This window comes from Eretmochelys imbricata, chromosome 17 (assembly GCF_965152235.1).
Source record: "Eretmochelys imbricata isolate rEreImb1 chromosome 17, rEreImb1.hap1, whole genome shotgun sequence".
NCBI lineage: Eukaryota > Metazoa > Chordata > Testudines > Cheloniidae > Eretmochelys > Eretmochelys imbricata.
This window is the reverse complement of record NC_135588.1, coordinates 26,050,323-26,122,411: the sequence shown is the minus strand read 5'-3', so window position 1 is coordinate 26,122,411 and position 72,089 is coordinate 26,050,323. Positions and strand designations below refer to the sequence as shown.

Here is a 72,089-nt window from a genome sequence, read left to right as displayed (position 1 = left end):
GCAGGTTGCGGGAGGTGAGACAGGCACTAACTTTTGGTAACCCTCAGTGGGATCAGAGGGTAATGGTTTGTAGAAAGTGGTGTTGGAGAGCTTTACAAAAACTAGGCAAGCCATTTACAACACACACTTTGCTTCTCTACAAAAGAAAAAGGACACTGGCTATGTAGACTCCCTCCTCAGGCCCTAAGCTACCAGCACTCCCAGCTATCTTCGAGACACCACTGACTTCCTGAGGAAACTACAATCCATCAGTGATCTTCCTGAAAACACCATCCTGGCCACTATGGATGTAGAAGCCCTCTACACCAACATTCCACACACAGATGGACAACAAGCCGTCAGGAACACTATCCCCAATAATGTCACGGCTAACCTGGTGGCTGAACTTTGTGATTTTGTCCTCACCCATAAGCCTGGACCAGTCCACACAAGAGATCCACTTCCTGGACACTACAGTTCTAATAAGCGATGGTCACATAAACACCACCCTATACTGGAAACCTACTGACCGCTATTCCTACCTACATGCCTCCAGCTTTCACCCAGACCACACCACATGATCCATTGTCTACAGCCAAGCTCTACGATACAACTGCATTTGCTCCAACCCCTCAGATAGAGACAAACACTTACAAGATCTCTATCAAACATTCTTACAACTACAATACCCACCTCCTGAAGTGAAGAAACAGATTGACAGAGCCAGAAAAGTACCCAGAAGTCACCTACTACAGGACAGGTCCAACAAAGAAAATATCAGAACGCCACTTCCCATCACCTTCAGCCCCCAACTAAAACCTCTCCAACGCATCATCAAGGATCTACAGCCTGTCCTGAAGGATGACCCATCACTCTCACAAATCTTGGGAGACAGGCCTGTCCTTGACTACAGACAGCCCCCAACCTGAAGCAAATACTCACCAGCAACCACACACCACACAACAGAACCACTAACCCAGGAACCTGTCCTTGCAACAAAGCCCATTGCCAACTGTGTCCACATATCTATTCAGGGGACACCATCACAGGGCCTAATCACATCAGCCACACTATCAGAGGCTCGTTCACCTGCACATCTACCAATGTGATCTATGCCATCATGTGCCAGCAATGCCCCTCTGCCATGTACATTGGTCAAACTGGACAGTCTCTACGTAAAAGAATAAATGGACACAAATCAGATGTCAAGAATTATAACATTCATAAACCAGTTGGAGAACACGTCAATCTCTCTGGTCACTCGATCTCTGACCTAAAAGTCGCAATATTACAACAAAAAGACTTCAGCAGTCTCTCCTTGGGGTCTGTTTCTGAATTGGAATTAATTTGCAATGGGCTTTAAAAAAGACAATGTACAATCTTGAGTAATTTTGTATCATCTCCTGTGAGAGCTACATCTCAGTCACTGTAGTGTTATGTTTAAGAGCCTTCTGGAAAGTAACTAGCCAACTCTTATGATTTCATCATGAGTCTCATGATAATGATTGTTTTCCTTAAAGCCCCAGCTCCTGGAGTCAAGTGGATATGTGAAGATTTCAGCCTTCATTCTTAAACAAAAATGAAGTTTCTCGCCCCCATGGATATGGAGATAGCTTCAAAATGTTACCCCAGTGCACCCTAAAGGCTCAAAAAGCAGACAGCAAATAAAAAGAACTCCAAAGCTGTTATTTTTATATAATCTCATGATTTCAAAGCCAATCTCATGATTTTTGGTGGGCCTGATTCATGATTTTTGAACATTTGGGTCAGCAATACTGTAAAAGTTACTTGAAAGGGTCAGTTTCACTCCTTTTTAAGGTCAATTTCTATTTTATTATTTGCAGTGGGGTAACACCCCTAGAGCCCGAGGCAGTACAGTATAAACTCAGAGGGCCTTGCCCTCGAAGAATGTTTCCAAAGGTTAAATGATCTGTTCCATGCTTGGTGAACTACAAAAAGGTGATAGAAAGTAATCTAGATTTTTCTACAGTTGTTTTAGTTGTTGTAATCAAGAGTTAATAACAAAGTCAGAATATACATTAAAATTTTAAACCTAACCAATGTCCCTTAAGTGAATTGACACAAGATGTGAGAACATTACTATGAGAGCCAAGCGAGTGTAATATTTATTTAATTCTCTTTTTTTATATTGGAATTAGACACAGTGCTCCTGTCAGCTAATTTCTAAGTAGCCCCTGGAATCATGGTTAAAATTGCGCCCCCACCCTCCACCAAAATCTGAAATGGCGCCCCTGTGTTCCTGGGAAAAAAAAGCGGGCGGGCAGGGGGGTGTAATTCACCAGGCAGAAAATAACTTTATTTTAAACTGTGATTCATAGGAAATAAGCAGGATTTGAATATCTTGCGAGGGATCATTTAATAATCAGAACAGAAACCAGCAACAAAATTTGTACAAACTTTTTCAAGGCACTGAAATGGCTAAATTTCTCCAGGACTAAAACATTAAAGGAATGAATTCTCTAAACAACAAATGACACCATCACTTTCAATGCAATCTACAAATCTCACTGTCAAACAGCTTAGTCATGTAAGACCAGTTCCTCAAAGGTTTTTAGGTGCCTCACTCCCATGGATTTAAATGGGAATTAGGTGCATAAATATGTCTGATTATCTGGGCCTTTTTCCTTCTCACTTCAATTCATTTTTTCCCCTTCAATTCCCAGGTTCCCCACTCCAGTCCCCATTGTCTTCTACCCGCTATTGCCTCAGAGTTCAAAAACGGTGAGCCAGGCCACCAGAAATCATGGGATTGCCCTAAAATTCAGGAGTATTTTAAAATATATATATTTTTAAAAAATCCTGGCTTGGGTCAAATGTTTGATTTTTTTACCTATTTCCTCCCCTGCCAAATGTTCCAGAAATCATTTCAGTTTGAAAATATGATGAAGAAATACTCATATTAAAGAAATTAATATAATAAATACTAATGCATAATATAATCAATAAAATACATATATTTGGCCCATCATGTATTAATATGTATAACGATCACAGTAATTAATGATCATTAATTCAATACTCCACCAATATCCCCAGCCCTCCCCTCTCCCTTTTGAGACCAGCTTTCTGAGATCTCCCTTCACCTCTCTCCCACTTCTCCCAGCCCCCTTTCCTCCGTAGCCCTGCTTCCTGGCAGCTGTCTCTAACTTTAGATTTTGGATAACCTAAGAAATGATTAATAAGAGTAATAACTTGGGATTTTAATTACAGATTAATTTGATAGCAAGTTGCCTATCACGGCTATTGATGTAACTGCATCTCTAAGCTCTGTAAAGCCTCCATTGTATGAAACAATAAAACAAATATTGTTTTAGAAAATTGATTTGGAAAAATGTCTAAAGAATTCTTTTTAAAAAAGAAAGAACAACACATACAAAGAAATATATGTACAACAGAAATAAACTTTATTTACGAATGTGGAACGAATGTGGGAGGGGGAAAGCGCATTCATTTGCCTTTTAAAAACACATACACTGATCTTGTCTGTCACAGATCAGTGTATATGTGACTGTGATGTCTGTACTCTCACGCAGGGTGGAGTGGCAGTGATAGGGCACCAGCCCCTGACACCATGTGCAGTGTGTGGGGGGACTGCCGCATCATGCTGGAATGCAGTTCTGAATGGGTTGCAGAGGGAGGCGAGCTCAAATGTGTTGCACTTGAAGGTCAGCCAGGCTCTTCAGCATGTCTGTTTGCTCCTTCAGAAGTGCTGTCATCTCCTGCTGCGTGTCACGCTCATTCTGCTGAGCTTTTCTCCTATCCTCAATGTCCCTGTCCATTTTGTGCGAGACCATGACCTCCATGCCTTCTGCTCAATGTTCGCTGCTCCAGAGGCTTGCGTGATCTCTGCAAACATGTCATCCCGCATTCTCTTCCTTCACCTCCTTATCTGGTTCAGCTTCTCCACTGGTGTGGAGGGAGAGATGAAGGTTGCATTTTCAGCTGCAAAAGAAACAATGTACAGAGGCACTATTGTGAGTGCATAGTGAAGCTATAAGGCTATATTGAAATCACTCCCCTGAATCCATGCAAGTTTAAAGAAGTACCATCTCACTTTGGCCAGGTATTCATGGACAGCGCTGGCTTCCCAGCCATGGTGAGTAGAGCCCAGGCGGGGGAGGGGAGAGGGAGTAGGGGATGAGCTGGCACAAGACGGAAGCGGGGGGGCATACAGGCAGTAGTGTTTGCGGTTTGGGCAACTGAACTAAGTACAGGCATCGTTTCCCACAGGCAGCGGTGACTTTAGCTGATATCTCACTCCTGAGGGTAGCAGAGGTGGAAAGGGAACAGCTGCTGCACAGTCCTGGTCCGTATGGTGCTAGCCTGGGTGCTGCAATAATGCCTTCTGAATTAATAGATGAATGGCGTAGGAAATTGTCCTACTGTGGCAGAAGAAATAAGGCAGCCCTTCCCAGAAACCTTCGGCAACAGACTGCAGATTACCGCCAGGAAAGTTTCCTTGAGATCTCTATGGAGGATTCACAGGACATCCCAGTGTGCATAACCAACTGGTTTGCAGGGTCCCCTTTGCCTAGCTGTGCCTGGCAATGAGAAGCAGACAGCCACTCTACCTCAACTGGGTATTTCACTATCTCTTGTAACACAACTAAAGAATAGTGAATGAGAAGATATGTTCCCACAATATCAATGCAAACTGCTTACTTACCAGACGTTCATTCCCTGATATTACGGTTGCCCATGCTGGACTGCTCCAGGGTTACAAACAGCTCCTGGCTCGGCGTGACAATGGGTCGCTTGTTCGCCTGTGCCCCTTTCTCCTCCTCCTCTTTCTTGTCCAATACCTCATCCTCAGGGTTGCCTGCAGTGGCCACTGACTCCATCTCCTCCGATGTATCCAGGGAGCCCTTGGCGGGGAAGTTGGGTCATCGCAGAGGACAGTATGCAGATCTTTGTAAAAGTGGCGTGTCTGCGGCGCTGCACGAGAGCAACTGGTTGCCTCCCTTGCCTTCCGGGATGTCTGCCGCAGCTCCTTGGCTGGGTGTCTCTCTCGTAGTCCTTCTCCCCCATTCCCCGAGCGATCTGCTCATTGATGTCCACATTTCTATGGCTGGATAGGAACTGTGTCTATACAGCCTCTTCCCCCCACAGACCCAGGAGATCCACCGTCTCCTACACTTAGCCCAGACAGGAGCACATTTGGACTGTGTAGCCAGCACGCTCAGCTGGGCAGTTTCTACGTGAGCTCTCCATGCCAAGCAAACAGGAAATGGAATTTCAAAAATTTCTGGTTCTTTAACGGGGAGGGGCTTGTTCCAGTGCACCTGGAAGCTGGGCAGCACAGTTCAAAATGGTGACCAGAGTGATCACAGTGGGGCATTGTGGGACACCTCCTGGAGGCCACTTAAGTCAACATAAGCAATGCAGTGTCTACAGTGTTGTCCTAACTACATCAGTTTAAGCACTACGTCTCTCACAGAGGTAGAGTTATTAAGTCAATGTAGCAGGTGAGTTACATCAGAGAGAGAAACTCTGGAGCGTAAACGCTGACATTATTAGGTCAACGTAAGCTTGTGACACACTATACCTTGGGGGAGAGCCCTGTAAGCCCCATATTCCTCATTTACATATAATTATGATATTTCATATAAAGCATGCCATGTGAGGTATTGTGGGAAAGGTTATGATCTGCTGAAACCCACTCTTCCATCTAAATATGTGTACCATTAATGTATATAAAATTATAAGAATAGTGTTGTGTTAGGGGGCTTATTCCTTCACCCACTTACTTCCCTGGTCCTTCTCTCATGAACAGAGAGCAACAATACCTGAAGTCCAAAGGTGCAAACAATTCGATGTTTATTGGGGTGAACTTCTAGCAAGCATGATTCCAGTTTCCTTCCTTAGTGTCCCCCTTCCCAGCTCTGACACCACAGAGCCTTACACGTGTGTCCCTGTTCCCATTTCCCCCTTTAGCAAAACATGATTCCAATTTCCCCACCCCCATTCCCTGTTCCCATTTCCCCCTTTAGCAAAACATGATTCCAATTTCCCCACCCCCATTCCCTGTTCCCATTTTCCCCACACCCACCCACCCACTCACTTCCTGATTGACTGCAGACTATATAGTAAAACCTGAGTTCTGCTTAGCTATACCTTAACCAATCATTTTCCTGAAATTTAACTAACCAATCCTAACATATTGTAACATGATTATGTAAACAATTATATCCCACCACCTTAATTAGTTTACACCCAGCAAAATTAATTATACAGCAGGCAGAAACAATCACAGAACCAGACAGAGATTATACAGACAAACAATAGCAAAGTGGGAACTATAATGACAAAACAATACAGAAGTGAGGATTTCACATCCCAGCTATTGATAAGTAAGTTCTTGCCAGACAGGATGCTATCAAACTAAGTTTCCTTTTATATTTTCTAGGCACTTCCCTTTCTCTGGAGGTGATAGGCACTATCAGGACAGGATTGTATTCCTAACAGCGCAATAGCACCTTATTTCAATGTGACTAGTTTGGAATGTGAGGATGTGACCATTCACTTCCCAGCTTATGGCTGCCTCTGTTGCTTAGCCAAAGGCCTTAGCCTAAGCACAGGGCCTCAGATGGTCACAGTAAGAGAAGGCCCTTACACCGGCAGACAGTGATTTTGATTCTTTCTTTTATACCTCTATAACTAGCCAAGTGATAAGAATACACCTAAATTCTTAGAGTCTAGGCCTTTACAGACAGGCCTGAATATCTATATCCTAACACTCCACCCCCTTTTTTTCCCTTTTTCTGTTGGGATCCTCCTGCCCAGGTATCCCTGGAAAAGCATAGGACATATGGTGACACATTTCCTGATAGGGCCAGGCATCAAGGTGGAAGGTGTCGATATTCCATTTGTCCCACTGCCCCTTGTGTAGTATAGTGCCCTACACCTTCTCTCATACGGGCATACCACACTGTCAAGGTTCCTCCCCCACTCTGAACTCTAGGGTACAGATGTGGGGACCTGCATGAAAAACCTCCTAAGCTTATCTTTACCAGCTTAGGTCAAAACTTCCCCAAGGTACAAAGTATTCCACCCGTGGTCCTTGGAATGGCCGCTACCACCACCAAACTAATACTGGTTACTGGGGAAGAGCTGTTTGGACGCGTCTTTCCCCCCAAAATACTTCCCAAAACCCTGCACCCCACTTCCTGGACAAGGTTTGGTAAAAAGCCTCACCAATTTGCCTAGGTGACTACAGACCCAGACCCTTGGATCTTAAGAACAATGAACAATCCTCCCAACACTTGCACCCCCCCTTTCCTGGGAAATGTTGGATAAAAAGCCTCACCAATTTGCATAGGTGACCACAGACCCAAACCCTTGGATCTGAGAACAATGAAAAAGCATTCAGTTTTTTTACAAGAAAACTTTTAATAGAAAATAGAAGTAAATAGAAATAAAGAAATCCCCCCTGTAAAATCAGGATGGTAGATATCTTACAGGGTAATTAGATTCAAAAACATAGAGAACCCCTCTAGGCAAAACCTTAAGTTACAAAAAAGATACACAGACAGAAATAGTTATTCTATTCAGCACAATTCTTTTCTCAGCCATTTAAAGAAATCATAATCTAACACATACCTAGCTAGATTACTTACTAAAAGTTCTAAGACTCCATTCCTGGTCTATCCCTGGCCAAGCACAGCATACAGACAGACACAGACCCTTTGTTTCTCTCCCTCCTCCCAGCTTTTGAAAGTATCTTGTCCTCTCATTGGTCATTTTGGTCAGGTGCCAGTGAGGTTACCTTTAGCTTCTTAACCCTTTACAGGTGAGAGGAGCTTTCCCCTGGCCAGGAGGGATTTCAAAGGGGTTTACCCTTCCCTTTATATTTATGACACGCCCCCCAAATCTCAGCTAGGGTGAAACACTGGCTGGGATTTCTTCCTGGAGCTCTAGGAAAAACAGAGTTAATAAGACACATGCATCTCTAAATATACTACCAAGTACATAAAGACTAACAATATTTTCCACATCTCAAGGACGATTTTAACCAGTTGACTCTGGGAAACTTTCACGGGAGAGTGCATCAGCCACTTTGTTAGAAGCTCCTGAGATGTGTTGGATGTCGAAATCAAAATCTTGGAGAGCTAAACTCCACCGAAGAAGTTTTTTGTTAGTTTCCTTGACGGTGTGAAGCCACTTCAGTGCAGCATGGTCGGTTTGCAGGTGGAAACGCCGTCCCCAAACATATGGGCGTAGCTTTTCCAGAGCGTAGACAATGGCATAACATTCTTTTTCAGTGACTGACCAGTTGCTTTCCCTCTCAGACAGTTTTTTGCTGAGAAACACTACAGGGTGGAATTCTTGATCAGATCCTTTCTGCATTAAAACTGCTCCCACACTACGCTCGGATGCATCTGTGGTTACTAGGAACGGTTTGTCAAAGTCTGGGGCCCTTAGTACAGGGTCAGACATGAGTGTCGCTTTAAGCTTGTTAAAGGCCTTCTGACACTTTCCGGTCCACTGAACAGCATTTGGCTGTTTCTTTTTGGTTAGGTCTGTCAGTGGGGCAGCGATTTGGCTGTAGTGCGGTACAAATCGTCTGTAATAACCGGCCAAGCCTAAGAAGGATTGAACCTGTTTCTTTGACTTTGGGACAGGCCACTTTTGGATAGCATCCACTTTGGCCTGTAGGGGGCTGATAGTTCCTTGACCCACCTGGTGTCCAAGGTAAGTCACTCTGTTTAGGCCTATTTGACACTTCTTAGCCTTAACAGTTAGTCCTGCCTCCCTTATGCGCTCAAGGACTTTTTGTAGATGTTCCAGGTGGTCTGCCCAGGAATCCGAAAATATGGCCACATCGTCAAGGTAGGCGACTGCATATTCTCCTAATCCCGCTAGGAGACCATCTACAAGTCTTTGGAAAGTGGCGGGTGCATTTCGCAGCCCGAAAGGGAGTACATTAAATTCATACAGCCCGAGATGTGTGATGAAGGCTGACCTTTCCTTGGCAGATTCATCTAGCGGTACCTGCCAGTACCCCTTTGTTAAGTCCAAGGTAGAGATGAACTGGGCCCGTCCCAGTTTCTCTAACAGTTCATCTGTGCGTGGCATTGGATAGTTGTCTGGGCGAGTTACAGCATTTAGCTTACGGTAGTCCACGCAAAAACGTATTTCCCCATCTGGTTTGGGAACTAGAACCACTGGAGATGCCCATGCACTTTCAGAGGGGCGGATTACACCCATCTGTAACATATCCTGGATCTCCTGTTCTATAGCAGTTTTAGCTTGAGGAGACACCCGGTAAGGTTGGACCCTAATTGGGTGAGCATTACCTGTGTCAATGGAGTGGTATGCCCGTTCAGTCAGTCCTGGGGTGGCTGAGAACGTTGGCGCGTAGCTAGTGCACAGCTCCTGGATCTGCTGTCGCTGCATACGCCCAAGGGTCATGGAGAGGTTCACCTCTTCCACACCACCAGCACATTTCCCTTCGTAGTAGACACCTTCAGGCCACTCAGCATCATCTTCTCCCTGGGCTGTAAACTGACAAACCTTTAATTCTCTGGAATAAAAGGGCTTTAGAGAATTAATATGGTACACCTTAGGCTTTCGGTTGGAGGTGGGGAATGCTATGAGATAATTAACAGCTCCCAGGCGCTCCTGGACCATGAATGGCCCTTCCCACGATGCTTCCATTTTATGGGCCTGGAGCGCCCTTAAGACCATGACCTGGTCTCCTACTTTGAAGGAACGCTCTCTGGCATGTTTATCATACCAGGCTTTTTGCTCTTTTTGAGCATCCTGTAAGTTTTCTTCAGCAAGGGCTAAAGAGGTTCGGAGGGTGTTTTGTAGGTTGGTTACAAAGTCCAGAATGTTAGTTCCTGGAGAAGGTGTAAATCCCTCCCATTGCTGCTTCACCAACTGCAATGGCCCCTTAACCTCACGGCCATATACAAGTTCAAATGGGGAAAACCCTAAACTGGGATGTGGAACAGCTCTGTAGGCAAAGAGCAACTGCTGCAACACTAGGTCCCAATCATTGGAGCGCTCATTTACGAATTTACGTATCATGGCCCCCAAAGTTCCATTAAACTTCTCCACCATGCCATTTGTTTGATGGTGGTAAGGAGTGGCAACCAAGTGATTTACCCCATGAGCTTCCCAAAGGTTTTTCATAGTTCCTGCCAGGAAATTAGTCCCTGCATCTGTGAGGATGTCGGAGGGCCAACCTACCCTGGCAAAAATGTCTGCTAGTGCCTGGCATACACTTTTAGCCCTGGTGTTGCTTAGAGCTACTGCTTCCGGCCATCGGGTGGCAAAATCCATGAAAGTCAGTATGTACTGCTTTCCTCTGGCTGTCTTTTTCGGAAAAGGACCCAGAATATCCACAGCTACTCGCTGAAATGGAACTTCAATGATGGGGAGTGGTTGTAGAGGGGCTTTGACCTGGTCTTGGGGTTTTCCCACTCTTTGGCACACCTCACAAGACTGGACATAGGTAGAAACATCCTTGCCCATTCCCTCCCAGTGGAATGACCCCCCCAAACGGTCTTTGGTCCTGTTCACCCCAGCATGGCCACTAGGGTGATCGTGGGCTAAGCTCAAGAGCTTGGCCCGGTATTTAGTTGGAACTACCAACTGTCTCTGAGGATGCCAGTCTTCCTGGTGTCCACCAGAAAGAGTTTCCTTGTATAAAAGTCCTCTTTCTACAACAAACCTGGATCGATTAGAAGAGCTGAGAGGCGGTGGGTTGCTCCGTGCCGCCGTCCAAGCTCTCTGGAGGCTTTCATCTGCTTCCTGTTCGGTCTGGAACTGTTCCCTTGATGCTGGAGACATCAGTCCCTCATTGGATTGTGGACCTAGGCTTGGTCCCTCTGGAAGCGATATAGGGGATGGAGCTGTTTCTGTTGACTGTGAACCGCTCTCCGCTGGTGCACTAGGTTGGGATTCAGGCTCCGGCTGAGCCTCTTGTGTAGGGTTATCGGCTGCTGCCAGTTCAGGTTCGGTGGGGCCCTCTGGTGTTGAGGTTGCAAGTACTGGATTCAGTGCTGGCACGGGGTCTGGTGTTGGTTGTTCGGCTGGTTCCGGTTCTGGGACTGGTTCCGTCTGGGTCTCTGGGACTGGATCCACTACTGCTGTTGCAGACATTGGCCTGGGGTCCGGGTCCATCACCTCTGACTGGGTCCTGATAGAAGTTTCCGGAACAGAGCTAGGCCTCACGGCTTGTTTAGCCTGGCTGCGGGTGACCATTCCCACCCTCTTGGCCTGCTTCACATGATTGGCCAAGTCTTCCCCCAACAGCATGGGGATGGGATAATCATCATAGACTGCAAAAGTCCACATTCCTGACCAGCCCTTGTACTGGACAGGCAACTTGGCTGTAGGCAAATTGAAAGAGTTGGACTTGAAGGGTTGAATCGTCACTTGGATCTCTGGGTTGATTAAATTGGGGTCCACTAAGGAAGCATGGATAGCTGACACTTGTGCTCCGGTGTCCCTCCACGCGGTGACCTTCTTCCCGCCCACACTCACAGTTTCCCTCCGCTCCAAGGGTATCTGGGAGGTATCTGGGCCTGTGGACCTCTGGTGTGATTCCGGTGCAATGAACTGTAATCTGTTGGGGTTCTTGGGGCAGTTGGCCTTTACATGCCCCAGCTCGTTACATTTAAAACATCGTCCAGCTGACGGGTCACTGGGGCGAGGAGGGTTGCTGGAGAACGGGGTGGCAGGACGATAAGGGGTCTGGAGGGTTCTTTGGGAGGTAGGTGGGGCCTTGGGCGGCCCCCGGTAATAGGGTGTGGTCTGGGGTGGTCCCTTCTGGTCTCCGCTCCAACTGCGACCAGTTTTCTTCTTCTCTGCCACCTCCACCCATCTGGCTCCAATCTCTCCTGCCTCGATTACAGTTTTGGGTTTCCCATCTAGGATGTATCTTTCTATTTCCTCAGGAACACCCTCTAAGAATTGTTCCATTTGCATTAGGAAGGGCAAATTTACTGGAGATTCAACACTTGCTCCTGATATCCAGGCATCCCAATGTTTCACAATGTGGTAGGCATGTCGGGTAAATGACATGTCTGGTTTCCACCTTAGGGCTCTGAACCTCCGACGAGACTGCTCGGGTGTTATCCCCATTCTGACTCTCGCCTTGGATTTAAACAGTTCATACTTGTTCATGTGTTCTTTAGGCATTTCAGCTGCCACCTCAGCTAAGGGTCCACTGAGCTGCGGCCTCAGCTCTACCATGTATTGGTCAGTAGAGGTGTTGTACCCAAGGCAGGCCCTTTCGAAGTTTTCTAGGAAGGCCTCAGTATCATCGCCTGCCTTGTAGGTGGGGAACTTTCTGGGATGGGAAGTGGTACTTGGAGAAGGATTACTAGGGTTTGTTGGGATATTCTGCTGAGCCTTTATCTTCTCCATCTCCTCCACATACTTCCTCTCTTTTTCCTTCTCCTCCAGTTCTTTGTCCCTCGCTTCCATAGCTCTCCTGTGAGCAGCCGCTTGGTGTTGTTCTGCTTCTCTCGCTGCCTCCCTTTCTTGTTCCTTCTTCAGCTGCATGAGTTCTATCTGTCTTTCATGTTCCCTTTGTCTTTCCTCAGCCTGAAATTTGGCTAATTCCAGCTGTAGTCGAGCTGAGGATTTGGTCATTCTAACCTCTCTGTTTTTAACTAACTTTACACCCGAGGTTTAGAAATAAACAAACAAAACTTGGCTGTAAAATTTTGCTGTGCTGGAATAGAATACCTATTCTCTGATAGTGATTGTCAGCCTACAGAAAAAGACAATTCCCTTGTCTCTGCTCTGGGCCCAACTTAAAGCAAAAAACCTCCAGCTACTTGGAAACCTGCTTACCCAGCCCAAAGAAAAAAAAATTCCCTTTCAAACCTGTGCTCCTTGTAAAACAAAAAAATCAAAATCCAAAAAAAAAACCCCTGCCACTTTTGTCTCCAGGCAAATGGGTAGAGCACACACCCCCTATTTACTTTTAGGAAGGAAAAAAAAACCAAAAAAAAAAAAAAACCTCTGGGTTGGAAGACTGTGAATTTCCCTGCAGGAGTTAAGTACCCTGCCTCCAGGCAAAGAAAACCTGCAATTCACAAGATAATCCCCTTTTGTCTCTGCTTGGCCACAAAGCAGAGAAAAACAATCTGCTTTCAGTTTCAACTGCTTTCCAAAGGAAAAAAAAATTCCTTTTTAAAATCTGTATTTCTAGTTCAAAAAATCTCAACTGGATCTCAAAATGATTTCAGGTTAATCCCACCACTATGCCACCATGTCAAGGTTCCTCCCCCACTCTGAACTCTAGGGTACAGATGTGGGGACCTGCATGAAAAACCTCCTAAGCTTATCTTTACCAGCTTAGGTCAAAACTTCCCCAAGGTACAAAGTATTCCACCCGTGGTCCTTGGAATGGCCGCTACCACCACCAAACTAATACTGGTTACTGGGGAAGAGCTGTTTGGACGCGTCTTTCCCCCCAAAATACTTCCCAAAACCCTGCACCCCACTTCCTGGACAAGGTTTGGTAAAAAGCCTCACCAATTTGCCTAGGTGACTACAGACCCAGACCCTTGGATCTTAAGAACAATGAACAATCCTCCCAACACTTGCACCCCCCCCTTTCCTGGGAAATGTTGGATAAAAAGCCTCACCAATTTGCATAGGTGACCACAGACCCAAACCCTTGGATCTGAGAACAATGAAAAAGCATTCAGTTTTTTTACAAGAAAACTTTTAATAGAAAATAGAAGTAAATAGAAATAAAGAAATCCCCCCTGTAAAATCAGGATGGTAGATATCTTACAGGGTAATTAGATTCAAAAACATAGAGAACCCCTCTAGGCAAAACCTTAAGTTACAAAAAAGATACACAGACAGAAATAGTTATTCTATTCAGCACAATTCTTTTCTCAGCCATTTAAAGAAATCATAATCTAACACATACCTAGCTAGATTACTTACTAAAAGTTCTAAGACTCCATTCCTGGTCTATCCCTGGCCAAGCACAGCATACAGACAGACACAGACCCTTTGTTTCTCTCCCTCCTCCCAGCTTTTGAAAGTATCTTGTCCCCTCATTGGTCATTTTGGTCAGGTGCCAGCGAGGTTACCTTTAGCTTCTTAACCCTTTACAGGTGAGAGGAGCTTTCCCCTGGCCAGGAGGGATTTCAAAGGGGTTTACCCTTCCCTTTATATTTATGACACACACCTATTCCAATTAGTGTTCCAGACTTCCCATTAGAGTGGGCCCGAGAAGGTTGGGTCTGGGTTGTCTAGTACACTGCAGGGTTTGGAGGGCTTATTACATTACTTATAGGTTATCTCCATATGCAACGTAACACAAGTACAGTTAACAATACAAAATCCACAGCAACACCGAGTCCTGACCACCGCAGTATGGTCCAACATCCGAGACACCCCCAAAACACTGCCTCTCCTCCTTCGATGGGGTCACGATCTTATGTGTCCAATTGCTGGCAGTTGCAACAAGCTGCCCCTGCAGGTTTTCCTTGCTTTTGTCCACATCGTAAGTCCATTGAATGTTCACAGAGAAATGGGATATTGTCCAAACCAGCTTGACCACTTGGTATGGAATCAGGCAGTAGGCCCTAGTTTGATTATTCACAGCAATAAGATTCACAGATCCATTTGTGCACCAAAGTCCAGATAGCAGCATGTGGATGTGTGTAATTTTGTTATGGGCTGGTGTAACTGTGCCCCCAGTAATATGTATGTAAGCAATGTCAGGATGAGCTCCACCCTGACATCTGGTGGTGAGGTGTGGCAAGTTGTGGAAAAGAACTTCAGGGGCCAATCTCATTTGCATAGGCCCACCCAGCACGCCTAGAATGAGACCATAGCTGCCCAAATGGTCACTTTGGCTGCTGTGGGATCCCCAGTGTCTCTGTTATTGGGGCAGGAAGAATAAATTGTTATTACCCTGATTATGGGAACTGTGCTTGGAACTGTATGTGGCCTTTTGTTATGATGGAGGGATTCACCATCAACTAAGTAGCACTCGCTAGGCAAGGGTCATGGGTTCCAAAACTGTGTGAATGGAGAGAGGTTGGGGGAGCAGTATTAATAGTTGGTGGTATGGGCCACTTGGTGAGGGCCTTACATGCTAATTGCACTTCCTCTTCTCTCCACTGTGGAATATCAGAGCTAATTTTGATTTCATTAGAAGTCTAGTTATAGGCTGCTGAGCTCACTTTGGGCTGACAGTACACCAGCACTGGAGCTCCCCTACTACAAGCTGAATTCACCAAAAAGCTGAAATCACTGAGTGTTGTGTTAAGTAGTGGGGGAGCCTGAAGATATATTGTGGAGCAGTTTGTGGGACGGCTGGAGTGCTTTGTGGACCGGCTGGTGAAGCAGTTTGATGCGGAGCAGTTTGTGGATGGCAGGAGCTACTTGTGGGCCGTGGAGCTGAGCAAAGGAGTTTGTGGGGTGGCTGGCGGAGCGGAGTGCCGCTATGGAGCTATGGGGCGGTCAGCTTCAGATCATGTAAGGTGCCTCTTAACCCCATCCCATCTCCACCCAGGTTGGGAGGTAAAGCTCCGCAGATCAACTTTCGAACTCTGGGGCTACCCTGACCAGGGACAGAGACTTTTGGGGCATTGGACTTTTGGGACTTTGGGTGATTTGGGGTTGCTGGACTCAAGAACCAAAGGGAAAAGGGCATGCCCCAATTTGCTTGGGGTTGGTTTTTTTTCTTCATGGGTTGTGTTATGAATCCTGTTGGTGGTGTTTCCCCAACATAATGCCACATTGTTTCTCTCTGTTATTAAAAGGCTTTTTGCTACACTCAGACTATGTGCTTGCGAGAGGGGAAGTATTGCCTCTTGGAGGCACCCAGCGGGGGTGGTATATATTTGTCCCAGGTCACTGGGTGGGGGCTCGAGCCGGTTTGCATTGTGTTATTGGAATGGATCCCGTAGATATTGAACCCGGCCCTTGTTGCTGCCAACTCTGACGGGCAGAAGGGTTACATGTACATTCCCAGCATAACACCTTATACACAGTACACCCAATTGTCCACCCCTTGCATAGGCCATTGATCCTGCTCCTCTATAGTCATAGGAGAGGGGCACATCCAAACATCTTCTGTTGATTTACACTATTTTACACACCCCGCCATTGATTCCCAGTGAGCTCCTCCCCTTCTCATTATTTCCATAGGGTTTGTGGGGACCACCTTAGTTGCCATTCCATTTCCAGGTACCATGGTAGCTATTACACAGGTGCTGGCCTCCTAGTTGAGTATTTTGCATTCCCATACACATCTCCCCCCCAAGGTCAGCCTTTTGAAGCTATCCCCCACCCACATCATGAGGTTTTTTGTTCATTGAAACACAGCAATGCTAGCAACAAGACAAACACCACAGACAAACACCACAAAACATAGATCCATGGTATTCTGAGTTATTCTTCCGCTGGCACCAGCTTGCTTGTAGAGTGTCTGAAAAGCAAAAGAAACAATTTCCACCCCCCTGGTGGGGACAGATTATTGCTTAATAATAGAAAGAAAAGGAGTACTTGTGGCACCTTAGAGACTAACGAATTTATTTGAGCATGAGCTTTCGTGAGCTACAGCTCACTTCATCAGATGCATACCGTGGAAACTGCAGCAGACTTTATATATACACAGAGAATATGAAACAATACCTCCTCCCACCCCACTGTCCTGCTGGTAATAGCTTATCTAAAAGCCATTTCCAGCACAAATCCAGGTTTTCTCACCCTCCACCCCCCCACACAAATTCACTCTCCTGCTGGTGATAGCCCATCCAAAGTGACAACTCTTTACACAATGTGCATGATAATGAAGTTAGGCCATTTCCTGCACAAATCCAGGTTCTCTCACTCCCTCACCCCCCTCCAAAAACCCACCCCCATACACACACAAACTCACTCTCCTGCTGGTAATAGCTCATCCAAACTGGCCACTCTCCAAGTTTAAATCCAAGTTAAACCAGAACATCGGGGGGGGGGGGGGTAGGAAAAAACAAGAGGAAATAGGCTACCTTGCATAATGACTTAGCCACTCCCAGTCTCTATTTAAGCCTAAATTAATAGTATCCAATTTGCAAATGAATTCCAATTCAGCAGTTTCTCGCTGGAGTCTGGATTTGAAGTTTTTTTGTTTTAAGATAGCGACCTTCATGTCTGTGATTGCGTGACCAGAGAGATTGAAGTGTTCTCCGACTGGTTTATGAATGTTATAATTCTTGACATCTGATTTGTGTCCATTTATTCTTTTACGTAGAGACTGTCCAGTTTGACCAATGTACATGGCAGAGGGGCATTGCTGGCACATGATGGCATAAATCACATTGGTGGATGTGCAGGTGAACGAGCCTCTGATAGTGTGGCTGATGTTATTAGGCCCTGTGATGGTGTCCCCTGAATAGATATGTGGGCACAATTGGCAACGGGCTTTGTTGCAAGGATAAGTTCCTGGGTTAGTGGTTCTGTTGTGTGGTATGTGGTTGTTGCACAGCCTCAGAAACAACTCTGACATCATAATCAAAAAGGCTGACAAAGGAGGTGCTGTTGTCATCATGAATAGGTCGGAATATGAACAAGAGGCTGCTCGGCAGCTCTCCAACACGAGTTTCTACAAGCCATTACCCTCTGATCCCACTGAGAGTTACCACAAGCAACTACAGCATTTGCTCAAGAAACTTCCTGAAAAAGCACAGGATCAAATCCGCACAGACACACCCCTGGAACCCCGACCTGGGATATTCTATCTGCTACCCAAGATCCATAAACCTGGAACTCCTGGGCGCCCCATCATCTCAGGCATTGGCACCCTGACAGCAGGATTGTCTGGCTATGTAGACTCCCTCCTCAGGCCCTACGCTACCAGCACTCCCAGCTACCTTCGAGACACCACTGACTTCCTGAGGAAACTTCAATCCATCGGTGATCTTCCTGATAACACCATCCTGGCCACTATGGATGTAGAAGCCCTCTACACCAACATTCCACACAAAGATGGACTACAAGCCGTCAGGAACACTATCCCCGATAATGTCACGGCTAACCTGGTGGCTGAACTTTGTGACTTTGTCCTTACCCATAACTATTTCACATTTGGGGACAATGTATACCTTCAGATCAGCGGCACTGCTATGGGTACCCGCATGGCCCCACAGTATGCCAACATTTTTATGGCTGATTTAGAACAACGCTTCCTCAGCTCTCGTCCCCTAAAGCCCCTACTCTACTTGCGCTATATTGATGACATCTTCATCATCTGGACCCATGGAAAAGAAGCCCTTGAGGAATTCCACCATGATTTCAACAATTTCCATCCCACCACCAACCTCAGCCTGGTCCAGTCCACACAAGAGATACACTTCCTGGACACTACAGTGCTAATAAACAATGGTCACATAAACACCACCCTATACCGGAAACCTACTGACCGCTATTCCTACCTGCATGCCTCCAGCTTTCACCCTGACCACACCACACGATCCATCGTCTACAGCCAAGCTCTGCGATACAACCGCATTTGCTCCAACCCCTCAGACAGAGACAAACACCTACAAGATCTCTGTCAAGCTTTCTTACAACTACAATACCCACCTGCGGAAGTAAAGAAACAGATTGATAGAGCCAGAAGAGTTCCCAGAAGTTACCTACTACAGGACAGGCCTAACAAAGAAAATAACAGAACGCCACTAGCCGTCACCTTCAGCCCCCAACTAAAACCCCTCCAACGCATTATTAAGGATCTACAACCTATCCTAAAGGATGACCCAACACTCTCACAAATCTTGGGAGACAGGCCAGTCCTTGCCTACAGACAGCCCCGCAACCTGAAGCAAATACTCACCAACAACCACATACCACACAACAGAACCACTAACCCAGGAACTTATCCTTGCAACAAAGCCCGTTGCCAATTGTGCCCACATATCTATTCAGGGGACACCATCACAGGGCCTAATAACATCAGCCACACTATCAGAGGCTCGTTCACCTGCACATCCACCAATGTGATTTATGCCATCATGTGCCAGCAATGCCCCTCTGCCATGTACATTGGTCAAACTGGACAGTCTCTACGTAAAAGAATAAATGGACACAAATCAGATGTCAAGAATTATAACATTCATAAACCAGTCGGAGAACACTTCAATCTCTCTGGTCACGCAATCACAGACATGAAGGTCGCTATCTTAAAACAAAAAAACTTCAAATCCAGACTCCAGCGAGAAACTGCTGAATTGGAATTCATTTGCAAATTGGATACTATTAATTTAGGCTTAAATAGAGACTGGGAGTGGCTAAGTCATTATGCAAGGTAGCCTATTTCCTCTTGTTTTTTCCTACCCCCCCCCCCGATGTTCTGGTTTAACTTGGATTTAAACTTGGAGAGTGGCCAGTTTGGATGAGCTATTACCAGCAGGAGAGTGAGTTTGTGTGTGTATGGGGGTGGGTTTTTGGAGGGGGGTGAGGGAGTGAGAGAACCTGGATTTGTGCAGGAAATGGCCTAACTTCATTATCATGCACATTGTGTAAAGAGTTGTCACTTTGGATGGGCTATCACCAGCAGGAGAGTGAATTTGTGTTGGGGGGTGGAGGGTGAGAAAACCTGGATTTGTGCTGGAAATGGCTTTTAGATAAGCTATTACCAGCAGGACAGTGGGGTGGGAGGAGGTATTGTTTCATATTCTCTGTGTATATATAGAGTCTGCTGCAGTTTCCACGGTATGCATCTGATGAAGTGAGCTGTAGCTCACGAAAGCTCATGCTCAAATAAATTCGTTAGTCTCTAAGGTGCCACAAGTACTCCTTTTCTTTCTGCGAATACAGACTAACACGGCTGTTACTCTGAAACCTGCTTAATAATAATACCACTTTCTTTTACAAACTTCCTTGCTAATTGCAGGAAAAACAGAAGAATTACCTCCAGGCTGTCCTTATTTTGTTCTATAGTCAGGCTAGAGAATTACCCCACTCACTGGTCACTTATGAAATTCCTGAGGTGGTTTACCTCAGTTTCCCCTCTTGTACAACAGACCAAGTTTGCAATAGTTTCTCTGCTGTACCAAGCTTTAAGTTTATTCTCAGGTAATAGCTGAGAGACAGCTTCAGATTTTAGCACTGTACACACACACACACACACACCCCTTAAGGTTAACCTGTCCCCCTTACTTTCAGGCTTGACTTGTTTTTTCACCTCCCTTTGCTGGAGGGCCATAATCTGAGTCTTCTAGCAGCTTGTTTGCTGACCAGATGTATTTGTTATTTGCAGCTCCTTTGTGCCCATCAGCTAGGTGATTTGCCTTTACACACAGAGGCTTACTAGCTTGCTTTTGGATCCAAAGCTGTTAACAGCTCAGACACTGTCTTAACAGGGAAACATTTTACTTCCACCAGAGTTCTGATTACTTTCCACTTTCATCTCCTGCTCCAAAACACACAGAGATCTGAAAAAGAAAGCACAACCTATTGTGGCTCCTTTTGGCGCCCTATTAGGATTTTAATGAAGTACCATGTTTTATTTGCATTTCTTTTACCCCTTCTCCAATATACACTGCACACATCCTGGGAAAATGAAAATTCCTTCCATATAGTTTAACCTCCATAACATTATATTAGCCATATTAATTTTACACAAGGCATAACTGCCTCTCCCATGCCCACAGAGTTTTCATGCACACCCACCAAAGTAACAATCTGATCACCCAGAGCCACCCCAAGGCTCAGTGTTCCCATCATTCCTCCTCTTTTCCTTTCACCTGTGCACACACACAAAATTCTCTTTTGCCTAACATCGTTTGCACTGTGATTACTCTTTTACATAACTGTACCCCAATTACATCTTGTACAACGAGACACAACCAGGAGCAGCCAAGTTAAGTTCCAATAGAACCCCTTACATCCTTTAGTGATTTTGATTACATTACCCAATAGTCAAATAATTTTGATCAGATTCTCTCTCTGCCTGCAGCAGTCCCTTATAGACCGCATTTCTGTGGGAAAAGGGCCCATTTTCCCTCAGAATAGCTGTAAAGACTTCTGGGGACAGAAGCATAGTGGTGGTAGTAGCCACTCTACCTGACCCCCTTGGATAATTTAATTACCAAGCTTCCATCCAATGTGACTGCACAGAGTTGCACATATAGTTACATTTACATAACTGGGTTTTATCATTAAACAAAAACTTCCTTCTTGACATCTCACATAAGTACCCAAAGTACCCTCTATTAAAACTTCAGAAAAACAAAAGAGTGTGGAAAGGCAGGTTGCACTTGGAAACTTTTTTTTTCTTCCCCTTCTTTCTCTCCATACCCCCAGGACCAAGTCCCAGCTCCAGTCTCTAAAGGTCGTCTGTTAACTGTGCTTTTGACTATAAACCCTTTTATGCCAAATCATCTTTCACTACCCCTAACTGATGTAAGCAGTGTCAGGATGAGCTCCACCCTGACATCTGGTGGTGAGGTGTGGCAAGTTGTGGAAAAGAACTTCAGGGGCCGATCTCATTTGCATAGGAACACCAAGCCCGCCTAGAATGAGGCCATAGCTGCCCAAATGGTCACTTTGGCTGCTGTGGGATCCCCAGTGTCTCTGTTATTGGGGCAGGAAGAATAAATTGTTATTACCCTGATTATGGGAACTGTGCTTGGAACTGTACGTGGCCTTTTGTTATGATGGAGGGACTCACTATCAACTAAGTAGCACTCGCTAGGCAAGGGTCATGGGTTTTAAAACTCTGTGAATTGAGAGAGGCTGGGGACAAGTATTAATACTTGGTGGCATGGGCTCCTTGGTGAGGGTCTTACATGCTAATTGCACTTTTTCTTCTCTCCACTGTGGAATATCTAGAGCTAATTTTGATTCTATTAGGAGTCTAGTTACAAGCTGCTGAGCTCACTTTGGGCTAATGGTGCACCAGCATGGAGGCTCCCCTGCTACAAGCTGAATTCACCAAAGAGCTGAAATCACTGAGCATTGTGTTAAGTAGTGGGGGAGCCTGAAGATATATTGTGGAGCAATTTGCGGGAGGGCTGGAGTGCCTTGTGAACAGGCTGGTGGAGCAGTTCGTAGGACAGCAGGAGCTGCTGGTGGGACGTGGAGCAGTTTGTGGACTGGCTGGTGGAGCAGTTTGTGGGACGGTGGGAGCTGCTGGTGGGCCGTGGAGCAGAGCTGAGCGAAGGAGTTCGTGGGGCAGCTGGCGGAGCGAAGCGAAGCGAAGGCCTATGGAGCTGTGGGGCGGTCAGCTTCAGATCATGTCAGGTCCAAAGGTGCAAACAATTCGATGTTTATTGGGGTGAACTTCCAGCAAGCATGCTTCTTACCCCCGTCCCATCTCCACCCAGGTTGGGAGGTAAAGCTCCGCAGATAAACTTTTGAACTCTGGGGCTACCCTGACCAGGGACAGAGACTTCTGGTGCATTGGACTTTTGGGACTTTGGGTGATTTGGGGTTGCTGGACTCAAGAACCAAAGGGAAAGGGGCATGCCCCAATTTGCTTGGGGTGGGTTTTTTTGCTCATGGGTTGTGTTATGAATCCTGTTGGTGGTGTTTCCCCAACATAATGCCACATTGTTTCTCTCTGTTATTAAAAGGCTTTTTGCTACACTCAGACTATGTGCTTGCGAGAGGGGAAGTATTGCCTCTTGGAGGCACCCAGAGGGAGTGGTATATATTTGTCCCAGGTCACTGGGTGGGGGCTCAAGCCGGTTTGCATTGTGTTATTGGAATGGATCCCCTAGATATTGAACCTGGCCCTTGTTGCTACCAACTCTAACGGGCAGAAGGGTGACACTAATTTACAACCTTTCAGCAGCTCTTGCTGAAGCAGCACCAAACTTGAAAGATTACAGGCAGCTTCCCATAATGCTGCCCTTATTTCAAACCTCTCACAAGCAGACTGAAGTGCCTCCTTTCCCTGGAAGACATTCAGTCCCCATGGGCAGGGACCTTCTTCCACTACCCATATACCAAGGAGGGTGGGCTCCTCAGCCACCCCCCATTCCTCTGGGTCCTCTAACACTTCCTCCGTTTCCTTTTTAATCTCATCCCAGGTTGACCTCTGCACCTGGGATGGGCCCTGGTTCTTCCTTATCCATTTATTCAAAAAATCCTTTACCCTGGCTTGCCAGAACCCCCAACTACCATCACGAGAGTTTGCGATACCCCCTCAAAGCAGCTGCGCGGACTGTTGGGGAGGGGGACTTACAGGCTGCCACTCACCTATCCAATGCGATGCACCCGAGTCAGTCACCGGCACAAGATGTTAGGGGGCTTATTCCTTCACCCACTTACTTCCCTGGTCCTTCTCGCATGAACAGAGCGCAACAATACCTGAAGTCCAAAGGTGCAAACAATTTGATGTTTATTGGGGTGAACTTCCAGCAAGCATGATTCCAGTTTCCTTCCTTAGTGTCCCCCTTCCCAGCTCTGACACCACAGAGCCTTACACGTGTGTCCCTGTTCCCATTCCTGCCCTTAGCCAAACATGATTCCAATTTCCTTACCCCCATTCCCTGTTCCCATTTCCCCCTTTAGCAAAACATGACTCCAATTTCCCCACCCCCATTCCCTGTTCCCATTTTCCCCACACACACACACCCACTCACTTCCTGATTGACTGCAGACTATACAGTAAAACCTGAGTTCTGCTTAGCTATACCTTAACCAATCATTTTCCTGAAATTTAACTAACCAATCCTAACATATTGTAACATGATTATGTAAACAATTATATCCCACCACCTTAATTAGTTTACACCCAGCAAAATTAATTATACAGCAGGCAGAAACAGTCACAGAACCAGACAGAGATTATACAGACAAACAATAGCAAAGTGGGAACTATAATGACAAAACAATACAGAAGTGAGGATTTCACATCCCAGCTATTGATAAGTGAGTTCTTGCCAGACAGGATGCTATCAAACTAAGTTTCCTTTTACATTTTCTAGGCACTTCCCTTTCTCTGGAGGTGATAGGCACTATCAGGACAGGATTGTATTCCTAACAGTGCAATAGCACCTTATTTCAGTGTGACTAGTTTGGAATGTGAGGATGTGACCATTCACTTCCCAGCTTATGGCTGCCTCTGTTGCTTAGCCAAAGGCCTTAGCCTAAGCACAGGGCCTCAGACGGTCACAGTAAGAGAAGGCCCTTACACCAGCAGACAGTGATTTTGATTCTTTCTTTTATACCTCTATAACTAGCCAAGTGATAAGAATACACCTAAATTCTTAGAGTCTAGGCCTTTACAGACAGGCCTGAATATCTGCTGAAACCCACTGTTCCATCTAAATATGTGTACCATTAATGTATATAAAATTATAAGAATTGTGTTGTATGGTTTTCACTAAAATATGCTGTGGTTTTGGGAAGAGCCCAGATACTAGCTCTCTAGAGATAATGACAAGGGAGGTAACTAACCCCAGGGTGGGTGCTGAACAGACATCACCAGCACAGGAGTTACAATTCAATGACTCACTCACAGGTGACATACCTCACCCTGTGACTCAGCAATGTCCATCAGACATGCCTGGACTTGTGTTCTCCAAGCACATGGACTAAGGATATAAAACAGAACACAGTGGCCCCATGCTTGGCCTTTTATCCTCCACCAAACCTGTGCTGCAAGCAATAAGGACATTCAGAAGATTGAAGACTCTAACAGAGGAGATTGGCCCAGATTTCAAGAGTGAAACCTATGTACTATGAACTGCAATATTCAGTGGGGTGAGAAAAACTGCTTAATCTAGCTGTTGCCCAGTCTAATTGGATTGAGAGTTTAGACTGCATACTTATATTTTATTTTATTTTATTTTGGTCGCCACTCTGACGTTTTGCCTATCACTTATAATCACTTAAAATCCATCTTTTCTAATCAATACACTTATTTTACTTTTCATCTTTACCAGTGAGTTTAAATGAAGTGCGTGGCAAATCTGCTCAGGTTTACAAAGGCTGGTTTATATCCACTTTCCATTGATGAAGTGGTGAACCAATTAATGAACTTGCACAGCTCGTCTTGAGAAGTGCAAGATGGTATATTCCTGAGGTATAAGGCTGGCAGCAGGGGGGATTCGGCTTGTGCCTTTCTCTGTGTGATTCATGAGTGGCTTTGGGAGCATTCATGCAATCTAGTTGCCCGGGGGGGGGGCTCCACGTGTGGTTGTGCTGAGTGATAAGAGTGCCTGCAGAGGTTTGCTGCTTTTCACTAGCAAAGCATTGTGAGAGACAGCCCAGGATGGAGAGATAAGAGGGCACAGTGGTCCCATGGCCCCAGGGTGCACCCCGGGGATCCCGTCAGAAAGCTGCCTTATGATGATCTAACTCTGTAATGTGGAACAGGCCTTAGTGTGCTTTACTTTCCCCCTCTCTCCCCACCCTCGCATCCAGTTTCAGTGACATAGTCTGACCCATGATTTCCAGAGTCCTCCCAGATCGTAGCAAATAGTGATAAAGGGGCTGCACAATGCCTGGGACAATGGGATTGGCTTCTCCATCTTGATCACCCCCTGCTCTCTATGGTTTGACAGTCCAGACCCCATGGAACTTCCAAAGTCAAAGAAATTGCACAGAAGAAAGTCTGCATAGAGACTGGTGCATCTGAGACTAGACAGGCTGATTTCAGGGTCCTCAGGGGGGTGTTCCCTCCATGTCTCAGTAACACAGTCTGAGCTGGGATCTGGCCCCCACCCAGAGACAGGGGTGGATTTTCTCTCCAGGGAAAGAGGCTGGCGGGAAAGTGAAGAGCGGGGCCTCATTATCAGCATCAAAAAATGTCACCTGGCCCCTTTCATAGTCCAGACAACCCCGGATCCTGCTGGGGACATGACTCAGGGTCAGGGGAGTCTCGGGGGAGGTGAGAGCTTGATACCAATCCACCCACCACATCACAGCCCAGATCCCCCCCTCAGGATTACGTCTGATCCCTCCCTTCCTCCTCACAGACTCTCTGGCCACCCCCACAGCCCAGCACATCCCATCTTCCAGCTCCACCTCCCAGCAATGTCTCCCTGAGGTGAATCCTCATGTAGCTGGAGTGGGGATTCCTTCACCTGTCTCATTAAACTGTCAGAAACTGCTCAGCAGGGGCACAGTCTTTGGGGAGTTCCCAGCTCCCCCTTCCTTAGAGTCAAGCCAGAAGCTTTATCGTGCAGTACATATTTCAAGTTTCCTTCTAAGGCATAAATATTTTCCCCAACTCTTTGATGTTCCTCAAATCTTAAAGACATTTGAACAATTTTAATGAGCATTTAATGTGCCCCCTCTACTGCAGTCACAGAGGTTGAATGTGACAGTGAATGAGCAAAGCAGGACTTCAGTAAACTCATTGTTTGTGGTATTAAAAAATAACAGCTCTCTCTAAAGAAACACAAAGAACTGTGACAATCTATGCGAGGTCTCAGGGCCTGGTAGTGGCCTGGCTACTACTTCTGTTCTCCTGCCAGTGTCCCCACTTCTAGCAAGGTCCCGGCCCTCTTTGGAGCTCCTGCACAGCACACAGGCTTGGCAAAATAGAGAACTGCAAAGTCCTCAGGCCACTGGTTTACCCCAGCTGCAGAAGGGGGATCAGGGGCCAGACTGAGGGGGCCTGTGAGAGTCTGGGGCACGGCCACCTGGGACCAGGAAAGGGGAGTCAACCATGAAGGGAAGGAAGCACTGGCAGGAGATGCTTTTGGGGATGCAGGCAGTTGCACAGGTTGCTCTGTAACTGGCTATAATAAGAGGCTACTTCTTCAAGCTGCACCAGCTCGCTGAGATCCATTGAAGTCAGGGAACACACTCAGTGCCCCAGCTGAGAAACTGGCTCAGCGTCACTGCTGTTTCATCACACTGGCCATATTGTTGCAGCTGAGTAATGTGACCTACCCGTGTTGTTGTAAATTAGCTTCCCAGGCCCTGATGCTCCCTGGCAGCCATATGCAGTGTGCTAGCTGCCATTAAGGAACAGATGGAAAACAAATTCTCAGCTCTGACAGCAAGGTGGGGGGAAGGGGGAGCTCAAACTTTTGCAAAGTTTGGACCCCATCTCAAAGTGACTGTCTCTAGCAGCAGCTCCCCTCCCCTTAACACACTGTGGCCACCACAGCAAATGCTGGTGAGGAAAAGAAATGTGAACAACACATGCCTTATATTTTAGTTGCCTTTGAATGTAAGTTACCTACTGGAAAGAAGAAGGAAGATCAGCACCATATGATGGGCAGAGCTCCCAAGTTATTAGATTGGTGTGTAACCTTTCTGCCAGGCTGAGTTGATAGCAGCAAGGGCCGGGTTCAGTACATAGGGGTTCCCTCTCAACAATGCAATGCAAAACTGGCTCGAGCCCCCACCCAGTGACCTGGGAAAATCTTACACACACCCCTGGGTGCCTCAAAGAGGCAATACTTCCCCTCTCACAAGCACAGAGTCTCGGTGTAGCAGAAAATCTTTAATAACATGAGGTAAACGACATCAGCATTAAATAGGGAAACCACCACAACTGGGGTCCGTAAACCAAACCATGAGCAAAGACTCACCCCAGCAAATTGGGCCATGTCCTTTCCCTTTGGTTCTTGAGTCCAGCAATCCAAAAATCACCCAAAGTCCCAAAAGTCCAACAAGTCAAAAGTCTCTGTCCCTGGTCAGTGCAGCCCCAGGGTTCAAAAGTTTATCTGCAAAGTTTTACCCCCCAGTTTGGGTAGAAATGAGGGTGGGGTGGTTAAGGGGCACCTTACATGGTCAGAGGCCAACTGCCCCACCTCTCTGTCAGGTTCTGCTATAGCCTTCACTGCGAGCCATCCTGCAAACTGCGCTGCTCTGCCATCCATTCTGCAATGTATCTTCAGCCCCCCCCAACACAGCACTCAGCAATTCCAGCTCTTTATTGACTTCAGCTTGTAATAGGAGAGCCCCAATGCTAGAGCATCATTGGCCCAAAGTGAATCCAGCTCAGCAGCCTGTAACTAGACTTCTAATAGAATCAAAATTACCTCTGATAGTCTACAGTGACAAGAAGGTGTAATTAGTAGTTCAGACCCCTAAAAACAAACCAACACCACCTAGTACAAATATCTAGCCCCAACCTCTTTCAAGCTACTGGCTTTTGGAATCCATGTCCCTTGTCTAGCGAGTGCTACTTAGTTGATGGTGAGTCCCTCCATCATAAAATAGTTCCACTGTCCTTGATTCATATAATCAGGGTAACAACACTTTATTCTTTCTGCCCCAATAATAGAGAAACTGGGGATCCCAGAGCAGCCAAAGTGACCATTTGGGCTGCTGTGGGCTCATGCTAGGCGGGATGGGTGTGCCTATGCAAACAGAAAAGGAGTACTTGTGGCACCTTAGAGACTAACCAATTTATTTGAGCATAAGCTTTCGTGAGCTATAGCTCACTTCATCGGATGCAACTCACGAAAAGCTTATGCTCAAATAAATTGGTTAGTCTCTAAGGTGCCACAAGTACTCCTTTTCTTTTTGCGAATACAGACTAACACGCCGGTTACTCTGAAACCTATGCAAACAAGATCAGCGCCTGAAGTTCTTTTCCACAACTTGCCACAATTCACCACCAGATGTCAGGGTAGAGCTTAGCCTGACTCTGCTTACAGATGGAATGTTCATCAGTTGTGCTGATTTTGGCTGCTTGTTCTGTTGCTCCAAAGAAGATAGCAGCCTATCACAGACGCAAGGGAAAGAGAGACATTTGTCCAGTAGCTGATGGCAAAGTGCAGCAAACTAAGAGCTAGCAACCAATGAGTTCAAATATCACCTCTCCTTTTTGTTGTTTGCATTTCCATGCACATCACAACCCATATCCCTAATGACACACCACATCCCCTACCCTGGAAAGCAGGCAACTATTAGACACTTTCTCCCTCAATTTACTGAGAGGCTGCACAAGGTCACTTCAGGTGGAACTGGGAAGAAAACGCAGCTCTCCACTATAGAAAGCCCAGATGCTAGCCACTCACTTCTACTGCTCTTCAGGATCAATGCCTGTAATAGATATGATTTGGTAATCTATCGCTATCCCACACTCAAGCCAGGAAGAGAACCTCCTGGCAAAGTGTGTGTGTCAAGGCCCATTCCAGTGCTTGGTCCTCAGCAAGAATAGCAATTCCTCCTGAAGGTCAAGTGGTGGAGGTGTGTGCTGGGGACAGGAGTGGCCATAGCCCAGCCCTGTTGCCGTGGAAGTGGGGATTGTGTGGTTCTCTTTGATACATATTTTAATTTCCTTTTTTAATAGTTTATTTAATTCACACAATAATTAAAACCATTATAATCTGTTGAATCTGGTATATTGTGCCATAAAATTCAAGTGTTCCATATTGCCAAGATCTATCACGCCTTTTGATTGCTGATGTCAGCCACTGGCAGGTTTGGGGGTTGAGAGGTGAAGTGATCAAATCAGCTCTCTGCAGAGCATAGATGAACAATTCCTGATGTATATATTTATATAAAGCACATGACCCAGAGTGCAGGTGGGATAGCAGCATAAGACCCAGGCTATCAACGGAGTCTCTCTCTCACACACACACACACACTCTCACTGATGTAGGGGTAACACAATCAGCTTGGGGGAAAGGGAGAATCCCTTCACTGCCTTCAAAAATCACAGCTGGGTAATTAAAGGGAAATACACAAGGAGAATGGTTTATATGTTTCATTTAAGCAAATGTCAGGCTTAAAAGGAACTGAGAGGGATCTTTCATAAACAGAACCCACTGTAAAAACATACAAAATTTGAAGACGCGTTGTTCTGAAAGGCACTACAGCAAAAATAATGTCCATGAACTATGGGGTGGAATGAATGAGTTGCAATCTCACTTTTGGTAACATTTTATAGATCTCCCTCTCCCTCTCACATTCCCTTTCATTCTTCTTTTTAGAATCAGCAGATCATAAAACTATAGGGATGGAAGGGACCTCAAGAAGTCATCAAGTCAAGTCCAGCCACCAGCACTGTAGCAGGACCAAATAAACCTAGACAGTCACGGACAGCTGTTTGTCCGATTTGTTTTTAAAAGCTCCAATAATAGGGATTCCACGGTTTTCCTTGGAAGCCTATTCCACAGCTTAAATACCCTTATAGTTCAGTAGTTTTTCCTAATATCTAACTGTGATGGGGTCCCCGGGGTACAACCTGGAACTGGGGTACCACTGTGCCCTCTTAACTCTCCAGCCTGGGCTATCTCTCAGAATCCTTTGTTAGTGACAAGCAGCAAACTCCTCCAGACACTGTTATCACTCAGCACAACAGTACGTGGAGCCACACACCCAGCTAGAATGCATGAATGCTCCCAAAGCCACTCACAAATGACACAGAGAAAGGCACCAGACAATTCCCCCCAGCACCCAGCCTTGCACCCCAGAGCTGTACCATCATGCCCTGGTCAGAACCTGACCAGTATACATTTATTACCCAGTCTGCCCGTCTCTCAATGTGGAGATGACATACACAAGCCTTTGTAAGCTGAGCTGAGATTTCCCAAGCACTTCAACTGAAACACAGTGTTTTAGGTAAAATATAAAACAAGTTTATTGACTACAGAAAGATAGATTTTTAAGTGATTATAAGTGGTGGGCATAAAAGGTCAGAGATAGTTACCAAAGAAAATAAAAGATAAGCATGCAATCTAAATCTTAAACCTTACTACTCTCAGCAGTATTAAGATCAAGCAATTTTCTCACCCCACTGGATGTTACTATTCATAATACACAGGCCTCTCTCTCAAGCCTGAGACTAGTCTCCTCAGCTGAGTCTTTCTGTCTTCCCAGCATTCTTGTTGCTTCCAGCGTAGGTGAGGGAGAAGAAAGGGAAAAGCATGATACTACTGTCTCCTATTTTATATCCTTAGTCCATGTGCCTAGAAGACACTTGCCCAAACATTTTCTGGTGGGTTTTGCTGAGTCACAGGGTTGAGCAATCCCCCTGGTGTGGTCTTTTGCAACTGAGTCATAGAGTTGAGCAGTCCCCATTGTGTGGTGCTTGTGAAACTGTCATTGAATTGTATATCCCTTGATTACAACTCCCCTGGTGATTAATGGTCGTTGAACTCCCTCCTGGGTGGAGATCATCACCCTTGTAATAGAGACTCTCAAATTTGCAATGTATTTCAGTAACAAACATAAAGCAGGTTTCAGAGTAACAGCCGTGTTAGTCTGTATTCGCAAAAAGAAAAGGAGTACTTGTGGCACCTTAGAGACTAACCAATTTATTTGAGCATGAGCTTTCGTGAGCTACAGCTCACTTCATCGGATGCATACCGTGGAAACTGCAGCAGACTTTATATATACACAGAGAATATGAAACAATACCTCCTCCCACCCCACTGTCCTGCTGGTAATAGCTTATCTAAAGTGATCATCAGGTTAGGCCATTACCAGCACAAATCCAGGTTTTCTCACCCTCCACCCCCCCACACAAATTCACTCTCCTGGATTCAATCACAGACATGAAGGTCGCTATCTTAAAACAAAAAAACTTCAAATCCAGACTCCAGCGAGAAACTGCTGAATTGGAATTCATTTGCAAATTGGATACTATTAATTTAGGCTTAAATAGAGACTGGGAGTGGCTAAGTCATTATGCAAGGTAGCCTATTTCCTCTTGTTTTTTCCTACCCGCCCCCCCCCCCCAGATGTTCTGGTTTAACTTGGATTTAAACTTGGAGAGTGGTCAGTTTGGATGAGCTATTACCAGCAGGAGAGTGAGTTTGTGTGTGTATGGGGGTGGGTTTTTGGAGGGGGGTGAGGGAGTGAGAGAACCTGGATTTGTGCAGGAAATGGCCCAATTTGATTATCATGCACATTGTGTAAAGAGTTGTCACTTTGGATGGGCTATCACCAGCAGGAGAGTGAATTTGTGGGGGGAGGTGGAGGGTGAGAAAACCTGGATTTGTGCTGGTAATGGCCTAACCTGATGATCACTTTAGATAAGCTATTACCAGCAGGACAGTGGGGTGGGAGGAGGTATTGTTTCATATTCTCTGTGTATATATAAAGTCTGCTGCAGTTTCCACGGTATGCATCCGATGAAGTGAGCTGTAGCTCACGAAAGCTCATGCTCAAACATAAAGCAAAATTTCATAACTTCATGCACGCTAATGATATACATATTTTGACAGAACAATGGGCTTCAGCAGATCATAATCTTACATATGATATCTTACATGGCATGCTTTGTATTAAATATCCCAACCATATATGGATGATGAATATGGGGGTACAGGGTGCTAATTTGAGGTACGTGTCACATTAACCTAAATCTCCCTTGCTGCAGATTAAGCCCATTACTACTTTTCTTTTATTTCATCCAGTTTGGCACATCATTTTCTCTAGCACACATTTTCCATCACTGCTTCTCTGTCTCCCTCTAACACTCTTCTGTTCCCTATCACAGATCATTCCAACTTGGTTTCCCAGTTCTCTCGCTTGAGTTTATCACTTCCCCTTGTGCTGCCCCCTGAGCATTTTCCTTCTCAGGATTGTTTTGCTTTCACTCTCTCCATTTCAGTTTCCCTCCACTTGCCCAGGCTTCACTGTTTACTCTCGTTTTAATTGATTTTTTTCTTTCATGATTTTTCTCCCTTCTGGTCAAATATGTGCCATATGTGCCTTTCCACTCCACACAGCCAGCTCATCTTCATCCAGATGATGTCACTCCCCTATTATATGCTCCTTTTCCCTGGGGTCCTGGAGGTCACACTCTCCAATCACTGGGTCTCCTTCTCCTAGGATCCCTGCTGGTGCAGAGCCTCCTGCTTCTCCTCATGTTTCCCTGCCACCCCCACATCTCCCTGTCCCCCAGCCCAGCTAGTAATTTGCCCCCAGCCTCCAAATCAATTCTGCCCTCAATCCTATATCAATTCTGATCCCTGAAGCCCCACATCTGCCCCTTCCCCTCAGAGCCCCTCTGCTCCTCCTGCAGCTCCAGGGTTTTCCTTCTCTTCTTATTCATGGAGGGAAGGGACAGGAGATTGGAGGGCTCATATGGATGTTGTGGGTTTGGTAAAGAGGGGTCATCCAGGGTCATAGAGATGAGCCTAGCCAGATGGGAGTCCTCCAGGGTCATAGAAACTAGGACGACTGTTGAAAGAGAAGCCAATTTTTTCATTCCCAGTGAGCTATACCCCCTCCCCCCACAGGTCTCAGTGACACAGTCTGACACAGTATCCCCAGAGTCCTCCCAGATCATGGAGGACAGTGACAAACAGGCTGCACAATCCCTGGAACAATGAGATTGACTTCTCCATCTCAGTCAATCCCAGCTGCCTATGGTTTGACAGACCAGACCCCCAGAACCTCCAGGGCAGTAGAGACTACACAGTAGAAAGTCTGGAAGCAGACAAGAGTCCTCCAGGGTCATAGAGTCTGGTGTCTGAGGCTAGAGAGACTGATCTGAGGGTCCCCAGTGAGGTATTTCCCATGTATCTCAGTGACACAGCCTGAGCTGGGATCCTGCCCCCCACCCAGAGCCACAGGCGGATTTTCTCCCCAGCAAAAGAAGTCAGTGGGAAAGTGAAGATTGGGGCCTCATTGCCAGCACTGAAAAATGTCACCTGCCCTTGTTCATAGTCCAGAGAAACCCAGATCATCTGGGGTACCTTGCACAGGGATAGGTGGGTAACAGGGGAGGTTAAAGCCTGGTACTGACCCACCCACCGCTGCACAGCCCAGATCCCTTCCTCAGGGTTCTGGATGAGATGTCCCTTCCTCCTCACAGACTCTCCTGCAACCCCCACAGCCCAGCATCCCTTATCCCACACCTCCACCTCCCAGGCATGTCTCCCCGAGGTGTATCCCTCACAGCTCAGCACACAGGGATCAGTGTCAAATCTCTCCTGGGTTACTGGGCAGATCCTCACACGTGAATCCACATCTCATATTTTTCTGATCTTCAGACAGCATAAGGATGGGATGAGCCATGTCTGGATCCAGAGTCACATTTTCTGGGGAGAGAAAGAATCAGAGCATTAGAGGCAGAGCTCAGCCCTGGGGGAGACTGGGACCATTTCTCACACTCCCAACAGCCTTGTTCTGGCTGGGACAGTCCTGGGTCCCAGGGAGCTGCCTCTGTCCTGGGCGCCTGAGACTGAGCAGAGGGGTCACTGCAGTTTCTCATTCTGTTTAATGGGAGCCACTCATTACTTTCATGTGTTTTATAGAGGCTTCAGGTCCCTGATTCCCCTGCCGGGGCTGCTCCATTCCCAGCTGCAGAGACACAGAAAGGAAGGTTTCAGAAGCTTTTAGTGAGGAGGGAGCAGAGGAGGCAGGTACCAGCTCTAAACCCCAGAGGGAAGCTCCCTCCCCTAAATGCAGCCTCCACTCCCAGGCTGAGGAATAGAAAGGAAGGTTCAGCATTGGGGAATGCTTTAAGACCAGAGAGTAGGAGGTGGCATTGGGAGGGGTAGCCCCATCTTCAGCTCCGAGAGAAGGGAGGCGGTGCCACCATCTGAGGCAGAGCATCTCCCCAATCCATGAAGCAGGGAGCAGCTCTAATGGCAGAGCACCATCCTGCCCAAAGGAAACGTAGGATGTTGGAGAAGAGTGATGGGCGAGACCCGCCTCTGGCAGGGTAAAGGAGAGGGATGTGTCAGCCCTCAGGGGAGAGAGAGCTCTGTCCTCATTCCTCTCAATTTAATATTGAAAGGGCCTGTCAATGTCTATGAAAACCCCGGGGTCAGAATTAAGGGTGTTTGGATGTTGGTCAGTGACTGTTTCTATTCACTGGTGTGCGCATGAATTGAGCACTAAGGTTGTTGTCAGGATTGTTTGTGTGACTTCAGCTTGGGATCTCCTTAGTAGTGAATGGTTTCAGAGTAACAGCCGTGTTAGTCTGTATTCGCAAAAAGAAAAGGAGTACTTGTGGCACCTTAGAGACTAACCAATTTATTTGAGCATGAGCTTTCGTGAGCTACAGCTCACTTCATCAGATACATACCGTGGAAACTGCAGCAGACTTTATATATACACAGAGAATATTGAAACAATACCTCCTCCCACCCCACTGTCCTGCTCAAATAAATTGGTTAGTCTCTAAGGTGCCACAAGTACTCCTTTTCTTTTTAGTAGTGAATGTTTTCTTTTTTAGGGCTGTGAGTGTCATGGTCTGTGTTGGTTTGGCTGGTAACTGTAGCTTCAAATTCATGAAATGTTTTCATGTGAATTTTCTCCTTCTTTAAAAGATAATGTCCACCTGCAATCTCACCATGTCTGTGTGCCCCTATCTCCAGTTCAGATGGCAGAGTGTCTGAAGAGGAAAAGGATAAAAGAGAGGTGAGATTTCATGCTGTCATATTTATAACAGCATTCTTATTTGTAACTAATATAACTGTCTTTTAATTATGGTTGAGCCCTGAAGTACCCATGGAGTCGGCACTTATGCTCACAAGCATCCTACGAGATACAATCTGTAAGAAATATTTACTTTCCCCTCCTCATCTCCTCCCACCCTCTACATCCCAGCTGGTTTGTCTCATTCACCTATTGCATTTTGTCAGACCCTAGACCCAGATCCTGCAAAGACCTTAGTGTCAATGTAACTGTACACACTTTGGTCTCTTTGACATTAATAGGATGTTAAGAATTTGCAGGGTCAGAGCTCTGAATTGTGAGCTCTTTGGGTCTATTTATTCAGTGTCAATGAAGTGCTCAGCACAACAGGGCCTTTGTCCTCCATAGACAGGAATACAAATAATAGTAAGTTTTTTTATGTATGTGGAAATTCAAGCTGGGAAGGGTCGGCTCAATGGGTCAGATTCCCCCTGAACTGGCAAAGGGATAGAGGGGGGCAGTTTGTGACTCCCCTATTCAGTGGCTGCTTGGCACAGGCTAGGGAAGTCCTGAGATCCGGCCAGAGTAAACACCCCTGTTTCTGTGACCCCCAGGGACTTTGCAAGTTTTGTAGTTAGGAGAGAGAAACTCTCAGGGACCCAAAATTAGGCCATTTTGCTAAATTTGGGCCTTAAGGTTGTCACCTTCGGTAAGTCATGAATTAATGTGAGATGTCCTGATGCTTGGGCCCTGCTACACCTGCTCAATAGCTCTACTCTCCACCTTTCATTCAATAGATATGTACAGTATTTTAAATCAAGAACACATCTCCTCCCACAGACTCAGAGGTTCATCCCAATTTCCTCTCCTAGATCCTTTCTCAGTGCCTTTGAATTTCCTCAGAGTCTCCGTTAGAACAATAGTTTTCTGGGAGAAATCACTGAGTCTCTTTTCTTGTTCAGGGAAAGTCTCCACAGGCTGCTGGAACTTCCTCTTTTCATAGCTGGAGAGAAACCATTTCACTTTGTATTATTTCCTTTAGTGACTCATTATAATTCCTTGTTAGTGAACGTTGCTGCTCTAATGGGCTTGAAGTTAGAATTCCTCTACTTCTCCCAGCCTCAAAGTAGGTGCAACACAGGCCATGGCAGTGTAACATTTTGTTTAAAGGTCCCATTAATATTCTTCAACTCTGGCCTGGAGAGACAAGCTCTGGGGATAAAAGGGGAAGTGAATCTCCATGGACAATTCACTCCTTGGCCTCCACACTATGATGGACAGGAAGTTCCCATGCCAAATTCCCCCTCCCAAGCTCATTGCACATAGTTCTTCAAACAGTCCTCAGGTGGGAAAGACTCTTCATCACTGCTGATCTGGGTTGGATTGCAGTGTCCCAGCAGTGAAAGGCTCACATTTCACCCACATAATCCTGAGGCAGCCAGTCCCCCAGGGATGTGACATCTCTAAGAAATACTTTAGGTTAATCTTTCCCACTGAATGGATAATTCCAGAGTCTTCTCTAAAAAAGGTCAGTGTGACACCACCAGGCCAGCTCAGGTCAAAGCCATAGGCCAATTCACTTCTGTGTGAATATCAAAGAAATGTTAAGTGTACTAATTCGTTTGAGTATTAATCTAGTTCAAAGGAAATGTGAATGATATTGTCTTCACTCATCTGTAACCTGTTCTCTGCTATCTCATACATAATGCATATTGTTAGGTAATAGCACATAACAATCCATTAGTTTTCATGAAGTTTACACATCAGGTAAATTCTCATCTTGATGCTAACACACACTTTTGATCTAGGGTCAATTAAGTACAGGGACATACATAACATAATATCTCTGTAATTTAATTGCCCATCAGACAGGATTGGGGCCTTGGAACGGGAAATGAAGAAGCATGCTGACTTCAAGCATGGGTCATTGCATTCGACAATGGAAATCTTCAGGCTCAGTCTGCATTTAGTCAACAAAGGAAAAATGCACACTGTGATGAAAACACTTGGATGATTGCTTTCTGTGGAAAGAAGCTGTAAATACTGATTCCAGGGAATGATCCTGTATCTCTGAACTGTTTTAGATTCGAAGAGGGTGGAATACTGAGCGAGTGGAAGGAGGTCCCCAAAGTGATTTTAGGTATCCCTGAGACTTTTGGAAAACTAGCAGACTACTACATCTCTGCTATCATCTTGGAGTTATACACTTTGACTCACCTGTTAATGTATTTTACCTGCTTAAACCTCTCAATAAGTCTCAGTTCTTTTTCTTAGCTAATAAATCTTTAGTTAGTTTACTAGTGAATTTACTTCAGCATTGTCTTTGGTGAGATCCAGAGTACAAATTTGACCAGGGTAAGTGACTGACCCTTTGTGGTTGGGAGTAACCTAATGTGATGTGATATTTGGTATAGTGACCAATATCACAAAGCCCAGTTTGTCTGGGTGACAAGAAGGGCTGGAGATCCTAAGGGGACTGTCTTTGACTCCATGGTAAGACTGATACAGTGATCCAGGAGTGCATGTTCGTTACTGGTTCGGTGAAATCTAATTATAGAATATACCACCAGTTTAGGGTGTCTGCCCTGTTTTCTGGCATCTGACCTGAATTTGGCATTCACAGTTGTAAGCCATTCCAGACAGCAAGTGAGAACATCAGGATTAAATTCATTAGAGAGATTTGTATCCAAAGTGTGAACCTGCCCCACACATTTTGCCACGTAGCCCTGGAGAGAAGTGGTGTTAACATGGCTTCCAAGTCGTTTCCCAGCATGTGAAGTGGGTGTGGGAGTGAGAAAGAGCCATGTACCTGCTCAAGATACTTCTGACATCCTAGAGGGAAAAGAGAGAGAAAAATAATCTGAGACCCACTTGAAACACACTGAGGATTGCAGGGAAGGGATTTTGCAAATCTTGAAAAAAGAAGCTCTGGTCTGGCCCCAGAACCATGGATTATCTCAGCTAATGGGGCTTTTCCATCTCTCATATCTATATATCTCTAATTGGTCATAGAAAAATTGTAATGCACATTTCAGGAATTCACTGACAGCTGGACTCCAGTGCTCACAATTTGGGCACGGTCCTATCCCTGTGGTGGGATCTGGGGTATTTCTTACTCTGTCTCACCTGCAGGAATTTGCTTACTGGCTTCTGATACTTCCCCTCCATCTCACTGATCAGCTCACTGAGACGGGAAATCTCCTCTGAGAATTTGGTGATATTTTCATTCTGTATCTTCACAATCTCCTTGTCCAGCTTTTCCAGCTCGGCCAGCAGAAGTCGATCTTATTCCTCCAGGAACTGCCGCAGTTTCTGAAATTCAGATACAATCTTCTGCCTCTCTGTTTCTGTCTGTTTCTGTAAGAAAATAGGGAAAGGGCTTGTTTGGGACGTGAATGGAGCCTGGGGTCCTTTCATGGAGTGCTGAGTGTGCAGGAGGGAGAATTTCTTTGCACATTCTAAGACATCTAACACTTGCCTGTGACCTGTGGTTAGTAGAAAGAGGATTTTCTCACACCTTCCCATTTGGCCCCTATATCTCTTAAAGGGATATTCTCATGCCTGACATTAGGATATCATGTTACCAGCGGCCTTTAAAAATGCAGATCCAAGGCAGCTGGAGGCAAGACTCAGCACTAGATCTGGGTGACATTTTTTGCACTAAACTTTTTTGGAGGGAAAAGGCAGATTCATTGACTCTGAAATATTTAATGAATTCCTCTCAATGTCACCCACATTTTTTGGATGGATAAATAAAGAAATAAATAAGCAGATAAATAAATAAATAAATCCTGAAAAAAATCAAGAAAATGTTTTGATTATTCAATTTGAAATTAGTTTTTGCTTCAAAAAGTCCTTCTTCATGGTCAAAATTGAAACAAAACACTGCTCAAGAAAAAATGGAACACTGATTTGCTGCACTTTGTTTAATTATTTTAGGTTTGACCATTTTTTTCCCAATTTCCAGTCAATGAAAAGTTTTGTTGTTTACTCAGCTCTACACAGAACTACGTTGACACAGATGTATGGAAAGAAAAAATGAATCAATTGAACAAAAAGTGCAGACAGGCACAGAACTGTGCATTGGATACATTCAGATCATTTTGGCAAGATTTTTGTCAAAGCCACAAAAGGTGGACAAGAATTCATTACCAGAAATGAAAGCTTAGAATCTGAAGATGGAGAAGAGGATTTTTCAGGCCTTCTGTTTGGAGGTGAGTGCACACATACGCACAGAGCATCCGTGGTAACGGAGTAGTAGATAAAAGCCAACATTTCCTAAGGCCACAAGGGAATCTGCCTACAAGCCAACCTCGCACCCCATGTCAATGCAGGTTAATAACAACAGGAGCCTACCAGATACTCCTGGCTTTTCTTCTCTCTACTCAATTTAAATCCCTGGAAATTTTCTCTCTCTTCCCTCAGAATCTTCAAATAGAGCTGGATTTTATCCTGAATCAACAGAAATGATTTGGGTGGTTTGATTTTTATTTTTAGGGGTGAAGGTGCATCTCAGTTTAACCCCTCATGGAAATTCAGAATCCCAAGGAGAAACTTAATGTAACCCTTCTGCTCGTCAGAGTTGGCAGCAACAAGGGCCGGGTTCAATATCTAGGGGATCCATTCCAATAACACAATGCAAACCGGCTCGAGCCCCCACCCAGTGACCTGGGACAAATATATACCACCCCCGCTGGGCGCCTCCAAGAGGCAATACTTCCCCTCTCGCAAGCACATAGTCTGAGTGTAGCAAAAAGCCTTTTAATAACAGAGAGAAACAATGTGGCATTATGTTGGGGAAACACCACCAACAGGATTCATAACACAACCCATGAGCAAAAAAAACCCACCCCAAGCAAATTGGGGCATGCCCTTTTCCCCTTGGTTCTTGAGTCCAGCAACCCCAAATCACCCAAAGTCCCAAAAGTCCAATGCCCCAAAAAGTCTCTGTCCCTGGTCAGGGCAGCCCCAGAGTTTGAAAGTTTATCTGCGGAGCTTTACCTCCCAACCTGGGTGGAAATGGGACGGGGGTAAGAGGCACCTTACATGATCTGAAGCTGACCGCCCCATAGCTCCATATCGGCGCTCCGCTCTGCCAGCCGCCCCACGAACTCCTTCGCTCAGCTGCGTTCCGCTCCGCCAGTCACCCCACGAACTCCTTCGCTCAGCTGCGCTCCGCTCCGCCAGCCAGCCACCTCACAAACTCCTTCGCTCAGCTCCACGGCCCACAAGCAGCTCCTGCCATCCACAAACTGCTCCACGTCAAACTGCTTCACCAGCCGTCCCGCAAACTGCTCCACAATATATCTTCAGGCTCCCCCACTACTTAACACAACACTCAGTGATTTCAGCTCTCAGGTAAATTCAGCTTGTAGTAGGGGAGCCCCAGTGCTGGTGCACTGTCAGCCCAAAGTGAGCTCAGCAGCCTATAACTAGACTTCTAATGAAATCAAAATTAGCTCTGATATTCCACAGTGGAGAGAGAAGGAAGTGCAATTAGCATGTAAGGCCCTCACCAAGGGGCCCATACCACCAAGTATTAATACTTGTCCCCAGCCTCTCTTCCTTCACACAGTTTTGGAACCCATGACCCTTGCCTAGCGAGTGCTACTTAGTTGACGGTGAGTCCCTCCATCATAACAAAAGGCCACATACAGTTCCAAGCACAGTTCCCATAATCAGGGTAATAACAATTTATTCTTCCTGACCCAATAACAGAGACACTGGGGATCCCACAGCAGCCAAAGTGACCATTTGGGCAGCTATGGTCTCATTCTAGGAGGGATGGGTGTGCCTATGCAAATAAGATCAGCCCCTGAAGTTCTTTTCCACAACTTGCCACACCTCACCACCAGATGTCAGGGTGGAGCTCATCCTGACACTGCTTACATTAATCTCCTTACTGGCTTCAGACTTTTCTCAAAGAGTCTTCCCCTTCTAACAGACTTCATCACTGCTAGGAGCTGCTAGGGCCACAACAGCATAGTCTCATGGTTCAGGCACTGGTGTGGGCCTTGAGAGACCTTGGTCCTATTGCCCACCCAGTCACTCTCCTGCTGGGTGACCTTAGGCAATTAACTTCCCCACTCTGGCCCTCCATTTCCTATCCCACTCTGCATTTTTCTTCTCAGATTAGCCTATAAATTAGATTATCCCTGCTCAGAGCAGGGATTATCCCTCACACTGTTTTGTGCAGGTTCCAGCAAAATCAAGGTCAAATCTCATCTGGGGTCTGTAGTGGCTACTGGCATGCAAATAACAACAATGATGATAAATGCTAAGATACAAATCAGCAATGACAACATCAGCTTTTTAACTTGATATTCTCCAGTCTGAAGGCAACAGTCTCACATAGACAGGCCTGCAGGTGATTTAAACCTCACTGATCATTTAACAGCTTCTGTTCCATAGAGAGTTCCCTTAGTTCACCAGTGGGAGCTGGGTTTGAAAAGGATTCTGCTTCTCAGGTAAAACTTTCCCACATTAGAAATTTTTCAAGTCTTAATTGTTTGCCCTTCCTGCCACCCAGCTGTCTCATTTATTGTTTATAGCATCTCCCATACAATGAAGGCCTTACAGAGTTGAACAATGCAGTCACACCTCTGACAGGCAACTTCCACCTGGCATAAAAATCCAAAGCTGTTACTCATTGAACTTGACAGCAATTCCCTACCTTGTACTCCTGGTTATCCTCCCTTATGGGAACCACAGTGTGAGCTCGGTGAGTCCGGGACAAATGGCAAACCACACAGATGGGGGTTTGATCCTCTTCACAGAACAGTGTCAGAGCCTTCTGGTGTTCCACACACACTCCTGATCCCTTCGCTGCCTGGACACCCAGCCATTTGGCTATTTCTAGGACATTGGCCAGCTGCCTGTTTGGCCTGAGGTTTCTCTGTTGCACAGCTTGTCTGCACTTAGGGCAGGTGATGCCTGTGTCTGATTCTCCCCAGCACTGGGTGGTGCAGGCTCGGCAGAAATTGTGCCCACACTCCAGAGTGACAGGTTCTGTGAAATACTCCAGACAGATGGGACAAGTAGCTTCATCCTGGAGACTTTCCACAGAGCTCCCTGCAGCCATGGCTCCCTCTGGACAGTGTAACAGGGTAAGGTTCACTTTCCCGAGCTCAGAAACAAGCCCCCCCTGTAGCAGCACCTGGGTGTTTCCCTTCCTGGAACTGACTCCTGCTGTTTGCTGAGCTGGAGCGAGCCCCCTGGTAACATTACAGCCCTGGAGGCTCTTGTGAAAACAATACCACTAGGCTGGGCTGTGGTCCTGCAACCAGCCCCCTCTTCCTGGCAGCCAGGTCCAGGCAGTGAGACAGGAGGCGAGCCACCCCTTCCCCAGCCAGGCTCTGTACACAAAGGCAGCAAACCAGAGTAGCCACCCTCAAACGTGAGAAGCATCTCTGTCCTGCCCCCTCTGCTCCACATTTGGGCCTGGCTGCCAGGGAGAGAAGCTGAGTGAGCTAGAAAAATGCCAGGGGGAGGTGCAGCAGGAGAAGGAAAGGTCTCCCACACCCAGTCGGTAACTTTGGCAGGGAGAGCGTGGCAGCACTGGGCTGGGCAAAGGGTGGGAGGATTGCTGGGGAGGGCACTGGGAAAAGGTTCCCTCTGCTCAGCCTGAGTTAGGGTCATTGCCCGCTGTGAGAGGTTGTCACTCCCCGGGGTGTAGTCTGGGAGTGGTTGGAACTGCTGTGCCTCCTAACAATTCAGCTGAGTTGTCCTTTCTCACACTGCTCTACTGGTGATACACAGCCAGCCCCTCCAGGCCCTGTTATCACCCAACATGACAGCGGGTGACGCCACACACCTAACTGAGTTACCTCAGTGCTTTACCTAAGCCGCGCAAGGACAAACAGGAGACAACCTCCATTTTCCCAGCTCCCCAGCCTTGCACCCCTATTGGAGTATGAGCCCAGAATTGTATCATTTTGCACTGCACAGGATCTGTACAATGCAAGCTCATTAATTAATTCTCTCCCCCCTCGATGTGGGGAAGATGTGCAACAGCCTTTGTTTACCAAGCAGAGATTTTCCCAAACACCTCACTTAAAGACACACTAGTAAAGGTTTAACATCCCTGTGGTGGGGAAAACTCTACAGCAGCCCAACACCATAGCATTTAATTTCAGAAAGGGGAACTACACAAAAATGAGGAGGTTAGTGAAACAGAAATTAAAAGGTACAGCGCCAAAAGTGAAATCCCTGCAACCTGCATGGAAACATTTTAAAGACACCATAATGGAGGCTCAACTTAAATGTATACCGCAACAGGTCCTGTATACCTGTTGCGGTATACATTTAAGTTGTATGCGGTATACATTTAAGTTGTATACCTGTTGCGGTATACAACTTAAATGTATACCGCAACAGGATACCGGGATTTCGTACTGGAACTGGAGCTGAACCTGAACCATAATTTTGTTTTACCGATTGAACCTGCACTGAAGTGAAGAAAAACAAAAAACAAAAAAAAAGTGTGTGTGAGTGTGTGAGTGTCCAGTTAAAATTAAGATTTCGCATTTTTTAAGCTCATCATTTTAAAAAAATTACAGTCATCTTATTTTCATTTTGAGAGATGAAAACAAAATACACAATGGGCTGGTGATTTTCCCACAATGGGAGCAACTGTTTCACTGTCTGAACCTGAACCGTAACAGATCTGTGGGCGGACAGGGGGAAAGACGAGAAGGGGTGGCAAGCATGGAGTTGGGCAAAATTTCATTTCACCAAAATGTGGGTGTAGATAGGCTTGAGTCAGAAGTCAGAAATAATTATATCTTAGCATCAATGTCAGACACATTTGAAATTGAAAGATGAATTGGAACTTCTTCTGAAGCTTGTGAAATCTCCAAAACGGAAGCAATATCTGGACCAAGGAAAGCCCCAAAAGGATTGGGCTAATTCTTGATTCGTTTGCAGATGAGCCACTTATCAATGAGAAAGAAAACATACCAATCTATTGAAAACATCAGAAAAATGTCATGCCCAAGCTGTATCAACGAGCAAAAATTGTACCAGCAGTTCCAGCAACACAAGTGAGTCTTAAAAGAAAATTTCCAGACCTCAAAGGTATCCTTTTACTGCAGAGGTCCAATATCACAAACCAAATGTTTCAAGATGTTATTTTAGGTTTTTCAAACAAATGGTTCATCAAAAAAATGATGTTTATTTAACAACACAAAAACACTAGGAAAATTCATGTAAAGTTTAAGTTAAAAAATAAATAAATAGTCAAAAATTAAAACAGTTTTCAGTTGCAGCTCTGTTTTTTCAAGTTATCTCCACAGAGATTTAAATAGGATTTGAACATGTAACTGAACTTTTACTTTTGTTTCTTTGGGTGGCTTGAACCATCGATGAAACTGAACATATTTAATGCAACTTAACCCGAACTGAACCAAACCAAAATAAATACCAGTTGGACTCCCTGCCTGCTGTTGCTAGCAGTGACTTTGGTTTGACCCAGAATCCTGCACATCAGTCAGAGCAGGGCCCTGTTCTGTCCTGTCAACCCCAAACATTTAACATTCAGGAGTTGGACTCTCAAATAATGAGACTGTCTGTCTGAAAAAAATCAAAGAGTAAATTGGGAGCAGTGTGTGTGTGTGTGTGTGTGGAGGGGGGCGGGATATTTGCCTAGTGAATTCTGAGCCCTTGGGGGAAGTCCACTGCCCACCCTTCCCCCCCTGCTTGTTTGACCATTTCTAGGGGAAAAGATTCCCCCCTGAAACTCTCCTACCCCATGGGCTGGGGGAGCTGCTATTTTCTCTCTCACCATCCCCCTCCCTTCTACCCTCCGGCTCTCCCTTCTCCAGCCAGTCTCAGCTTGCTCTCATATTCTCCCTCCAGCCTCCCCACAGCCCCTCTCCACACATCCCACCCTTTCCTTCTCTTTATCCCGCCACTCAGAGTTTCCCTCTATTCCAGCTCTGTTCCCCTGAGCCCCAGAATTCTCCCCCACCCCCTGATTCCTGAGTATTCCCTCAGCATCCCTTCAGCAGCCCCACATCTCCATGGCCCCATCCTGCCCCATGCATCCCTGTTCACCACCCTCCTGCCCCCTCACACATCGCTGTTAACCCCTCAGTGCCCTCTGGCTCTCAGAGCCCCCTGCCCCTCTTCACCCCCCTTCCGGCCAGCCCCACTCCCCTTCCCCTAGGACCCGCTCCCTTCCCCTGCCGAAGCCCCCCTCTCCATGTCTGCCAGCCCCCCCCAACCCAGAGCACAGGGAGAGCAGGCGGCATGTGCTCCCCCACCCCACAGCACAGGGTGGGCAGGCGGTGCGTGCCCCCCCAGGGCCCCAGCACAGGGCGGGTGGCATGAAACCACCACCACCCCCCGCCCTGACCACCCCACGCACAGGACAGGCCACCTCAGCACCTCCGTTCCCCTCCCTCCCCCAAGTAGCAGGCCGCATGGCCTCGGTGCCTGAGGCCCCCCAGCAGTGGGCAGCCTCAGCTACGCCAAGTCCTGGCCACCCTAGCCCCAATCTTTAAAAGCAAGGTGTGATAGAGCCTTCAATGGCCAGATGAACTAGTGGCTAGTTAGTTGCACAAAGGGGACTTAGGGGGATCTGGGCCACCCCCCCACCCCCATCAGGTCCCAGCCCAGGGCCCTGTGTGGTTCAACCCCTAAACAGGGGAGATGAGTCTCTCTCCCTGTCAGGGGGGCAGGGGGGCCTTCAAAACCAGTTTCCTCGGGCTGCTTCCTTCTAAAGTCTCTTTAGTTTGGGGCACAGCCCCACTAGTCCAGTCGCCCCACAGTTGGGGCTTATCTGCAGGCTCCCCTTGGCTTACTTGCCTCCAGTGGCTGCGTTGGCTGGCAAGTCGCTACTCTGTCCCTTCAGGCAGGCAAACAGGGAGCTCCTGCCCCTCACCAGTCATCCCCTGGCGGAGCCGGCTCCCTTCTTTTCTCCTCCCTCCAGGCCTGGCATTGGCTGCAGGTATAGCGGGGCAGGGCTAGCTGAACCCAAAGGTTTTCTTTAATCCCTGCTGTGCCAGTCGGCACTTTCTCTTCTCCTTCATAGAAGGAAATATAGATTTAAAGAGAATACCTACCCCATTCCTGGCTACACACTTCTAAAATCATTCACTGGCAATAGGACACTGCCCCATCCCAGGTAAGTGCCTTTGACAGAAGAGTTCTACACACAACACTGAGTGTGTTCATCTCACTCACAATGTAACGCAAATCCTGAATTCTGACCTGAGCAAAAATGGCTTGTGCCTGGAACATGGCCAGGGCCCACGTTGGTGGGGAATAACACTACGTTAAAACTTTCTTGTACATTATGAGGGCTGTAGGCATAAGGGCTCTGCTTAGATAGAAGTTGCCAGCGTCTCACCTAATCACAAGCTTCAAGGAGCTTGGGGTTCTAACAAACACATCAACTGTCATGAAGCTCATGAAAAAATCCTGAAGGTTGGCAACACTGCAAGGCCCTTTTACACTGAACCAGAACAGTCTTAGCGTGCATGAGAATCAGTCCTTGGAAACACTCCAACTTAACCAAGTTTTTAGCCTGTGAATTTAACAATTTCCTTCCTTAAACACACAGACCCTGCTTCTGCAAGCTCACCATCACAGGTGGACATTGGTGTCTTTGTGAAGCCCCAGTGACCCTCCACACCAGCACAGGGGGTGCTGGTTGCAGCACCAGAGCCCTAGTGGTTCATTTTTCAGAAAAGCCTCTGGGGCTATAATGTTACCAGCTGGCACCTTCCAGCTCACCAAACTGCATGAGTCAGTGCCAGGTAGGGAAACACCCAGTTGTTTTTGCAGGAGGGGCATATTTCTGAGCTCAGGAAAGTGAAACTTACACTTACATTGTCCAGAGGGAGCCATGGCCGCAGAGAACCCCATGGAAAGTCTCCAGGAGGAAGCTAGTTGTCCCATCTGTCTGGAATATTTTCAAGACCCAGTGATTATAGACTGTGGGCACAATTTCTGCCGAGGCTGCATCAGCCGGTGCTGGGAGGGATCTGACTCGGAAGTATCCTGCCCTCAGTGCAGAGAAACTGCTCAGCAGAGAAACCTCAGGCCAAACAGGCAGCTGGCAAATGTTGTAGAAATAGCCAAACAGCTGAGTTTCCAGGCAGGAACAGGGTCAGGAAGGGATAGTGTGTGTGATGAGCACCAGGAGCCTCTCAAACTGTTTTGTGAAGAGGACCAAACCCCCATCTGTGTGGTGTGTGACAGATCCCAGGCTCACAGAGCTCACGCTGTGGTTCCCATAGAGGAGGCTGCCCAGGAATACAAGGTAGGGAACTTCTCTCCAGCCTAATGGGAAATAATTTTGAATGTTAGTTGCAGGTTCATTTAATCACAAGTTGCCAGTCACACATATTCTCTCTCTCCTACAGCTATTGATGTATCTGCATCATTCAGCTCTGTGAAGAAAAAAAATGTATGAAAAATTATATAGCAACTCCTTAATAAAGGCCTCAGGCCCAGCAGGGAGATGAGGTTTCCCACTGGGATTCTGAATTCCTGTGTTCCTCCGTAAGGGATTAAATTCAGATGCCAGCCTGCATTAGAGGAGGTCACTGTGCTAAACCCTGTGTGGACCCCAAGCAGCTTGAGTCCACACACAAAAGGGCTCCAGACAGCGTAGGTCCATGCCGAACACCATGGGCATTAGCCTGGGTTGCCGCAAAACTAACCTGGGAAGAGCTGTCCTGTGCCAGTCTGAACTGTTTTATTGTGTATGTGGGCAAGGACCAGCCAGAGTGGTTCCATTAGTCCTACAGTGCAGCCTTTTGAAATCTTCCAGAATCCACTGCTTCTGGACACTTTTCCAGGGACGCTGGGGTAACTACACAGCGGGCATTGCCACTGAAAGGGTTTAGAACAGCACTAAGTCAAACTCCAGCCATTCTTAACACTAATCAGCATCTCTAGTAGGGTTTGCTTTAGTGCTTAAGCAAGTTCTGCCCAACTAGTATGCTCCCCAGGGGTTCAGGGCTGAAGTTCAATGGTCCTGGTAGTTCCTGTTGTTTGTATCACAAAGTAAGCTAAACCTTCTCAAAAATAGATTTATTTGTTCCCCACCATGGCCCATTAACACCTAATATCCCAGGACCAACACAAATACAACACTGCATATAACACCTGGGATTTGTATCATTTTGTGAGTTAAACCTTCTCAAAAACAGGTTAATTGATTCACCATCATGTGACTCCAGTTTCTTGCTCGTTTAATTCTATGGAGAAAGGGGACAAATAATTCAAAACAGTCTCAATATAAAACACTCCCTGTCTCTGTTAATGAGGTTTCATTTCCTTGGTGTTCCTGATGTCATAAACCTGGTAGGGTTGACAGTCACCTACAGAGTCTTCGGTTTGACATGGAAACCCCCCACCCCACCCCAAGCACTCTCAAAATGAAACCTCCCAACATCATTTCTGTTTCTTCAGGAAAAGATTCAGGCCCATTTGGAGATTCTGAAGGAAGAGAGAGAAAAGCTTCTGAGATTTAAAGTGACTGGAGAGGGGAAAAGCCTGGAGTATCTGGTAGGTGCCCATTGTTATTAACTTGCAGGGACTTGCAGTGGGCCATCTGTTAGGAATCTGGTCTTGGGACCCCCCACCCATGGCTTTTCCCAGCAGCCTGGGCTCCCTGGGCCTCTCTTACCCTGGCCGGGCTCCAGCTTCCAGCCTGGCCGGGGGGCTGGACCTCGGCGAGAAGAGGAGGGGGAGAGGGCTGGGTCTGTGGTGAAAAGTGGATGGGCCAGGCCCCTTGGCTTCCCTTTTCAGGTGCACCTGGTAGGACATCTGTTTGTAGGCAGCTTCCTCCATGGACTTGGGGAATGTGGGCTTTGTGTTTCTTCATGAGCATGGATGTCTGTGTTAGAGTCCTGTGTCTTCGCACACCTACACAAACCGGCCCTGAGAAATCCTCTCTCAGGAGCAGGACCACATCGTACTCTGTAGAATCTAAGCTTCCATTCCAATTAATGAGTTAATTTCTAGCCCTTGTGTCTTTCACAAAACTCCTCCCAAGGTGAGCAGACTATGTCTCGTGCAGTGCTGTCTGCCTGAGTCTGCAGACATTTCTTGCATTGTTAATTATTTCTCTCCCCTCGCATCTCTGTTAATGTAGTGCTCAGTCCTGCTGGCTGCTGCTCTGGGTCTGGCTTAACACAGTGTGCTGACTATGTCAGACATAGAAACATCCCATGATAAAATATTAGGGACAAATGGGAAAGTGGTAGAAAATCCTCTCCCTACTAAGGACAGGGTATAATCATGTGTTAGACATCACAGAATTTTCAAAGAAATTCTCTCTCCTGCACAGTCAGCACTCCATGAACGGACCCTAGACTCTCTCTCTAACCCTTACCTGTCCTTTCTTTTAAAAAAAATAGATACAGACACAAAACAAGAGGCAGAAGGTTGTATCTGAATTTCAGCAACTGTGGCAGTTTCTAGAAGAAGAAGAGCAACTCCTGCTGGCCCAGCTGGAAAATCTGGAAAAGGCGATTGTGAAGATACAGAATGACAATGTCACTAAAATGTCTGAGGAGATTTTCCGTCTCAGCAACTTGATCAGTGAGCTGGAGGGGAAGTGTCAGAAGCCAGCAAGTGAATTCCTGCAGGTGAGACTGAGTTATAAACATCCCTGATCCAAACACAGGGACAGGACAGCTCCTGAATCATGGGCACTGGAGACCAGCAGTCAGAGTTCACAGTGTAATTCAGTGTGTGCATTCCTGAAATGTGAATTATTGTTTCTCTTTGAAGAATTACAGACTCATTTATATTAGAGATGACATTAACTCAGCAAATCCATGGCCCTAGGGCCAAGGCAGGGCCTCTCTTTCCCATATCTGCAAAATCCCTTCTCTGGGATCCCCAGTGGGCAGCATTTGGGACTAAAATTGTTTTTCTGTCTCTTTCCTCTCTAGGATGTCAGAAGCACCTTGAGCAAGTATGTGGCTCTATTTCACTTCCCCTCATTCTTCACGACGCTGTGAAAGGGCTTGGAGAGTGTATTGACTCTACATTTACCCCTTTTTCCAGATCATTTATGTATATGTTGAATAGGACTGGTCCCAGTACAGACCCCTGGGGAACACCACTATTTATCTCTCTCCATTCTGAAAACTGATAATTTGTTCCTACCTTTTGTTTCCTGTCTTTTAATCAGTTACTAATCCATGAGAGGACCTTCCGTCTTATCCCATGACAGCTTACTTTGCTTAAGAGCCTGTAGTGAGGGATCTTATCAAAGGCTTTCTGAAAATCTAAGTACACTATATCCACTGGATCCCCCTTATCCACATGTTTGTTGACCCCCTCAAAGAATTTTAGTAGATTGGTGACGCATAATTTCCCTTTACAAAAACCATGTTGACTCTTCCCCAACAAATCATGTTCATCTATGTATCTGATAATTCTGTTCTTTACTATAGTTCCCCAGGGCACTGCAGCAAAATATATGGGGCAAGGTCACATTCTGAATGTAATTCCCATTTATGCATTTAATCCTCACCCTTTTACACAGGACTCTTGAATGATCTATTCAGTGGGAAAGACTGGCCTACAGTATTTCCTAGAGATATTACATCCCTGGGGAATTGGCTGCCTCAGAACCCTGAGGATCAATATGGGCCTTTCAGCTCAAGGCACTGGTTACAATCAAGCCCTGGACAGCAGGAATCAAGAGCCTTTACCACCTCAGGACTGTTTGGAGACCTGTGTGGAAGGAACTGGTGGGGGCGGGGGCCCCTGAGGTTTCAATCTAGTTCCTGAAAGAACAATCCGATAGCACTGTGCGCATGAAATAGGGGAACATACTAGTATTAGTGCATGGAGGCGAAGGAGTGAATTGGTCATGAAAACATGATTCCCCTTTGATGTACAGATCTGCTCTGTCCAGGCTAGAGATGAAGAATATTAATGGGGCCTTTAGGGAAAGGTTGCACTGCCATGGCCAGTGCTGTGCCTGCTCTGAGACTGGGAGAAGTGGAGGAATTCTAACTCCAGGCCCATAAGAGCAGCAACTTCCACTAGCAAGGAATTATAATGAGTCACTAAAAGAAACATAATATCATGAAATTCTTCCTCTCCAGGTGCGAGAAGGGGAAGTTCCTCCAGCCAGTGGAGATTTCTCCTGAGCTGGAAAAGAGACTCAGTGATTTCTCCCAGCGAAATATTGCTCTAACGGAGATTCTGTGGAAGTTCAAAGGTACTGAGAAGGGATCTAGGAAAGGAAACCAGGGTGTGTCTCTGGGACTATGGGTGGAGATGGGCTCTGGGCAACTGGTTCAATTAGATTATGTACCTATTTAATAAAAAGTAGAAAGCAGACAAACTGCGCAGATGAAGTAAGGGCCCAGGTGCCAGGATCTTTCACATTATTTCACTCTGTGAACTTTGGTACAATCATTAAGGTAAAAATGTACAAAATTTGGGGTACCTCAGTTTCACTCTTCCAACTACAGAACTACAGGGCATGTGCTCCAGAGCTGTTTAGCAGCCCCACATGCAGCTGGAGTCCGTAGGATCTGCAGGTGCCCATTACCAAGGAACTCCGGGCCCCAGGTGCCTAAGGCCTTGTCTATCTACACTACAGAGTTTTGTCGATTCCAGTTACGCCAACAAACAGCCACTGCTATAATTAAACCACTGTTGCATGTCCACACTGTGCTCCTTGTGTCGGCAAAGCACATCCACAATAGTAGCTTTGCATTGACACAGACAGCAGGGCACTCTGGGTAGCTATCCCACTGTGCCCCTGGCCAGAAGGTGCTTTGTGAAGGGTTTGCAATGCCTCATGCAGGCACGTAGAGAGTCACATGATGAAGGTTTCTCAATCTCATTGTTCCATGGGCATCCTACTGTATGGCCAGCTATTTTTCAACTGCCCTGGCAACCTGCACCCCAGCCATCACTGTCAGAAAGCATGGATACTACCCTGCTGTTCAGTATTGTGCTGTGCTGTGTATTGTGCTTGTATTGAACACAAGGCTATAGGAGGAGCCCAATGGGGGGCTATTTGGCTGGAGGATGCCTTGAAGGAGCATTTTAACACTGAGCCACAGTAACATTTGTTGCTGTAGTGTGCTGAACCTGGCATTGTTTCTTTGCACTGTGCTATGAACCTTGTAATGATTTCTGTGTGTGCCTGAAAAGTTACACATCTTAGATCACTTTTTAGAGTAACGCTTGATAATATGATCAAACTGACACTGCTGAATAGTAATTAGGGTTACCATACGTCCGTATTTTCCTGGACAAGTCCAGCTTTTTGGTTCTTAAATCACCATCTGGGAGGAATTTTTAAATATCTAAAAACGTCTGGGATTTTGCCACATCGGTTGGGACACCCTTTGTCCCGATATTGGGGACCGCTCACCTCACCACACACACCAAAGTCCCGGGGCTGGTGGCGCTTCCTGGGGCAGCTCCCGGCACCTGCCCGCTGGCAGGAGCCTGCAGTGTGGGCGGCCCCTAGGCACAGAGGCGGAGGTGGTCTCCGCGTGCTGCCTCCTGCCCAATCAGAGCTGCGGGGGCAGGGCTTGCAGGTGCCGGCAGCGGGCAGCGAGCCCTCCGCCCCCACCCTGACCCGACCTGACCTGAACCTAGGAGCCAGAGGGACCTTCCGGATGCTTCCTGGGAGCCGCCCCAGGTAAGCACCGCTGGGACTCCCCACCTTGCCCCCCGGAAGGTGCCTCTGGCTCTTAGGGTCGGGTCGAGTCAGGGGTGGGGGGGCGGAGGGCTCTCTGCGTGCTGCCGGCACCTGTAAGCCCCACTCCATGGCTACGGCAGCTCCCATTGGTGCTTTTCTTTGGTGCTGGCCAATGGGAGCCACGGAGCTCACGCTTGTGGCGGGTGCAGCACGTGGAGACCCCTTGGCTGCCCCTGATCCTAGGAGCCAGAGCGACCTGCGGCAGGAGGGGTGAGTAGGCGAGTGGGGCATGGTGGTGAAGAGGCGAGTGGCGAGGGAGCCAGTGGCTGGCTGGTGGGCGGGTGAGGAGGCAAGTGGCAGGCGGGGAGGGTGAAGAGGCGAGCGGCGAGCCAGCGGTGGGCAGTGAAGAGGCGAGCGGCGAGGGAGCCAGCTGCGGGGGGGGTCCAATGGGGCAGAGAGGGGGCAGAGTCGAGGACTTTGGGGAAGGGGTTGAAATGGGGACGGGGAAGATGTGGAGTTGGGGTGGGGGCAGGTGGGGCGAGCAAATACCCCTTTCCCCCCCCCATAGTGTCCTCTTTTTTGAATATTCAAATATGGTAACCCTAACAGTAATAGAAGAAGCCCACAGAAGTGTGTGTTTGTGTGGGGGAAGCATGTGTGACAGGGTGTGGGTGGGTGTGTGGGTGTGTGTGTGTGTGTGTGTGTGTGTGTGTGTGTGTGTGTGTGAGAGAGAGAGCATGTGTTGGCGGAGCGTGTGAGAGACTGTGTGTGTGGGGAGTGTGTATGTGAGAAAGAGAGACAAATTGTGTATGGGGGACTTCCTGGGGCTTTGAAAGGGGAGGGACACATGTCTACATAGCTGGATGAATGGCAGCAGATTTCCAAACAGTGAGCAGAGCGGTCATGGTGGGCATTGTGAGATACCTTCCGGAGCCAGTTACAGCAACGTAACAAACACAGTGTCTACACTGACACTTTGTTGATCTAACTTTGCTGCAAAAATCTCTATGCCTCCCATTGAGGTGGTTATATTTTGTCAGTAAAGCAGGAGAGTTTTGTCACCAAGAGGTGCATTGTAGTGTGTACACCTCCACTGTTGTGTCAACGAAAGCTGCCTTTTGCCGACAAAACGATGTAGACAAGGCCTAAAGGTTGGCACCAAAATGTAAACCCTCAATGTAAGGCCACTTTTGAAATGTGGACCCAGCTCACCATTGTGCTCTGGCCCCGTGTGGCAGCTTGTGTGGGCCAAAGGGGCTGTAGGGAAGGTGTAAACCCAGGAGAATCCTCCCAGCACAGGAGCCTCTTGTGCCTCTAGCTCCTCCACAGCAGCTGCAGGCTCAAGGAGTGTCCCGGGAAAGCAGGGAATAGAGGGGAGTTGTCGAGGGCTGGGCAGAGGAGGAAGGGGTGGAGCAGGCTCAAGGAGTGCCCCGGGAAAGCAGGGAACAGAGGGGAGTTGTCGAGGGCTGGGCAGAGGAGGAAGGGGTGGAGCAGGAATAATGGGGTGTGGCCAGGGTAAAGCTGTGCCTTTGACACTGCCTCCGGGAGAAGTCATCTAGGGGCCACTGGACCAGAGGTGCAACTCAGGCTGGACCTCCGGACTTCCGCAGCCTGTGCCAATGTCTGCACTGACCCCAGCAGCTACTGAATAGGAGAACCACAAACTGTTTCCCCCGTCCCTTTACCAGTGCAGGGGTGAATGAGGCCCATTGAGCCAATTCTCTCCCTGACTCAGTTTCCGCATTTATGAAATAATTTTAATATTATTTGTATTTCAGTCTATGCAGAATGAAAGCCCCATTGTGCTGAGCTCTGTACATATACTGAGTAAATAGACCCAAAGAGCTCACAATTCAGGCTCCTCATCCTGAAAAGTCTCAGCATCCCACTGATGTGAAAGAGGCCAATGTTTGTAAAGTTACATTAATGCTAAAATCTTTGCAGGATCTGGCCTGGCTTATGACAAAATGCAAAAGGAGAATGAGAAATCAGCTGGGTTTGGAGGATGAGGGAACAGAAAATCTGTCTTCCACATAGTGTCTCTTTGAGTGGTTCTGAGGCTTCATGGATATTGGTTCTGTTGATCTGAGACGCTTGAATGAAAGAGAAAATAGGATGATTCATATTAGCCTTTGTTAAAAATCTGGGTGTGTCTCTGTCTCTCTTCAACTGTTTTTCTCTCTTAATTAAAATACAATTATGTCAATTAAGAGTGAGGATGTCACAAATATGAGAGCATGAAATATCATCTATCTTATCCTTTCCCCCTCCAGACATTCTGCCATCTGAACTGGAGACAATAAGAGGGAAATCCTTAGGATCACACAGACCAGGTGAGACTTCAGGTGGAGATTATCATTAAATAAAGAGGAAAATCCCATGAAAACATTTTCATGAACTTCTAGATAAATGTCCAAACCAAACCAACACTGACCATGACACACACCCCTAAAAATAAAAATAAAAACAAAAACATGAAATACTAAAAGAAAAGGAGTACTTGTGGCATCTTAGAGACTAACCAATTTATTTGAGCATAAGCTTTCTGAGCTACAGCTCACTTCATTGGATGAAGTGAGCTGTAGCTCACGAAAGCTTATGCTCAAATAAATTGGTTAGTCTCTAAGGTGCCACAAGTACTCCTTTTCTTTTTGCGTATACAAACTAACACGGCTGCTACTCTGAAACATGAAATACTAAGAGCTCCCAAGCCGAAATCACACAAACAATCCTGATACCATCCTTAGTGTTGAGTCCCTGCACCCACTGACGAACAGAAACTCTCTCCCTGACCAACAAACACTCTGAGGCTAGGCCTACATAGCAATGTAAGCGTAAGGGATTTGAGTCAGCTGACCTCTTGTCAGGGAATCCTGGGCTTGAGCATCAACATTGCATTTTAACTCTAGGTTAAGAATTTTCTGCACTGGGGGGAAACTCGACTGCCAATCCTGTTTCCTAACTGTGGCCGTGCTATTGATGGGACGCGGGTGCCCGTAAGGAGCACATGAGTACATACGCCGCATAATTAGCTCATTTGGTGGCTGTCTCCATTTGAAAGGGCATTATACTGAATTACTGTCTAATCGGATAACTGGGTTCTCCAGCTCTAGGCTCGGTCACATTGGCAAAAAACATGCCCCTGTGCCTGTCCTAAGGATAATGAGGACATCAGTCTCCAGGGTGTCAAACTATTACAGTGAAACTTTGTAATTCTTAATTTTTCAAATAGGATGATCAATGAAGGTGAGGAGTTTTTGCTTGCTTGCTTGATTTTTTCAGTTTGTTTTGAAGTTTGACATAAAATGAAGGTGTCAGAGGGAAGACACACACACATTCCAGTCTGGCTGCTGCTTGCTGCAAAGTGGCAAAATCCATCCCCAAGGCTTGGGATGCAGTGTGCTCCAGCAACCCTGGGGAATCCTTTATCCCTGCCATCACCACACCCCCAGACCTCTGGGATGCTGCGGAGAAGTTTTGGTGCTGGCTCCCACTGACCACCCTAATAGTGCATGCTGCCCAGGTGACCCTGCACCTGCAGCCCAAGAGAGGGCAGGAGGGCCTGGAGTAAGGGCCAGTGAGCAGAGCAGGGACCATAGCAGCTGCCCTGCAGGGAGAAGAAGTGACAGAGCTCTCGGCTCAGTATGGCTGAGGGAAGGATGACCCACCTCCTAACTTTGCTCCCTGCTCCAGGCAAGCTCCGTGCACCACCATGGAGGAGAAACTTCCACCACCACTGTGGGAGGAGCAGGAAGGGGGACCTCTCGGCCAGGTAGTAATGCTGTGTCTGGCATGCTGTGCTGGCTGCCTGTAGCACTCCTCCTCCGCCTCCAGGAACTATAGGATACACCCAGAAGACTTCCACACCCAAGTCAAGCCACGGATGCATGCACATAGGAAACCAATAGGGCTTGGACCCTGGGTTCCAGTTTAACATGGGCTCTGACCCTCCAGACCTGCAGGGTCCTGGGACTCTGGATCAGAGCCCTAGATTAGCATATTTGCAGTGTGGATGCAATGAGGGTTTGGCTTGAGCCCAGGCTCAGACCCAGGCTTAAACTGCTGTGTAGATACACTCTCCCTCACCAACACAGATATGTCATTAATGCTGACCCTGGCATTTCCATACATGTCCGTAAGCCCTTTAAATATTAAACTCAGATGGGTTGCCACCTTTTTTTCCTTTCCCCTATGTGAGGGGCTCGCTCCGATTGCTCTTCACCAGCATCCCATCTTTCTCTTCAGCTGGGCTGGGCTGGGCTGAGATCTCCCATTTGAGTTGCTCTCTTTCTCCTCTGTTCGAGATATGGTCCCTCTGTGATGTTGCCACATCCTCCCTGCTCTCTGGGCTGGAGAAGGGGCCACTCTCTGGCCTGAGTGGATCATCCCCAATACCCATCCCCTTCTCTTCTCCCAGGCCAGGGAGAGAAGGACAGGCTCAGTATAGAGCTTCCCCCAGGTTTATATCTATTACCTTCCTCCTCTAACTCCCCTCCCTGCAACTTCAGGTTCTCACCTTCCTCTCTAACCCTCAGAGGAGAAGCTCCAGCAGGAAAAGCAGGGAGATGCTATTTGCATGTACTGGGACATGGTGGATCTACGCCTTCCCAAAGCTAAAGGCCCGTCCCCTCAACTAAGGGGGAGAAACCATGAAGCCCAGGGAGCAATGGAGTATTTGGGACAATGAAAGAGAAACCAGGACAAGGAGAGAGGTCAGAAATTAAAAATGAGGGAGCCAGAAGGGGACACCAAGCAGAGAACCCCAGAGAGCATCCATCGCTCCTCAAAGGTGTCTAAGGAGTCAGTGAACACTGCCCAGGGGAACGGTGCCTGGAGACATGATTTTAAAAGGGAATGGATATACATGCCACAGTCTCAGAGCACTTCTCCCTCCCTCCAGATTTGTCCTCCTGCAGTGATGTGTGGCCATCTTGGCCATCACCAGGAGGAGATTAATAAGGAGGTCTTGCCACTTTCCGAAGTCACAAATGGGGTGTGTATACATCAGGAGGTGCAGGGAATATTGCAGCCAGAACTTTAGTAAGAGGTTCAAAAAGAGCTGGAAAAGGGGCTGCAAGCTGACACACCACCTAATATCCCCAGTGGGCTGTGGAACAAAAGTGGAGTGCAGGCTGGCCCACCACAGTTCCTCATTTTCTCTCCTGTAGGTCCCACCATTTGGAGTCAGGATGGAACACAAAGGCAAGGAAGTGGATGGTGTGGAGCACGAGCATGTACAGATGTTCTCGGGGACTGGTATAGAGGTGAACCAGCTGGATGTCCTTCAGCCAATACAGGTGGCATGTCAAAGGTGGCTGGGGAGGCTTGTGGTGCAAGAGGCGATGATGAGTTACAGAGGGCCAGCTGTGAGGGATGGATGGGAAACGCCTTCTCACGGGACCTGGTTGAGGAAAGCAAGAGAAGCAAGAGGCTAGATTGTCCTCACCTTCTGGAACACAAAAGAGGGGACATGTAGGGTGGGCAGCCCCGTGCACTGGCTGAGCACTGTGGGCTCCATCCAGTCACTCTAGTTCTGAGTCTGGTTGTACCATCCAGGGCTATCCTCTGATGCACCGAGGGGGCTTCAACCACCTGCACACTAAGGTGTGGAAGAGTAGGGAGATGCAGCTGGGAAGGAGGGAAAAAGCAGCCACCACAGAAAGTCTCAGCAGCCAGGGGGACGAACTGCCAGGGCATCTCTGCTTATTCTCAGGCATTCAGGAGAGAGAAGCAACTCCCCAGGCTGGTGTTGTAAATCAGAGACGCTGTGCTCTAATCTCTGTGACCCTTTTCCCCTCCAGACTCTTTCCCACCTGAGCGAGAGCAGGGAAGGGAGGATCTCTGGGATCACACATCCAGGGTGAGCTTTGGGGGAGTTTTTCCTTCCATTAACAGAAAATGTCCATGAAAGCAACTTTCCCACACTGCAATAACCAGAGACACTTGCACTGCCCAGCCCTAAAGCCACCTTAATTGTGATCTGAGAATTTGTATTGACATTGACAAGCCTTTCCAATATTACCTTCAAGGTGGTCAGGAGAGAGAGCCTCCTGGTTGTCACACCCTTCCCCATTTCACCTGGGGGACAGACTGTTCCCCATGGCTCTTCTCCTTTGGGCAGGGCTGGGCTCTGCCATTGCAGCTGCTTTGTGGGTTGGGGAGATGGTGTCTCTCTAGTGCTGCCACCTGCAGACCTCCCTTCTCTCTGGGCTGGGAAGGGGCTGCCCCACCCATTGCCACCTCCTGCTTCCTGCTCACTGGCCTTGAACTATTGGCTCTTCCCCTGTGCTGCGTCTTCATCTCTGCTCCCAGGCCTGGCAGTGGAGGATGCATTTATGGGAGGAGACTCCCTCTGGGGTTCAAAGTTGGTACCTGCCTCCTCAGGACTCTCCTAATTACAAGCTTTTGCTGCCTTCCTTGCCAAGTCTCTGTTGCTGGGAATGAACCAGCCCCAGCTGGGGAGCAGGGAGCTGCAGGCTCTATATTCAAATGAGAAAGTACAGAAGTGGATCCCATTACACAGGTTGAGGAACTGCCAAGCAGGGATGTTAGGGAGTGTGAGAAATGGTCCCAGATTCCCCCAGGGCTGAACTCTGATTCTCTTTCCCCCGTAGTGAATGTGATTCTGGATCCAGACACGGCTCATCCCTGACTCATCCTGTCTGAGGATCAGAAAAGTGTGAAATGGGGAGACACCAGGCAACATCTGCCGAACAATCCAGAGAGATTTGACTCCTGGGCCTGTGTGCTGGGCTCTGAGGGATTCACTTCAGGGATATATTGCTGGGATGTGGAGGTGGGGGACAGAGGATTCTCGGCTGTGGGAGGAAGGGAGAAGTCAGCTTTAACCCTGAAGTGGGGATCTGGGCTGTGCAGTGGTTGGGTCTGTTCCAGGCTCTCACCTCCCCTGCAACCATACTACCCCTGAGCCAGGTCCCCAGGAGAATCCAGGTTTGTCTGGACTGTGAATGGGGCCAAGTGACATTTTTTGATGCTGATAACAAGGCCCCAATCTTCACTTTCCCACTAGCCTCTGTCCCTGGGGAGAGAATCTACCCCTGCCTCTGGGTGGGGGCAGGATCCGAGCTCAGACTGTGTCCCTGAGACACAGGGGGTGGAATATTGCACTGAGGACCCTGAAATCAGCCTCTCTAGCCTTGGAAACTCCAGTCTTTATGACCCTGGAGGGTCCTTGGGGTCTCATGTCTGGACTGTGAAACCACAGAAAGAAGCAAGTAATCAAGATGGAGAAGCCAATGTCATTGCCCAAGGAGCTATTTAGACTGTTTGTCGCTATCTTCTATGGTCCAGGAGGACTCTGGGGATCTTCAGTCAGACAGTGTCACTAATACATGGGGGGAATTAAAAAATGGGCTTCCCTAGCCACAGTCATGCTAGTCTCTATGACCCTGGAGGACTCCCGTGTACCCAACCCTCTGGTTCCTTATTCCATCTCCTCCCCCTCCATCTCTGCAGCACCAGGGATTTTGGGAGGCGGGGGGGAGAGAGAAAGGGAGACCCATTGAAGCTGCAGGAGAAGCAGAGGGTCACTGCGGGGCAGGGAGGGATGTAGGGTTTTGGTGGGAGAAGTAATTGCTGGGCTGGGGGACAGGCAGATGTGGTGGCAGCAGGGATAGAGAATTAATTAATTGGGATTTGGGGTTTAGAGAGAAGCTGGAACCTCTACACCAGCAGGGAGCGTTTTGTACAAAACTCTTTAATCAGATCTCATTGGGGCCCCCCAGTGACAGCTCCTGCAACAGGGGCCAAAGTCATATTCCTCTGTAGATATGGGATGTCTCTATTTGTCACACAGATATAGGGGATAGGCAGGGGAAAATTAAAAACCAAGAGACAGACCAGAAACCATTATAGAATCTTCTTTAAAAATCTCTTTTTTTGGGGGGGGGGGGGTGAGCGGTGTGTCAATCTCATGATTTTCTGAGAATTAAGAACATAAGAATGGCCAGACTGGGTCAGACCAAAGGTCCATCTAGCCCAGTATCCTGTCTTACGGCAGTGGCCAATGCCAGGTGATTCAGAGGGAATGAACACTGGAAGAAGCAGGGACAGAGTGGGTTTAACCAGAGGGAGCAGAGGAAGCAAGAATAAAGGGAGAGTCCTAGAAAAAGGGTGAAAAACAGAAATGGATAGAGTGAAAGGAAAACATTCTTGAGAGGGGAAACACCCAGGGGGAGCAAATGGGGAAGGGGTAAAATTGGGGGACAGAATGGAGACTATGAGAGAAAAATAATCAGTTAACAGTGACTAGAGGAGAATGGAGAAGTCAGAAATAAACCAGGGTGGGTAACAAAAGCTAAAAAAGATTATGAGCAAAAATGGATAGAATGAAAGTAAAGAGAGAAGGAAAGAGAGAGTGTGAGAGAGGGAGAGATGACTTATAAAATGTTACTGAAAGTGAAGCTGTAACTCTTTAATTTCATACATTAGTTCATGGACATTTGTGCCATTTTAGTTCCTCAAAAGAACTATGCTTCAATTTTTTGGACATTTTCCCATATGTTCTGGTTACTGAAGATCTTCTCAGCTGCTTTAAAGCCTGACATTTACTTAATGTAAATGAAGCCTACAAAAAGTTCTATTGGCTTGTTTCCCTTTAATTTCCCAGCTGTGATTTTTGAAGGCCTTCATGAAGGGGCAGGACTAACTCAGAAATTTTAAAAGGCAGCTCCTAACTACCAGAGGAGCTAGCAAATCAGGGAGCTTTGCGAGGGAGTTTAGAGATGGAAAACGAGAGCCAGATATACCTAACAAACATTCATAGAATCGTAGAAGATTAGGGTTGGAAGAGACCTCAGGAGGTCATCTAATCCAATCCCCTGCTTAAAGCAGGACCAACCCCAACTAAATCATCCCAGACAAGGCTTTGTCAAGCCAGGCCTTAAAAATCTCTAAGGATGGAGATTCCACCACGTCCCTAGGTATCCCATTCCAGTGCTTCACCACCCTCCTAGTGAATAGTTTTTCCTAATATCCAACCTAGACCTCCCCCACTGCAACTTGAGACATTGCTCCTTGTTCTGTCATCTGCCACCACTCAGAACAACCTAGCTCCATCCTCTTTGGAACCCCCCTTCAGGTAGTTGAAGGCTGCTATCAAATCCTCCTCCTCACTCTTCTTTTCTGCAGACTAAATAACCCCAGGTTCCCCAGCCTCTCCTCATAAGTCATGTGCCCCAGCCCCCTAATCATTTTTGTTGCCCTCCAATTTCTTCACATCCTTTCTGTAGTGGGGGGCCCAAAACTGGACGCAATACTCCAGAAGTGGCCTCACTAATGCCAAATAGAGGGGAGTGATCACTTCCCTTGATCTGCTGGCAATGCTCCTACGAATGCAGCCCAATATACCGTTAGCCTTCTTGGCAACAAGGGCACACTGTTGACTCATATCCAGCTTCTCGTTCACTGTAATTCCCAGGTCCTTTTCTGCAGAACTGCCGCTTAGCCAGTCGGTCCCCAGTCTGTAGCAGTGCATGGGATTCTTCATCCTAAGTGCAGGACTCTGCACTTGTCCATGTTGAACCTCATCAGATTTCTTTTGGCCCAATCCTCCAATTTGTCTAGGTCACTCTGGACCTTATCCCTACTCTCCAGCATATCTACCTCTCCCGCAATCTTAGTGTCATCCACAAACTTGCTGAGCGTGCAATTCATCCCACCATCCATATCATTAATTCTCTAAATGTAGGCCAATAAGCACCCCCCTGCAAAACAAACAAACTAACAAACAACAACAACAAAATCCTGCTGAAGTAAAAATTATTGCTCTGAATGCAGCATCTATGATTACCTGTCTTGTGGGGTGGTGGCATGCGTGGGCATTTGGTGAAAGCAGTTCAAGGTCCTCAGAGACTGAGGGCATGTCTGCACTACAAACGTAAGTCAAACTATTCACATCCACACAACTCTCCTTCTGTCAGTCATGCGCATCCTTACCAGGAATGCTTCCATCAACTTAAGAGAGGCAGTGGGGTGGGGGCGGGGTGGGGGGAGAAGGACTGAGAGACTGGGCTCCCCACTCCTCCCTGGCAGAATTTTTTTTAAGTACATCAGAAGCAGGAAGACTTCCAAACAATCGGTGAGGCCACAAGGTAACCGAGGTGCCAAAGGAGCACTTTCAGAAGACAAGGCCATTGCAGAGAAGCAAAATATATTCTTTGCATGGGTTTTCATTGCTGTAGCCCATAAGGTCAGTTTGCTAGCTTGCCATATTGCGTAATATGTTTTCTTTTGGTTTGATTCATATTATTTTGTTATCATATCCTATTATTAATTAATCATAGTATTTTCTGGGGTTTGTTTATGTGGAATTCCAGTTTATGCTATTCATAAGGGTTATTCATGGTTATTCATAATAGTTGGCTGTAATGCAAGTAATCTTCAGGCCTGTATCCTGTACGATTAGCTAGAGTAAGTTAGTATAAGTGTTTGTAAACTTTGGCATAGATAAATGGCATACCAGTTGCCCCCCTTAGCTTTGGGGAACTGAACAAAAAACTTGAATCTGCTAACCTTAAGTCTGGAGCAGACCGGTAACTGCAAGGCACACTGCAGAACATGGAAGTCATGAGTTAGGCCAGGGGTAATGGTTTCGGGAATGAGATAATCGATACTAATACATATGAGTATATGGCATAACATGTTAACCTGTAGAGTAAGTGTACCTGAAGATTTATGGGGTTGAGGAAATAAGATTTAGGCATGGTAGGTTGGGCCTAGATTCTGACAGTGGGCAGTACCGAGACCCTATAAGATGGCAAACAACCATACAAAGGGGTCACATTTTCCTATCTTCTATCAAGCTATCACCTCAGTTTCACAATATATCCTAGCCACTCAACACTTGAACCTAATCCCTACCAATTTGGGAAGCCTGGACCATTAGTTCCTCGGACATGCCAGAGACAAGACTGATCCTCTGTCTCCTACTACCAGGTCTTCAGGGAAGGGTGTGAATATGCTAGCTTTAGTAGTCTTTTAGAATAGAAATGTTACCACCAGGGCTCATAGAATTGTATTACTTCTTTGTGACTCTGTGTTTTGTAGCATTTATGCTTCTTTCTTTTATTTTAATAAAGATCTTAACAAGTTGGTATTGTCCTCAGTATAAGTGTCCTTGCCACACACCCGGAAGGTCCTCCCAGAATATTGAACTCTCTGTGTTCTCTATCCCTGTAGCCTGAACTGGGACAAGAACCTAAAGTATCTTCTGATCAGATCAGTGCTGAGCGGTAAACACATTAGCCCATAAAATTCAGGTCAACACTGCAAAGGTGTGGGAGATTCCCACACATCAGCCATTCTTTTTACGTGACAAATCTGAGGACCTGTCCCAGATTGAGGGGTCAATAGAGGTGGTTTTGGGGAAAACATACAAAAATACAAAAAATATTCAAAACAATGGGATCTAAATTAGCTGTTACCACTCAAGAAAGAGATCTTGGAGTCCTTGTGGCTAGTTCTCTGACAATTTCTGCTCAAAGTGTAGTGCAAGTCACAAAATTTAACAGAATATTAGGCACCATTAGGAAAGGGATAGATAATTCCACTATATAAATCAATGGTATGCCCACACCTTGAATACTGCATGCAGTTCTGGTCACCGTCATCTCAAAAAAAAAAAAAAAAAAAAAAAGACAAGAAAAAGAAAAGAATTGGAACGAATACAGAGAAGAGGAAACCAAAATAATTAGGGGTATGGAACAGTTTCCATAAGACTGGGACTGTTCATTTTAGAAAAGAGACAACTGAGGGGAGATATGATAGAGGTCTATAAAACTATGACTTGTATGGAGAAAATTACTAAGGAAGGGTTATTTACCCCTTAATCTAACAAACAAACCAGGTGTTACTCAGTGAAATTAATAGGCAGCAGGTTTAAAACTAACATAAGGAAATACTTCTTTCACACACTGCACAGTCAATCTTTGGAACTCATCGCCAGGGGAGATTGTTAAGGCCAAAAGCATAATTGGTTCAAATAATAAGAATTAGACAAGTTCATGGAGGACAGGTCCATCATTGGCTATAAACCAAGTTGGTCAGGGACTCAACCCCATGCTCTTGGTGTCCTTAAATCTCTGACCGCCAGAAGCTGGGATCAGACAACAGGATGGCTCCTACCCAAGCTGCTGCTCCTCAGTGCTTCTTCAGTGGAGACTTTCCCCCACTCTGGATTCTCAGTCCCAGTCCATCTCCAGGCCATCTGCCTGGGGGTTGGCCTTTCCTAAGACCTGCCTGGCTCCCTGCTTTCAGTGCTGGTGCCTAGGGCCACAACTCCCAAAGGTAGGAAATGCTGGAGGGAAGAAGGTGGTGGAACCTCAATCTGCCTCCTCATCTGGCTGCCTCGTGGTGCAATCTGTGAGTACATGGGCACTTGCTCAGCTCCCCTCTTTGCCCCCACCCCCTACGTTCAAGTCAGGATGCCCAATCTGTGAGTCATGTTGCACACTATGTCATGTCACAGTAAATCCTAGCAGGTCTGACAAATTCACCACACCCAAAGCACTGTTGTCAAATGTTTATCCAAACATTGTCTTCTAAGGTGCTTTATAAAAACTGGTGACATGCTGGTCATTGCTTGCTGAATGTACATGTTCTGTATGAAGAGTTTTGTGTGTGCTGGAAATGTGTTGTTGTGGAGGTAGTTGATAAACAAGCCTGCCCCAGACAAAGGAAGGTGGATTTACCTGCCTGCCTGGATCAAGCGAACAGGTGGATGAGAAAATAACATCACCTGACTACAAGCAAAGGCTAATAAAAGTACATTCACATCTAAAGGTAAACAAAGTGATCAAGCCAATCAGAAAAGCAAAGTGACCAGAGGACAAAGAAGGGTCTTGGCGCCCGTAGCCTAAAGACGCAGCAGCAGGGCAGAGGAACTTTACCTTGGTTAGTTTTCAAAGAATAGATTTCAAATGTTTTCTGTACTTTAAAATAGAAAAAAGGTGACAGCTTCATTGTTCAACATTTAAGGGACAAAGAGGCCCATGCTCTTGTGAAAGGTGGATCCCCCAGCCACATGGGTTGAGGACTCTAAGTACAGCTTTTTGGAGAGAAATTGCCTGAAGCCTTGTTTGTGACTTGTTCAGTTCCAGGCACTATAAAGCATGCTTTATTTTGTTTTATTTGTAGCAATTTTCTTCTCTATTGTCCATGTTTAGCACAATTTAAATCTCTGTTCTTTCTTAATAAACTTATTTTTGGTGATGCTATCAAATCCTGTCAGTGTGTTACACTAAAGTGAGGTGGGTGTCCTCATATGAGCCAGCAGGCTAGTGTGTGTTCTGTCTGTCTGGAGACGGGGGACTTGGTATTTCTGTGAGCATGTAGTGATGGGGCTGGACTCTGCAGAAGAATGCTCTGCCAGGGAAAATTGAGATTCGCTCTGAGACCTTTTCCACTGGACTATCCACTGGGACTATCACTTGGGAAACAAAGGCAGAAGAACACTTGGGACTTAACCCCAGCTGCCATGGGAATCTTCCCCCTGCCTGTGTTCCCAATGAAAAAGGGGGAAGGAAAGGGCCACTCGCACAATTCCCCCCCCACCCCCGTGGGGGAAGTTTTGGACATGAAGTTTTAATGGTTCTATCGCCCACTGAGTGGGCACTTGGCCTTAGAAAATTACTGAAGTATAAATGGAAAAGTTGATTAAAATTGATCATTTCAATTGTGGCGTTGGACTTGGTGATTTAATTGCCTTGATTTTATTCAGTCCATCCTGTTTCTCTCCCCCTGCACACCAACTCCCCACTCCTGTTAGGATTCTCGACTTGCTCTTGATTGCAGGAGGTATGTGTGGGGAGGGAGGGTTTTTTCCTCCTGTTAACCCCAGCTGGGTGCCTGTCACAGATGGGTGGTGCCCGGTGGGTGGGGTCCGTCACAGATCAGGTCTCTGAAGCCCTGGGGGGTGGAGGGGCTGATGGCGTTTAAGGGGGTTTTATCATCATGGCACCGCCTCTGGCAGGGGGTTGGGCTGCTGAGCAGGGAACGAGAAACCACAAATCGTGCCCATGCTCTGAGTGTCCATAAACATCTGACTGCCAGAAGCTGGGTGTGAATGGGATGGATCAATCGATACTGAACCTGTTCTGTTCATTCCCTCGGAAGCACCTACCGCTGGCCAGTATCGGAGGACAGGACACTGGGCTAGATGGACCATTGGTCTGACCCAGTGTTGCCAGTCTTATGTACTTACAGCTGAATGGCATTTTTAAAAGAGCCCTTTGCGATTGATGGGAAGCTGGAAAATGTGCCCAGAGGAGGCTTAGAAAACAAGTCAGTTGATGACTTGTTGTTTGATCCCAGCCAGATATTTTCACATATTCCAGCAAGGATGCCCTGGTGTCGGCAGCAGTCTGTCTTTGTGATTGCCTCAGGAGCCCATCTGTTAGCCGGCCTGTTTGGGGTCTGTCCACACCGCAGCTGGCACCATGCCGTTGCAGAGAAACGAAATGAATTCTTTGCAGCAGTCTTCACGGCTGAGCATGTGAGGGAGATTCCCAAACCTGAGCCGTCCTTTTTAGGTGACAAATCTGAGGAACTGTCCCAGATGGAGGTGTCATTAGAGGAGGTTTTGGAACAAATTGAGGAACTAAACAGTAACAAGTCACCAGTCCCAGGAACTCAAATGTGAAATGGCAGGACTACTCACTGTAGTCTGTAACCTACCATTTAAATCCGCTTCTGTACCCGATGACTGGAGGATAGCTAATGTGACGCCAATTTACCGGAACTGGGTAAACAGGCATCTCACTGGGGTGTGAACCCTGAAATCTGCCACCCTGTGGGCGCCTCCCCCAGCAGAAGGCTCTGGGTGCATCATTGCCATCCCCTCAGAGCTCGTCTGGGGTGATGCTGGTGGGGGAGCCACCCACAGCCATCTGCTCAGGTGGCTGTGAGCTGGGCTCTCCCTTCTCTGGGACAGATCTCACCCCGAGCCAGAGGCTGGTGGCCTGAGGGCAGGGAGATCCCGGCCTGCCCAAAGAGTAGTGCTGGGCCTCCTCCCAGCCCAGCACATGACAGCTGTGAGTAGCTAGGATGGGACCATGGGGGAGGATTTGCCTGTGGGCCTGGATCCCACCCTGTTCCCAGGTGGGAAGCGCTGGCCTCCAGCTCTCACGGGAAGCTCTGTGTGAGTGGCTGGGGTCACCCCATGGCCGCTGGGTTTGTGCTGCTGGCATTTCACTCCAGCCGCCCCCTGCAATACAGCCTGTCCTGACAGGCCTCTGGCCTGAGAACTGATGTAAACTGTCCATGGAGCCCTGGACCCAGCTCTTCTGTGCGGCATTACTCCTGCTCCTCGCCACGCTGAGAGTCACCTGGAACCTGCGCCCAGGGCAGTTTGGGTGAGTTGGGCCTGCAGGGGCCCATCCAGACCCAGCTGGGCCGGGGTGGGGGGGAGCGGGGGAGAGAGTAGGAACTGGGTTAATACCCACCTGGCATAAATGCTCCATGGAGGTCAGTTGATCTTAGAACCTTTCCTGGCCTTGCTGCCCCGCTGCCCCCTTTCTAGCTGGGGCCTGTGGCAGGTGCAGGAAGGAGAATCATGAGGGGCTGTGAGTGCAGCAGCTCCCTGCACTGTGCGAGAGCGTCTCTCCCTGCCTGTGACTGATGGGAAATGTCCAACTCCGACCTGACACCAGCTCCCTGGCTTCTGTCTTGCAGGTTTGTGATAAGAGGAGGAGGAGACTGCGCGTATCTGAACGATCTGAGTGTGGTCAGCAGCTTGCGATGCACCAGTGAGGGACACTGGATCTGCACCAAACCCGATGCATTTACACAGGCACAGGAGGCTGCCGTGGTAGGGGGCTCATAAGGAGAGTACTGTGGAATTAGTCCCGGAAAAGCCAGACTAATCTCTTTACAAGATCACATCTGAGCAATTCCAGAATATCGGGGAATGCTCTGCGCATGACTGGGCAGAGCACTGTGGATGCAGGTGAAAACCAGAAATGCTATTTGCACATCTTGTCCCCCCACCCGTGCCATCTCTTTTTCCGCCAGCGGAATGGCTCTAATCCAGCCTTTCCAACCTACCTCAGCTGGACAGAGCTAACTGAGCCAAGGCACTAGCCTCCACTTTCACTGCCCTGACATTCCCCCACAGATCAGGCTGGCTCACCTGTGTGTTAAAATAGGTATTAGCATTATAAGACTGCGTTCAGCCTTTATTGAATGCTTGTGAGCTGCTGCAGCATTAATCTCATTTCTTCTGACCTCTGTATCCCACATTGTAAGGTAATATTGGAGCATTTGTTTTGGGAGCCTCTGTGACTGTGTAAATCACCAGACAGGAGAGTGAATTGAGGCATTTAGGAGTGTGAAGTGCTGATCTCCAGCAGCTCAGAGCACAAGGGAGGAGGTGGGATACAAGAAGGAACTGAATGTAGCTCGTTGATGCTGGGGGGCAAGGTTTTCTAGGCATAAGCAAGAGTTCCCCAGCTGCTTAGCCTGGGTTAGCCCTAAAGGACAGAGTTTATAATGGACCAGTGATACACAGACTGCGGCTCACGAGCTGCAAGTGACTCTTTAATGTGTCTCCTGCCGCTCTTTGTAGCACATGATATTAAAACACTGATTTCATTGTTAACCAGTCAGGATGCTTTTACTATGTTATTAGCCACTAAGTTATTTGCTGCGAGCATTTATATAAAAATCTAAATATTTCCCCTGCCCTTCTGTTTAAATAGGAGAAGTACTATAGTAAATGAAACAATGAATTCACGCTACTGTGTCTCTTTGGGTAAGGTTGATCACTAATTTGGCTCCTGAACCACTGAGCTCGGAGCATCACTGCTATAGATGCTTCTGTTACCTTTTTGAAACTTTGTAGCTTAGTTGTGTATGTATGTTCACCCGCTTTAGCCTTGTAAATAAATCTTATTTCCTTTTTAATAAATTATCATAGAATAAGACTGGCTACATGCGCTGCCTTTGGTGTGACATCTAAGGTGCAGTTCACCTGGGGTGCCTGAACCTGTGGGACTGGGAGTAACCTGAATACTGTTGTGATTCTGAGTGCAAGAGACCATCCGTCTCACAAAGGCAGGCTCACCTGGGTTGCGAGACAGATCGGAGTACCCAAGGGGACTGCATGGCTAGGCTGTTAGGATGCCGGGGGAGGTTACCCTGCATGTTTGGTTGGTGAAATCTATGTCTAGAATTCTCAACCAGTTTGGATTTGTGTCCTGGTTCCCAGCCGTCTGCCCTGAGGTTGGCGCGCACTCTCTCAAGACACTGCAGACAGCACTACTGCATGGCCTTGGCTCCAGTTCCCTCCTTCCAGGAGAGAGGAGCTGAGCCTGCCCAGAGATGAAGTTTGGGGGAAAGACGTATGTGACCCAGGGACCCCTTGGTGCCAACTGGCAGGCAGCACAGAAGGTTTTACAGGAATCCGCTGGGTCTGATCTTTACATCAGTCATTTTAAACCTTTCCAGATGACTGTACCTCTTTCAGGAGTCTGATTTGTTACCTTACTTAAAAAGTGAAATTCCAGTTAAAAACTACTCTCTTACAAAATCAGACATAAAAAATACAGAAGCATTACAGACATTATTACTGAGAAAAGAAAAGGAGGACTTTTGGCACCTTAGAGACTAACCAATTTATTTGAGCATAAGCTTTCATAGGCTACAGCTCACTTCATCGGATGCATAAAGGTGGAAAATGCACTGAGGATGTTTTTATACACATAGATCATGAAAAAATGGGTGTTTATCACTTCAAAAGGTTTTCTCTCCCCCAACCCCACTCTCCTGCTGGCAATAGCTTATCTAAAGTGATCACTCTCCTTACATTGTGTATGATAATCAAGGTGGGCCATTTCCAGCACAAATCCAGGGTTTAACAAGAACGTCTGAGGAACAGACGTGGGGGGTGGGAGCAGAGAAAACCTTTTGAAGTGATAAACCCCCATTTTTTCATGATCTGTGTGTATAAAAACATCCTCACTGCATTTTCCACTTTTATGCATCCTATGAAGTGAGCTGTAGCCCACAAAAGCTTATGCTCAAATAATATTTGGTTAGTCTCTAAAGTGCCACAAGTCCTCCTTTTCTTTTTGCGAATACAGGCTAACACGGCTGCTACTCTGAATCCTGTCTTTATTACTGAAAAATGGCTGACGTTCTCATTGTTACCGTATAATAAAATAAATCAATGGAAATATAAATATTGTACTTCCATTTCAGTGTATAGGATATAGAGCAGTGTAAACAAGTCACTATCTGAAATTTTAGTTTCTACTGACTTCGCTCGTGCTTTTTGTGTAGCCTGTTTTAAAACTAGGTAAATATCTGGATGAGTTGATGTATCCCCTGGAAGACCTCTGCATATCACCAGGAGTACATGTACCCCTGGTTGAGAACCAGTGGTCTACAGAATAGTTCACCAAAGGGGGCATGTGAGGTCTGTATCAAGGGCCAGTAGCCCAATGGTCACCATAATGGGAGCAAGACCTCTGTACAGATACTATGTAAGGAGCTGTGTCTCCAGACTGACAATGGTGCCCTTAAGGTCTTGGAGTCAAGGCAGGTCACGGGAGGTGATGTACCTCAGATGCTCCTTTCAGACAGGAGGCAACTGAGGTTCCCTCCCTGTCTGGCCATCTGTGTATTGTGAGCCTGACATAGGATGTCTCTTTGCGCACTGAGCCAGGTGCAAAATTAGAGTGCAAAATCCACAAAAAAGGGAAATCTACAGGAAGAAACTAACAGCAGGGGGCTGTGTGTTTGTGTCCATCTGTCGTGTTTAAGCATAAAGACAAAGGATTGGTCTGATCTCTCTTGGTGTGCAGAGACATACTGGATCCTTGCCCTTGGAGACAAACTGACAGTATGCATGTCTCATGAAAGAAGGGTCCGAGCCTGCCTGGCTGTGAAGTGCTGCAAGGATTTCGGGTGAGCTGTACTTGGTTAGACAGGAGAATATCTTGTTAGTTCAGTCTCGGCTCTAGAACGTATGTTGTGACTTTGATATATGTAACCATTTGTTTCCAACACTTTCACGCGACTCTTGGCTTCGTTGAACTGAGGTGTGATTTCACTGTGAGCCTAGGACAGTGCTATGTGTTAAGTGGAGCAGTGATCTGAGCTGGAGCTGGTAAGCTGGGGCAGAGGATGTTAACTGTTCCTTTGGAAATAGTGAATCTGTGAATCCTGCCAATGCCCAGGGGACCAGGGACTGGACGCTCCAGACAGATGCTCAGAGGGC

At 47.0% G+C, this 72,089-nt stretch overlaps 2 pseudogenes; one reads left to right on the top strand and one right to left on the bottom strand.

The window, feature by feature from the left end:
- Positions 1-25,614: 25,614 nt before the first annotated feature.
- On the bottom strand, positions 25,615-42,295 carry LOC144276701 (zinc finger protein RFP-like; annotated as a pseudogene).
- Positions 42,296-47,062: 4,767 nt separating this feature from the next.
- LOC144276475 (zinc finger protein RFP-like) lies at positions 47,063-60,064 on the top strand (annotated as a pseudogene).
- Positions 60,065-72,089: the final 12,025 nt, after the last annotated feature.